Genomic DNA, 64,849 nt, shown 5'->3' on the forward strand with positions numbered 1-64,849 from the left:
AGAATTCTGAGATTAAAGTATCAATTCTGAGATTAAAGTATCAATTCTGAGAAAAAAAAAATCAAAATTCTGAGAAAAAAAGTCAAAATTCTGAGATTAAAGTCAGAATTCTGAGAAAAAAATCTGACTTTTTTCCCATGTTAAAATAAAATTTAAAAATCACTTAACTTTTTTTTTTTTTCAGTGGCCCTAATCCTCTTCCGTAGAAATCAGTAAATAAACTAAGACTTCATTTGAAATGAACTTTAATTCAGATGAGTGACATAGCCATGCCTGTTTTACAGACTAGCTCTCTTGTTTTAATGACCTTCTGCTCCTCCATTAATGAGGGGACCCCTCAGGCACATAAAAAGTTGCCTACTTCCTTAAATTTCCACCCAATGTGTCACTGGCCACCTCAAACAACTCACATCTTTGTCAGTGAAGCTGAGTACTCCCACATCTCTTCCTTCATGGTGCCCATCTACATTAAGATCCACAATTCTGAGAAAAAAGTCAAAATTCTGAAATTAAAGTCAAAATTCTGAGATTAAAGTATCAATTCTGAGAAAAAAAAGTCAAAATTCTGAGATTAAAGTCAGAATTCTGAGATTAAAGTCAGAATTCTGAGATTAAAGTCAGAATTCTGAGATTAAAGTATCAATTCTGAGGGGGAAAAAAGTCAAAATTCTGAGATTAAAGTCAGAATTCTGAGATTAAAGTCAGAATTCTGAGATTAAAGTATCAATTCTGAGGGGGAAAAAAGTCAAAATTCTGAGATTAAAGTCAGAATTCTGAGATTAAAGTCAAAATTCTGAGATTAAAGTCAAAATTCTGAGAAAAAAGTCAGAATTCTGAGATTAAAGTCAGAACTCTGAGACTAAAGTATCAATTCTAAGGAAAAAAAGTCAAAATTCTGAAATTAAAGTAAAAATTCTGAGATTAAAGTATCAATTCTGAGAAAAAAAAGTCAAAATTCTGAGATTAAAGTCAAAATTCTGAGATTAAAGTCAGAATTCTGAGATTAAAGTATCAATTCTGAGAAAAAAAAGTCAGAATTCTGAGATTAAAGTCAGAATTCTGAGATTAAAGTATCAATTCTGAGATTAAAAAATTAATTCTGAGGGAAAAAAGTCAAAATTCTGAGATTAAAGTCAAAATTCTGAGATTAAAGTCAAAATTCTGAGATTAAAGTATCAATTCTGAGATTAAAGTATCAATTCTGAGGAAAAAAATTCAAAATTCTGAGGGAAAAAAGTCAAAATTCTGAGAAAAAAAGTCAGAATTCTGAGATTAAAGTCAGAATTCTGAGAAAAAAGTCAGAATTCTGAGACTAAAGTATCAATTCTGAGGAAAAAAAGTCAGAATTCTGAGATTAAAGTATCAATTCTGAGATTAAAGTATCAATTCTGAGAAAAAAAAAATCAAAATTCTGAGAAAAAAAGTCAAAATTCTGAGATTAAAGTCAGAATTCTGAGAAAAAAATCTGACTTTTTTCCCATGTTAAAATAAAATTTAAAAATCACTTAACTTTTTTTTTTTTCAGTGGCCCTAATCCTCTTCCGTAGAAATCAGTAAATAAACTAAGACTTCATTTGAAATGAACTTTAATTCAGATGAGTTGAGTGATAACTGAGAGGAACAGGATGACAGCCAGAAAATTAAAATGACGCAACGGCGAAAATGTTCCTATTTCTTTTAGGCTGCTCCAAAATTCTAGATAATTTTAATGATAAGCCGCAAAATATTTTTATTTTTTTTTAGCAGATGCATCCTGTTGACAGATGCGTTTTTAAACACAGTTTAGTGAGTCAGTCGATTTGAAAAAACTGTATCGGTTACATGACTTTCTTTAAACAACACGCACTGATGGTGTTTTGCTCTATGGGCTCCATGCATGCACCGACGCATCGGTGTTGCTGGACCTATCAATAGAAACCGTAAAACCAAAGGCAGCCCCATGTTCTTGTTTTCATCATACTGCCCCCACCGTGCTTAACTGTTGCTGAGAATCCTCCAAAGGTTTCATCATTCTGGGTCCTTTTGGATGAGAAGCTGATGACCTGCATTTCCTCAGTAGATTCTACGCTGTTCCATGATCGTTCCTCACGTCTTTCCCTGGAAGGTTAGTTGGACACATTTCCTCATTTAGGCCAGCTTTCTCTTTCCCGATCTGGAGGTTTATTTACCTTTAATTAAATTATTGAAAAACAGCTTAACGTTTTCTGTGTCTGAAATGAACCCTTCATTTATTTTGAAGATATTTTTAATTTAAAAAAAAGGAAATAAAGCATTCTTTTTGACCCAGGACAGGCCACCAGTGCAGATCAAGATGTTTTTTGAAGATGGGTTCAGTGAGATTTACCTGTGGCAAACGCATTCACTGATGTCAGCATTTCAGATCCGCATTCAAGAGATGAAGAGGAGGAGGACTCTGTTGTGGAGGTCATCTGGATTCTGAACAAGGTCCAGAGTTTGCTTCATGAGCGCAAGATAAACAACTAAAATCGTGGACGATTTTGAAATTCCCCCCGGACATTTTCTTAGGTCTGAAAAGTAGGACCTGTCAGGTAAAAAGAGGACGTCTGGTCACCCTAGGATGGAAGGAATGATGAAGGCAGCTCAGCTCGGTGTGGGGTCAGCTGTCCATGTTGGTCCACTCACTGCTAAACATTGAGTTTATTTCATCACAATTTAATTATTTTATCTCCATTTTGCGATTCTGTATTTGCAGGAAAGCAAAAAGAGATGAATGTGCATTCAGTTAACGTCTGTTTAAAACGACTTTGATCCATATTCATTTATACTGATGTTTTCTTTGTGTTGAAAGGAATGACTGTACGTGCTTTAAGATGAGATAAAACTCTATTGTTCACCAAGGTGAACATTTTCCTTCAGCACAGAATAAAATACATCCATTCACTCCTAATGTCAGCAGCAGTTTGAACATCCAGAGAAAAACACGGTTCTCCTGGATCTCATTGCTTCATTTGGCTAAGATGGTTAATGAACCAAAGAAGGACTTTAGATGCTTTTAGTTTGCAGAGGGACTTTATATCATCTTCCTGAGCTCAGAGGGTCACAGCTGTCTGCTAAGTCCCTTACTGCCTTCCTTGTTCTCTTAGCTTTTCTTTTGTGTGGTTTTCCCTCCATGTTTCCTTAGTCTGGCTAAGGTGACCAAACCTAAAAGAGGAAAGGTTAAAACGTCATTAACAGTTTCTTTGTACGGAGCCTCTAAACTTGCTGACTGACCCTGTGACCTCCTGAAGCAGCGGGGTCTCTGAGCATTTCTTAAACATAAAGTCAACATTTCAACCTGACTGTAAAAAATAATTAGATTTCCTGATTCAACAGGATGGCAATTAAAACTAGTTAACGATGACATTTCCTTACAGCATAACATTCAATTCAGTTTATTTCTATAGCACCAATTCACAACACGTCATCTGAAGGCACTTTCCAGTTCACCAGATCATCCAGTCAAATTGATTCAAAGTTTTCTATCTAAGGAAAACCAGCTGATTGCATCGACTCGTTGACTCTTCAGTAATCCCTCACATTAAGCATGCTTGTAGCGACACTGGAGAGGAAAAACTCCCTTTTAACAGGAAGAAACCTCCAGCAGAACAAGACTTAGTGAGAGCGGCCATCTGCTGAGGCCGACTGGGGTTCAAGGAGACAGAAGCAGAGATACAGAAAGCAGCTGTAAAAGGAAACACACAGCCAGGCAGACGAGCTCTGAGCCAGCTCCCATTTCAGAGGACGAAGAGAGCACATCCAGTTAGTCACAGTCAGAGAAACAGGACTACACTGAAAAGCAGGGAAATCTCCAACATCTATAAACAAAGGTGTTGATGGAAGCAGCACAGCTGATATTTCTCTCCAGGATGGAGTCACAGCCAAACAGGAACAGACCAGATGAAGCTACTATGAGAAAAAGCAGAGAGAGCATAATGTTAGAGATTGATTCTGCAGAGTAGGATAATAGAGATATAATAAAGCAGAATGATGAAAAAGGGGTCCCTATGTCCTCCAGAAGTCTAACCCTATAGCAGCATAACTATAGAGATAGCTCAGCTCTGATATTTCGTCCTCCCGTTTTATTATAAAATTGACTTTTTACAATTTTTTTTAAACAATTTAATTCTAATCTCAATAAAATCATTGTAGCTCATTTAATCTGAATACTTTTAATTACGATTCATTTGAAATACTACTAATAACTAGTGTTTCATTTGAAGGAATATTTTGTTTAAAGTCGATACAAATAAATCTTTAGTAACTCCTGAGTATCAATAAAAAAGACTTCAGATTATTAAAATGTAATTTCTAGCATTCCCGAATCATAACAAATATGTCAGCTTCTCAAAAACAAAAACTTCTGTTGAATCTCCGAGCTTCCATGAATGTCTCACCGGCAGCCATCTTGGTGATTTCATGAATTGTTTTGGTTTCACAGGGACGCCTGTCATGTGACCTCAGTCTTCTGATTGTCAGCCAATCAGCGGCCTTCCTGCCTCAGCTGTAGCCAATCAGATTGTCCGCAGCGCTATTTGAACGCAGCCAGTCTGTCTCTCCATGAACTGAGTTCTCCTGCAGTTTTAGCTACAGACGCTCTCAGATTGTTTTTCCAGAGTTTTTTCCGCCTGATTTCTTCTATTCATGTCCACCATGGAGGTTCGAGCTGCGGTGAGTCTCCAGCCCATCTGTCCCTGTCCTCATCTCTCTGTGTCAACGTTGTCCAACGTTTCTCGGTGTGTTGCAGCCGCTGCAGGCCGCAGAGGAGACTCTGAAGAAGGGAAAAAGCTACGCAGCGGCTCCGAGGAGAGCTGCTCTGGGAGAGATGACCAACTTCCCCGCAGCTGAGGCCAACATGAAGGTAACAGCTGGAGCACCGGGTCTGAGGGCTGGTTCTGGGTTCAAAGCACGCAGACAGAGCAGTGAAGGCCGCTTCTATGGAGGCTCAGAGGGGACAAATGGAACGTTTCTCATGAAACTATTCAATACCGCATTAACCTCTCAAAACCCACCATTTTTTAAAGTTGGGACGCTGATTTTGTTTTATTGCATTGCCTAAGGCTGGAAAAAAACCCCGCCAAACTATAACACAGAAAAGGCACTGGGGCTTAGTTTAGTGTGAAAAGCAGCAGTTTAACTATTTTTATAGACTTTTCTTATTTTAGGTTTATAAATGTTACATTTTGTTATATACACTTATTCTGAAAAATAGTGGGATAATAATTGCTTCATAAATGTTTTGTTTTCCTCAAAATATTTCAGTGTTATTCTATGGGTCAAATAGCTACGGAAGAGGATTAGGGCCAGTGAGGAGAAAAAAAAAGTTAAATGATATTTTTTTTAATTTTATTTCAGTTTAGTATGGGGGGAAAAGTCAAGTTAATTCTGACTTTTTTTTTTTTTCTTCTCAGAATTCTGAGAAAAGTCAGAATTTTTTCCCCCATGTTAAACTGAAATAAAATCTAAAAATCTTTTTTTTTTTCAGTGGCCCTAATCCTCTTCCGTAAATAGTTGAGTAAAAGCATTTGGAGAGATTAGGAGACGCCAAAAGTTCAAAAGTCCCACAGCTCTGGAACTGTTGTAGCTAGAGGTCTGAAATTTTTGAGAATAAAAAAAACAAACAACTTTGAGTCATGTTTGAACTGCTGCAGCTTCGGCTGTGTTTTACTCACCCAATATTTTTTTTTTTTTTTTTTTTTTTCAGAAACTAGAGGGTGTTCGGATTCAAATGATGCACCATACATGTGACTTGTGCTTACAGTTCCTCAGTTATTTGCTTTTCCATTTGGGTATGCAAAACCGGCAAGGGTCACTTCAAATTCAGTGGGTTTTAAGAGGTTAAATATTCCACTTATTTCAGTTTAAAAATACTTTATTGATCCAAAAGAGAAACTGAATTAATACTGCTTCCTGTAGGAAGGATCTCCTCTAGCGTTTTACATGTTTGAATTTGATGCTTTCTATTGTTATATTAACTGATAGTATTCTATAAGTTGCTTTTTTTAATGTAATTTGAATATGGATGGATGACGGTTTGAACAAGTTCACAATTATAATGCTGGATGGACCCATTGAATAAATGGATTGTGAAATTATGTTTATCAAAAATACAATAAATTAATGTTATTTAAAAGGTATATTTATTGCACATGTAATAATTGAAATTGTGTTAAATGTCTAAATGGATTATTCAGTGGTTAATTGATTTAATGTTGACCCTTCTGTGGGGAGTGTTGGCCTAGTGGTTAGAGCAGTGTGGTTGTGCTCTGAGATGGTTGGAAGTATCCGGTTGAGCCTGCACTCTGGCTTCCTGAGCAAAACCCTTAACCCCCCACTGCTCCCCGGGGGCCGCTTAATGGCAGCCCACTGCTCCCCAAGGGGATGGGTTAAATGCAGAGTGAATCAGCTGTGCTGCTGCCATCAACGCTGTTTTCCAGTGTAGTCCTGTTTCTCTGACTGTGACTAACTGGATGTGCTCTCTTCCTCCTCTGACATGGGAGCTGGCTCGGAGCTCGTCTGCCTGGCTGTGTGTTTCCTGGACGGGGGCCGCCTTTTACAGCTGCTTTTTGTATCTCTGCTTCTGACTCCTTGAACCCCAGTCGGCCTCAGCAGATGGCCGCTCACACTGAGGCCCCGTCCACACGAAGTCAAACCCTGGCCTAAAGGCACACATTTTTCACCAAACCAGCCTCTCATCCACACGAAGCCGGCGTTTCGGGGGTCTGTAAACTATCTTTTTTTTTATTAAGCCTTCAGAGTGGGAAGATTTTGAAACGCCGTTTTCGCGTTTCCATCTTTAAGCTCTAACCGCATTTTTACACGCATGCATCATAGCGTCGCCTCTAAACACGCATGCGCGACACAGTATCACAACAACAATGGCGCCGTACTGTGTTGAATGGTTGCTGCTAATGCTACTCACCGTGCTGTCGGGCTTACAACAGAATCTTCTTCTTCTTCTGGAATATCTCCAGGAAGAACAGAGCAATATCGACGACATAGTTCAGCACCTGAATTTGACTGAACCACGAAAATGGACCCGCAGGGCAACCATGTATAAATATTAGTGCGCATGCCCAACATTTCGTCGCCTATTTTTGCTTTGGCACCACAGCGCCACTTACAGGCCTGGCATACATTTTGCAGCGTTTTCATGCATTTGTGTGGACTATCACATTTATTTTACGTCTCCGTCTTTACGACAAACGTTCTGGAAAATATTAGCGTTTCGTGTTTGGTTTGACTTCGTGTGGACGGGGCCTGAGCCTGGTTCTGCTGGAGGTTTCTTCCTGTTAAAAGGGAGTTTTTCCTCTCCACTGTCACTACAAGCATGCTTAGAGGGATTGCATTTGAGTCGATGCAATCAACTGGTTTTCCTTAGATAGAAAACTTTGAATCAATCTGACTGGTTGAACTGTAAAGACCCATGAGATGACATGAGTTAATTGGCACTATAGAAATGAACTGAACTTAATTGAATTTCTCCATTGTGGGACAATAGAGGGATTTGCATTTAACCGTCGCTATGCTTCAGTTTTCGTCACATCTTATCTCTCGGAGGCTTATAGTGGAACATTTCTCTGTAATAAGGGGCCAGGTTTGAGGGTGGGCTGTTTGCTTCTGGCCCCTACAGGATTTGGATCAAATGAAGGTACAACTGAGCGAGATGTTCACTGAAGATCTGATTCTGTAGGACCCTCGGACTAAACTCTTTTCTTCAGACCTCCCTAAGGCGCAGAGGATGAGTGAATGTTTTATTCTGTTGCTCGGATGAAGGAATCCAGATGAAAACGCTGCTGCTGGTTTGGGTTCTTCCAGGGAATCCAGTTCCAGTCTAACGGCTCATGTTTTCACAGAGGAGGGCAGCATCAAAGAAGGCCTCCAAACCCTCCAGCTCCCAGAAACCTAAACCAGTCCAGGACTGTGGGGGTGTGGTCCAGGTTCCGGCTGCTGTCGATCCGCTCACTGCTCTTCCAGAGGAGTCGGCCGACGTGTCCATGAAGGAGGAGCAGGAGCTGTGCAGAGCGTTCTCTGAGACGCTGCTGGCGGTGCAGGATGTGGACGAGCAGGACGCAGACAAGCCTCAGCTCTGCTCTAAATACGTCAAAGATATCTACGCGTACCTGCACCTCCTGGAGGTAACCTCCTTCCTGCTGCTTCCCGGCCGCCGCCGACTCCTCTCTGACCTCGCCGTGTCTCATCAGGTGCAGCAGGCCATACGCCCGGACTACATGAAGGGCTTGGAGATCACGCCGCAGATGAGGGGGATCCTAGTCGACTGGATGGTCCAGGTTCACTCCCGCTTCCAGCTGCTGCAGGAGACCCTGTACCTCACCGTGGCCGTCCTGGACCGCTTCCTGCAGGTGAGCCGGACCAGAACCTTCTCCTCTCTGTGCGTGCGCCGCCGATATAACCCTCTGCCGCTGCGCCGCAGGTCCAGCCGGTGTCCCGGAGGAAGCTGCAGCTGGTCGGGGTCACGGCCATGCTGGTGGCCTGTAAGTACGAAGAGATGTACTCTCCGGAAGTAGGAGACTTCGCCTACATCACAGACGGCGCCTTCAGCAAGCCTCAGATCCTGGAGATGGAGCAGCTGGTCCTGAGGAGGCTGAACTTCCAGCTGGGACGGCCGCTGCCACTGCACTTCCTCCGGCGGGCCTCCAAGGTGGCCAGCGTAAGTTGGCGATGCTGTGGGGAACGCCTGGTCCATCCCTTGGTTCCTTCCGTGTTCTCTGGGTTTCAGGAATGTTCCTCATTCCCATCAGAGCTGACTGGTTGTCTTTGTCTCAGGCTGACATAGAGAAACACACTCTGGCCAAGTACCTGATGGAGCTGACCCTCCTGGACTACGAGCTAGTCCACTACCGGCCTTCTGAGATCGCCGCTGCCTCCTTGTGTCTCTCCCAGCAGCTGCTGGGCGGGCTGCCCTGGGTGAGTCGCCCTTTTGTCCCACCCTCTGTTGCTGCTGTCTGTTTTCTAAAAGCTTCTCTTCCTCAGTCGGCCACGCAGCAGCACTACTCCACCTACGACGAGGCTCACCTGAAGCCCATCATGCAGCACCTGGCCAAGAACGTGGTGATGGTGAACGAGGGGAGGACCAAGTTCCAGGTGAGTCTGTGAGCCGTCCAGCCTGCCTGCCTGTCGCTGCCGTGTGGACGGAGCATAACTGTGTCTCTTCCTGCAGGCCGTAAAGAAGAAATACTGCAGCAGCAAACTGATGAAGATCAGCCTCCTTCCTCAGCTGAGCTCCTCCATCATCCAGAAGATGGCGGCTCCTCTCATCAAAGCCTCCTGAGACCTGTTTTATTTTATTTTTTTAAAGAGACTTTTTCACTTGCACTTTACTGGATGGGTTCTCTGAACTGGACCGACCCGCTGCTCTACTGGTTCTGTTGGTTTTGTTGTGTTTTTAAGCAGTTCAGCAGAAACTGCGGGGAATTGTGAATCTTTGCTGTTTTTTAATAAAGTTTAAATTTCCTAGAAGGTTTCCTGGCTCACTGTCCCACACTTCCTGAATCCAAACCTAACAGAACATGTCGTAACAAAGGTCCAGTATGGTAGCCTCGTGAGACCATCCTGATCTCGCGAGCTTTCAAGGTTTCACTCGCTAATCAGTCTGCAGACTCTCTGCTGAAGAAAATTTGGAGCCGTTCGCCAAACGAACGTCCAATCAGTGTTGGCTTTGAGGCGGGTTGAGGTGTGACGCAACAAGAAGCGCGACAGTTCAGTCTAAAGAACATGGTGGCTTCAGCCGATGAAACTAGCGTTAGCGTGGCTATCGAGCAAGCTTTATCGGAATTACAGAGTATTTCTTCACTGAAAGAAGAGCAAAACACGGCTCTGGAGGCTTTTCTCAGAGGAAAAGATGTTTTTGCTCTTTTCCCGACTGGTTTCGGAAAGAGTTTGGTCTATCAATTGGCTCCTCTTCGTCGTCGCTCTGTTAGTACGTCATATGCTTCGTTGATCTGATTGGTTTATTTGGCCCGTCTATCACCAACATAGGCCAATCAGCTAACCAGTATTTTCGCCCCTTCCCAAAATTACTTCAACCGAAGGTTTCCAGATGGATATGCGGAGCAAATCCATCTGGCGGAGTCAGGTTACCAGTATGGCTCTACCTGCTGATCGATAAAACTAAGGCCTTAATTGGTATTAAAATGTCTGAAATCAGTCTTTCGTAGGGCTTAATTTTTAAAACATCATAAATAGGATTATTTTATTACGATTTTATTTTTGTAATCTAAATAAAACGTTAAAATTTTCTTTTTTTTTTTTTTTTTTTTTTCCCCTGATATAGGAACCAATAAAGCTTTGTTGCAGCCGGGACATTTGGGAGATGCGCCATTAACTTTTTGTCTGGAAAATACGAGCAAGTGTAAATGTAACCAAAATTGTCTCCAGCCAAGAGTTTTCTCCATGGCTAAAACCAGGGAACATACATGAGGCTCAGTGGATTTTGTGCAAGAAGTCATTCAAGCTCAGAACGATGGGAATTAATTATTTCTCAGTTTAGTTCCACCCTTGTCTCTGCAACGCCTCCACTTATCACCAAATCAAACATACTAAGAAAACCATACAAAGAAAAATAGCTGCAAAAAAGACTTAGCACTGGTTATGTTGGGGCTTTAAAACTGATTTGTTTTGTTGTGAATTCAGTTAAATAATTGTTAAACTATATCTGTCGTTTGTGTGTTTTTAGCTTTCTTCCTGTATGGGAAGCTTTTCAAAATTTGAGACATGAGTGCAGTGGTTTATGTTCAAATAAACCTTTGGGTTAAGTTGTCGCAAGCAGGTGTTTCTTGTGAATTTGGTCTTAAATTTTTATTTCAAGTAGCATTAAAAAGTCTTGAATTTAACTTGCCTTATGCTGTAGGAACCCTGTCTGTTCCTGGAGGATGTTTGAGCTGACCTGACCTTCTGAGATCTCTGTGACCCCATCCAGTGTTTGACAAGGTAGTGGAAGAGTGGTGATGTGGGTGATGAGTCTTATCAGCAGTTCAGGTCAGTTTTTGCACAACTTCACTCGCTGCTCTGCGACTACCTGATGCAACAACCCTCTGGTGCTTTTCAAGACGTGCAAGCTTCACATTTTGGTTGAAATGAGGACCAGAGCAGCCATGAATCGGACGCTTCCTGATGGTTCTTCCCAAAGATTTTCCACAGAAATGGTTAAAGCAATCTTAACTGGGATTGGCAGAAACATCTGCTGAGAAGGAAACCTGATGCACCTTAGAAGGTGTTTGAGCAGAGAAATGACAAAAAACCTGGAGGAGCTGGACAGCCATGTTTATGGGGATCAGATAATTCAAGACAAATTATGTAATACTCCTGTTATCCCAAAGGGGGCAGCACCTTTCTCTCCTTTCACATTAAGTTTAATACTTTATGTTCTGGTCTGTTTTTTGAACTAATTTTCTCTTTAGATGCAGAACAAGGAAACTGGTCCAAATCTGCTTTTAATGTTTGCACCAAAAGAACACTGAGCTGTAAAAGTCCCAGGAACCAGATTACTGGGACCCATCAAGCTGGGCCCAAAACCTGCTGAAAGATCCTCTGAATGAAAATAATCCGGATCTGTTTAAGATCTGCAGAACACAGGACTGGATCAGCTGTTCTTGGTGTGTTTTTAAAGAGTCTGAGGTCATGATGTCACCCATCCTGGTGCCGTCAGTGCCACGAGGTCAGAGCGGAGGCTTTGTGCTCTACAGACTGACCCTGACGTCATCCCAGCCAGCGCAGATTCCCCTTCATCGGGTCAGGAAAACTACGGGAATGAAAGAATCTTTGTAGGAAAATAAAAACAGACTTGTCTGGTTTATTTCAGCTGCTGATACGATGCTGCTTAATCTAAGAGGGATGAACAACGATTCAGAGCATGAAATTGTTTTAAATGAAACTAGATGCGTATAATAAAAGCATGGGCAGTTTCAGAGGGGGGCCAACGGGGTCAGTACCTCTAGAACTGGATGTTGTCCCAGTACGGGAAGCACACAGCAGAAATTTCAATATAAGGGTGACAGTGGCATCGGATGTAGGAGGTTGCTAGTTCAAGACCCGGGTCCAACTTTGTTTCATGTCCTTGGGTGAGACACTTCACCCACATTACCTACTGTTGGTGGTCAGAGGGCCCGGGGGGGCCAGCGCACAGCAGTCTGGCTTTTTTTCAGTGAGCCCAGGGCAACGGTGGCTCCATGCAGCTCGCCACCATCAATGTGAGTGAAAGACGGTAGAGTAAAGCGCTTTGGTCGAATCCTCTGACTTTACCAAAGCGCTTTATAAGTACAGGCCGTTTAAGGTCATTTTATTCTTAAATTTTCTTTTGATTTAAGGCTGTAAGATAATTTTCAGACAGAATAAGATGACTTGTGTTTAAAATAAGACTCCATCTTCTTTATTCCTTTAGCAGATCGTCTCACTTTTAGAAAGGTTTTACTTTTTTAGATAATTTTCTTTGGTGTAACACTAAGTCAATTTTTGATGATTTACCTGATTTGTCCCTTTGGTCCGATTTAATATTCTGCCAAGAAAATTTACTTTAAAAATTATTTAGAAATGACAGCATTAAGTTTTGCAACCTTTGCTCCGTAGCTCACTTAATGCACTCTTGCCCTATTTATGATTTATTTATTGTCACACCCTGGCTCCACCGGTTAAGAACCGCCCCTGAATAAAGGTTAAGCTAACGCTTCTAGAATCATGTTAGGGAGGATCGTTGTTCCCTTTTCATCCTGATTTGTTTTTGTTTTAACATTTCTCCATTTATTTCATGTTGATTCATTTTGACAGATGAACATTAAGCAGTCCTTAGATGTGGACGGATTATCTGAAAAGTGTGGCATGCAGATACTAATGTCAGCAGAACCAGCCTGGCTGCAGGTCTGGTGGAGTTTTAAACATTTACAGTTTAACTTTCTTCTTTAGGCTCAATTAGAGGAGACCTCAAACATCCACCATGTCTCCTATTTAGGTCTGGACTTTGACTAGGCCATTCTAAGCCATTATTCTGCTTAGATTGCATCTGTGGAAATAGAATAGAAAATCCCTTTATTGTCTCACAATGGGGAAATCTTGTCTTTTACTATGGAAGAGGATTAGGGCCACTGGAAAAAAAAAAAGTTAACTGATTTTTTTTTTTTTTTATTTCAGTATAGTATGGGGGAAAAAGTCAGAATTCTGACATTAAAGTCAGAATTCTGACTTTTTTCCTCAGAATTCTGACATTAAAGTCAGAATTCTGACTTTTTTCCTCAGAATTCTGACATTAAAGTCAGAATTCTGACATTAAAGTCAGAATTCTGACTTTTTTCCCATTTTAAACTGAAATAAAATATAAAAATTAACTTTTTTTTTCAGTGGCCCTAATCCTCTTCCGTACTTTTTCAGCAACAAAAAGATGATAGAAAAAAATGGTCTGAGACACAGTTAATATTATAAGCGTTCTGATGGCATTTTAGCCAAAGGATTTTAATCAAAAACATAATGTGCACAAATAAAGAATAGTTGCATTAACTATACATCTAAACAGAGTTTTATGAGGCCCCCAGGAACTTGGGGCCCTAGGCAACTGCCTAGTATTACCTAATGGTAACTCCCCTGCCCCCACCCCCCTTCAGGGAAATTCTGATTCCAGTAGCTTATATAGTTAAAAGATGACGCCTTTAAAGATAAAAACACAACAGACGATATAAAAACGGTGTATATAGTACAAAAGACATAACAGTTATAATGTGCTGGGAAATGTTTTCTTTAGGTATAAAAATAAGCAAAACATCCATATTTTCTAAATTAGGACAAACTATACTTTCCTACAGCCTTTGCTAGCAAATAGATGCATATATTTAAACATCTGTGCTTCCTAGATAAAACGTATAGTGGACAAAATCCTTTCAGGTTTGAGTTCCGGGGCGGACATCTTTTCCATTGTCTTTACTTACCTACTTTTATCAACAGTCATTCTGGATAAAATTGATATTCACAAATACTAATATCCACATAAATTGATTATTTAACAAGTTTTTTTAATTAAAATAATTATTTATGATTTCACTGATGATTTGCAGAGACACATTTTCTCTTTAACTCATGAAACACAAAATCTAGTTATGGAAAGAGCATTAATTTTGTACTTATCTTTAATGTTAGTATTTTGATGTGCATAATTAACCACAGTGTTTTTGTTGTCAAGTAATTGTTAATATATGAACATTTTAAATGTTCTGAATATTCCACTTGTAGTTTTACTGCTGCCACTGTCTGCATTAGAGAGAAATAAATGGTAAGAGTTGCCACAGGGGGGCCAATGATTGGCTAAGGGTGGTCATGGCCACCCCTGGCCTACCATCTAGCTCCGCCCCTGACGTGCAGCCTGTTGTGAGGTTTATTCCTGTAGTTCCTCTCTGCGCCACACGGTGGCAGCACACCGGAGAAGTCTCCTGGCCGCCAGTCCGCCTCCTGCTTCAGTCTCAACAGAAGCTGCTGCTGTTCGCTTCGATCCCGGGTCAGAGAGTCCGAACCGCAGAGTTTACCGCACAGAACCCGCTTCCTTCCTCCCAGACCGCCACGCAGGACAACAGGTGAGAAACCCGCAGCTCGCTGCCACCGCACCGCTTCTGTCTGTCAGCTGCGGGAGAACACGAGGCGCGCGGGGCGGTTGGGTTCGGTTAGGATCAGTTGATGGTGAGCAGGAAGACCCGGTAAGTTACTGGGCATCTGAAGAAAGTTCGCCTCAAACAGGAACTTAAGTCCAGTTAAATGGACTCTGCTGGACTTTGTCCTGAAATGGAAGCTGGAGCAGAAACTCAGAGGAGACCTGATTCTAGCTTTCCTGTGAACAGAAGCCTGCACGAGGAACCCAGAGGTTCCCAGTGACTCCCTGTGGTTCCTAGAGGTTCCCAGTGACTCCCGGTTGGTCCCCAGAGGTTCCCAGTGGTTTCTAGCGACTCCCCGTGGTTCCCAGTACTTCCTAGTGACTCCCGGTTGTTCCCCAGAGGTTCCTAGTGACTCCCGGTTGTTCCCCAGAGGTTCCTAGTGACTCCCTGTGGTTCCCAGTGGTTCCTAGTGACTCCCTGTGATTCCTAGTGACTCCCTGTGGTTCCTAGTGACTCCCTGTGGTTCTCAGAGGTTCCCAGTGGTTCCTAGTGACTCCCGTGCCTCCCAGAGGTTCCTAGTGACTCCCGTGGTTCCCAGAGGTTCCTAGTGGTTCCCTGTGGTTCCTAGTGACTCTCTGTGGTTCCTAGTGACTCCCCGTGGTTCCCAGAGGTTCCTAGTGACTCCCTGTGGTTCCCAGTTGTTCCTAGTGACTCCCTGTGGTTCCCAGTGGTTCCTAGTGACTCCCTGTGGTTCCCAGTGACTCCTTGTGGTTCCCAGAGGTTCCCAGTTGTTCCTAGTGACTCCCTGTGGTTCCTAGTGACTCCCTGTGGTTCCCAGTGACTCCTTGTGGTTCCCAGAGGTTTCCAGTTGTTCCTAGTGACTCCCTGTGGTTCCCAGTTGTTCCTTGTGACTCTCTGTGGTTCCCAGTGGTTCCTAGTGACTCCCTGTGGTTCCCAGTGACTCCCTGTGGTTCCCGGTGGTCCTGCTGCTGACTGTCAATCAGAACCTTTCAGTGTGAAATCAGATGTTCTGCTGGATCCTCCTGGTTCTGGACGGACCTCAGAACCAACATGTGTCTGGATCCAGTTGTTGTTAAACAGACAGGAGAGGATGTGGATCCCTCCACCGCAGAAAGTAGTCCCCGATGACTCCTCCAGTGTTTCAGGGGCTGAGCTAGATGGGGGGCCTGGGGTGGCCCTACCATTTATTTCCCTCTAAAGGGCAGATTGTACCTCTCCATCTGCACACATCAAATGTCGCTGGGGTCTTTTCGCGAACCAGTTTTGCTGGTACGCTTCTGCACCGTCGGTCTGGAATTTCTAGGGAAGCACAATAGTTTCCTGCCATGGTTTAAAAGACAACAGGTTGTTCTCATCAACAATCTTCCGATGTCTCAGTCATCGGGGCCAGAATAAATTCCACATTTAATCTCACATTTAGTCTGGTCTATCAGGCTAGTTTTGGTGCCTACCTTCAGCCCCCCCTCAGTGTACATTGGTTATTGCCTGGCTGCCCTTATGAAAAGTTTCTGGCTACGCCTCTGAAGTGTTTGCCTAAGTCTCTCTGCTGATCTGGGCTGGAACCAGTTTAAAGTAGGGATGCACGATATAATCGGCCCCCTATCGGTATCGACCTTAAAACTGAATATCGGACATCGGCCACCCCACCGATATTTAACCCGATATTTGATCAGCTTCTGAGTTTCTAAAGTCTAAAAAAAATTAAATAATTCTACTTCTTCTTCTTCCTCAAAAACTTCTTTTTTACAGACTTAAAAACTTCTAAAGACGAGGGAAAAAATATTGATACATTAAAATATCCCAATATCTTCATATGCTGATATATTGACATTTAAAAACACCATATCAATCTCTTTTACTAATGAAATATTGCTATATGTCATCGTTATGCTACGAAATCCCCCGAAAATTCACGAAATGTTGCCATATTTTTATATGTTGATATATTGACGCGGTATCGATCTATTTTACTAACAAAATCTCACAAGAATTTGCAAAATATCTCGAGAGTTTGTAACAGAACGGTGAAATTTCACGAGAGTTTGAAAGTAAAATAGATCGATACCGCGTTTTTAAAAATCAATTTGATATCAGCATATAAAAATATATTTGAGTATATTATTTTTCAAAGTGTCAGAAATGGATAACAAAACTGCTATTTTTAATGACTACTTATTTTTGTCCAGCTTTAACATCGGTATCGATATCGGTTAACGGCTACATGAGTTTTAAAATATCGACATATCGGATATCGGCCAAAATCCCAGTATCGTGCAGTTTATTTGTGTGACAGTATTGGTGCATTTTATTAGATATTACGGCTGTTTTTAAACCCTATTTACCAAAAGTGCAAAAAGTTCTCCAGTGTGAGATCAATAAAGTTCAATTATTCTAATAATTATTATTAAAATGCTTTGATCGACAGCAGAGTTTGACTTTTCTAAGTTCCACTGAGATTGATGGAGCGCCTGGAACCGTTTCAGGAGAAAACGTCTTTATTCAGTAGAGTTTGATTTTTGTTTGCATGCCTCTCATGTATTTGACACGGTCCAGTTAGACAGCAGCTGTTCAAATGATTTACATCAAGGCCCCGCCCCCAAAAACCAGTGGCTCTAAGAACGTACCCTGTGGAACTCCAAGACCTCGTTTAATCTGGTCAGCTGGTAGGAAAAGTGAAATATTTTAAAATTTTCTCTTTGGTCAAATTCTTTCGAAACTTCGGAACGTAGAATTTTAGAACGTTTCTCACGTATGAGTTTGTTGAAGAAATTGGGTCTTAAATGTCTTCCAGAACCAAAGTGAAGCTGTGTTTTCAGTCACCTTTTGAACCAGACCTGGAACCTTCAGAACGTAGACGTTCAGGTTTCCTCTCAGATCTTTAGGTCCAGATAGATGATTTTGAGCCGAAGGTCATTATAAAGTTCTCCAAGTTCATGAATCTAAAGTGTATAGATCTCTGACTGGGCCCATGAACTATTTGATTACAATGGGCGGGACTTCTGATGGAAATATGGACTTTTGCACGGTGGCTATGGAGGTCAATAATTCAGACCCACAGCTCCTCCATCTGCTCTCTGTCGACCTAAACGAGGTTTCCAGCTGCTGAAGCTCTGGATAAAGGTCAGCTATGAAGCCTGAACAGTGCAGGAGTCTCAGGGCTTCATTCCAGATGCCTGATGTGTGTTACAACCATCAGCTTTGTTGATTCCTGCTCTGAGACGCTCCCAGCTCACAACCTGCTCATCCTGTTTGCAGGAATGTCCCTTCAGGGAATCCAGGTTTCGGGAGTTTTAACCTCTTCCTGGCGTCTGAGCTCAGCTCAGGACTTCTCCAGAGAAGGTCAGGGAGTCTGAACCATCAGAATTAGATTCATCTGTGGGATTTCAAACTGCTGCTGATAGATTTACAGCAGGCTTGGGCTCATTCTCTGCTGCTGATCAACATTTGGCTTTCATCTGTGTTTATTTCAGTCTGTTGACATGACTGGGCCTGATTATGAGATGCAGGCCTAAGAAAAAAAAAAAAACAACAACACCGCACGTTAGCGAAATGTGACTTTAATCATAAGATCATCAGTCATCCAAAGAATATGTCAGAACTGATCCGCTAACGGTTCAAGATCCGAGTCCAACGCTAGTTTTCAACTTAATCTGGACATAATCCAGCTCTGAAACCCGGTCGGTAAACATTGAACTGATCTTTCAAACGTTGGAAGAATTTGGTGTAAGATGACTCACACGGAAGTTGGACACGGTCTCCTAAACCAGCCTGAAACTGTAATTTACACAAGATCAGTGTAAACATCTAACCTGACTCCGCCAGATGGATTTGCTCCGCATATCCATCAGGAAACCTTCCGTTGAAGTAATTTTGGGAAGGGGTGAAAATACTGGTTAGCTGATTGGCCTATGTTGGTGATAGACGGGCCAAATAAACCAATCAGATCAACGAAGCATATGACGTACTAGCAGAGCGACGACAAAGAGGAGCCAATTGATAGATCAAACTCTTTCCGAAACCAGTCGGGAAAAGAGCAAAAACATCTTTTCCTCTGAGAAAAGCCTCCAGAGCCGTGTTTTGCTCTTCTTTCAGTGAAGAAATACTCTGTAATTCCGATAAAACTTGCTCGATAGCCACGCTAACGCTAGTTTCATCGGCTGAAGCCGCCATGTTCTTTAGACTGAACTGTTGCGCTTCTCGTTGCGTCACACCTCAACCCGCCTCAAAGCCAACGCTGATTGGACGTTCGTTTGGTGAACGGCTCCAAATTTTCTTTAACGGAGAGTCTTCAGACTGATCTGCGAGTGAAACCTTGAAAGCTCGCGAGATCAGGATGGTCTCAGATTTTCTCAGATTTCTGACTTTTTTTCTCAGATTTTGACTTTTTTTCTCAGATTTTTGACTTTTTTTCTCAGATTTCTGACTTTTTTCTCAGAATTCTGACTTTTTTTCCTCAGAATTCTGACTTTTTTTTCTCAGATTTCTGACTTTTTTTTCTCAGATTTCTGACTTTTTTTTCTCAGATTTCTGACTTTTTTCTCAGATTTCTGACTTTTTTCTCAGATTTCTCACTTTTTTTCTCAGATTTCTGACTTTTTTTCCTCAGATTTCTGACTTTTTTTTTCTCAGATTTCTGACTTTTTTCCTCAGATTTCTGACTTTTTTTCCTCAGATTTCTGACTTTTTTTTTCTCAGATTTCTGACTTTTTTCCTCAGATTTCTGACTTTTTTCCTCAGATTTCTGACTTTTTTCCTCAGATTTCTGACTTTTTTTCTCAGATTTCTGACTTTTTTTCTCAGATTTCTGACTTTTTTTCTCAGATTTCTGACTTTTTTCCTCAGATTTCTGACTTTAATCTCAGAATTTTGGATCTTAATGTAGATGGCCACCATAAAGTGGCCCTAATCATCTTCAATATAACTGACCTTTGATGACCTCAACAAAATATTATTAATATCATTAAAATGATAGCAGCACCAATTAAAATTTTTGCCATACAAAAATATAAATTTTTTAAATAAATTTTAAATATAAAATATTTAAAATTAAAAAATGCATATTCTAAAATATATAAATTTTTTGTTCTGCTATAATTTTAATGATATTAATAATTGTTTGTAGAAGCCATCAAAGGTCAGTGAACATTTTTTTATTATGAAACTCTGAATTACATGTAAATTATAAGCTGCTAACCTATGATTATAGAATTTTAAACTGCAAAAAAATTATAGCGGCACAAATGAAAAAAATTGCTGAACAAACCTGCGCAAATGGAGTCGAGTTAATTGACACCAATTTAGTCTGATTTGAAGAAAGTGGGGGGGGGGGCAACTTCACTCAGGTACCGGGATCTGGACACGGTATCAGTCTCTTTGTCAAATAAGCCTAAAACTGTGAATGGAACAGATTTAAATCAAGATCTGTAAGCTGGTTGATTTCTGGTCTCAAACTGGTTTGAATCAGTCTTAAGTGTTTAGTCAAACCTGTGTGAACAGATGTGAACTGGTGACTGGACCAGTTTGAAAAAGGGTGGAAGGATTTTGCAGAAAATCACCCAATATTTCAATTTAATTTTATTTTTTTATTTTTTTATTTTTAAGTCTCACAAATGAGGGGTCTGTAAAGTCTAAAGGGAGAAATTTAACTACCTAATTTATCTAACTCTTGTTAAATGTAATGTAACTAAAATTAATTGCCTCTGCAATTTGATCATTGTGTTTTGTTAAATTTGGATTATATTGCAAATGCAATTAGTTGCCCTGCCCCAGTTTGAAATGAGTTTGCAAAGCGATGTCTGAATCAGGTGCTTTGTGGGTCGATGTTCACATTGTGAGGTTCTGAAACCATGTGGTTTCAGAAACAGGAAACTTGGTCTCCGACTAGATCAGATAAACATCATCTGCCAGATGAAGCAAACATAAAGTGGTGACATCACGCCATGATGGAAGGGAGCAGACGCCGCCGTGTCTCAGCAGGGGGAGACCCGGTGACCGCCGAACGCGCCCGAGTGTCAGGGGGGCAAACGGTGCTGCAGCATAACCCGAGCCGAGTGGGTGGGGGAGCCCGTCGCCATGGAAACCACCACTGCACCTTCCTTTGTGATCCGACCGGTTCTGCCTTCCTGTGGTTTTTGCAGTTGCTGAATGGAGGGCGGGAACCAAACCGTCAGAGAAGGAGGGGGGGGGGTTCATGTCCTGAAGCAGGAATTCATTGTACGGTTTGAACGCTTCCCAAATGGGTTTAAGTTCTAGTCAGAACCATCCGACCCGATAAGGTTGCTAACGGGATCCAAAGGTATGACGCTGATGTCTGTCCTGTGATGGACGGGTTAGCAGTCCATCTCCTGTCCCGGGATCTACACGGTTCCTGGTCTCAATTTTCACCAATTGTTTTGTGATTGTTTATTTTTTTATCACCTTCTGTCTTTAGAAAGTAGATGATCCAAATGGACAGGCATCCAGAACTTTCTGTGATATCTCATTTTAATGTCAATGAATAATCTCCATGGATGGATTCAGCCGTTTGGACCAGATCCAGGCATGAACCATCATCTGGGTTCCAGGTTTTTTCTAGCTGGGAGATTTCGGCCCGTAGTGTCTGGTTTCGGCAGAGTGTCGACTTTCCTCCTTTGTTGTGATGCAGAAAAATGGGCCTGAAAGCTGTTTTTGTTTCCCACAGAGCCGGAGCTGAAGGTGGGCCAGAGGGGGAACCGGGTGTTGTTCAGGTGGGAACAGGAAGTGGGTGATGAACAGGTTCCTCCTCCGCAGGTAAAATGGTTTTAAAGCCGGTTTGGAAGGTTTAGGGTTAGAATGAGGTCTGAGGAGGACATGAAGGACGCCTCTGTGTCCCTCTCTGCTGCTGCTGTTTATGGAAACAAAGGAGCAGATTGTTGCTGCAGTGGTCGGTGACATCCTGGAGCTGTCCTCCAGCTCTCAGTTTTCTGGATGTTCTCCAGATGAGAAGTACTCCAGATGGAGGACTTCACTTCTGACCCTGAAGGAGAACCGGATCAAGGCTGCGTTCAGTGTCTTCGCTTGTGCAGAACCCCTCATTTGTGAGGTGGATCTTTTCAGCCCAGCAGCTTTATTGTTCTGGTGCTGATTCTAGTGGTTCTGCACTGCAAAAACGATCTAGAAATAAGTAAAAATTTCTTAAATTAAGTGTATTCACCCTTAATTTGAGTAGGTAAATGAGATAGTTTGCCAATGGAATGATTATTTTTACTCTTAAAATAAGACAAAGCAATTGTGTTTTCTTATTTTAAGTGTAAATTGTCTTGTTCCATTGGCAAAATGTTTCTTTTACCGCCTAAATTCAAGAACAAACGCATTTATTTTAAGAATAGATTTAGATTTTTTGCAGTGTGGATTAATTGGACCGGCGCTCAGCAGGAACCATGAGGCTGCAAACAGGTTCTGACCGATCGGACTCCCTTTCACTTTCGGTTCTGGTGACGCTGGTCGTTGACCTCACACTATTGCAGATAAAGCTGCTACAGTCCGGCTGGCGTCATGTTGGTGCCTGGTACCGCTGCAGCAGCAGGAGGAGAAGCTGAGAGACAAAGGGGTTCTGATCCGACCCGTCTCTGTGATTCTGTTTGCTTTGGAGGAAGCTGCAGCACAGCTGCTGCAGGAAACAGGCCCGTTTTGTTTCTAGTGCTTCTGAACGCTCCTCTGAGGTTCTGGACCAGAACCGGTTCTGCTGACTGGATCAGTTAGAATGAAGGGTCAGAGGTCAAAGTTCAGCTGAAAAGAGACAGAAATGATAAGAAGCTGAACCTTTCAGTTCCTCCTTTAGAAGCAGAACAAAGATGGCATCCCTCAGCCTCCTCAGCAAGCTGCTGATTGGTCTGTTTGTTGACAGACATTGAGGTCACTCAGCAGAGAGAGGTAGAGCGATCGTCTGCCTGATGTCAGCGGTTTTCCTGGTTCCTTTGTTCACTGATTCCTCCTTTCCTTCAGCAGCCTGAGATCTCATTATTCCCTCCGTCGTAAACGTCTGAGTTTCTCAACATGGTTTACCTTTAAACTCGTAGATGGAGCCGGAGAAATCAGTAACGGCTTCAGGACACCTCAAGGACCCGTCACTCCCAAGTACCTGTCCCTCTCTGACCAGGAGACGAATTTCCCAACAGTAAAAACATCAACATTAGCCACTAAAATCTGCTATTTTAAGCTCTAACTGGTTGCTTTCTCTCCTGGTTTGCTTTGGCCTTACATCAATCAGGAATATTCAGGTCTCTTTGGAGTTATACTTAAAGCCATTTCCATTGTCTTTCCATTTACAACAAAATAAGCCATAACTTAACCCCATAACCCCACCCCCTTTCCGGCATAATCAAAGCACCAAAGGAAATGCAGAAATTGATTGTTTGATTGACTTTATTGATCTCACAATAGAGAAACTTTCTCACTAGATCAGCTCAAATAGTCAAAGAAGAAAGGTGTGCCACAGGAAGAAAAAGGTGTATGGGGATATATATATACAGTAGGGATGGAACGGTTTATGAAAACCGTCCGAACCGTTCGGTTCGACTGTCTCGGTTCGGTTCATGCGCTTCTCCTTTTTCTCATAGGCGAAGCGTTTACACTCCAGAGCAGAAGGTGGCGGTACTGCGACCAAAGCCAACCTCCAGTAGTAAACAAGAAGAAGAAACGAAGCAGCGTAGCCGGGTGTAGCAGAAAAAAATCAGTTGTTGTGGAGAATTGTGTGGGTATGGCGAGTGGGAAAGAACAGGAGTTGGAAGACGCGCCAGCAGCACTTTATAGGTCTGCTGTATGGGACCACTTTGCATTTAGAGTGACCTACGATGACGGCGGAAAGAAAGTTGTGGATAAAAGTGCAACAGTGTGCAACATGTTTTGTTTATGCTAACAGCAACTTGACCAACATGTCATGCTAAGCCCAAAATCCCTCATACTCCGTCAGCGCTCCGCCCCGCTGCGCTCCAGACCGCCTGCACAAAGCAAAGCCTACAGCCTCCGCTGTGGCTCCCGTCCGCTCCGCTCTGAGTCCCTTGGAGATGGTAGAGGGCATGCGCCAGATGATTAAATTCAAAGCAGAAAAACATGCGGATATGATCCAGGGTTTCTGTGGATCATTAAAAATAATTACAATTCATAGTTTTTTGTTTCATTAATTTCATTCATTTTTATGGGGTTTCAGGGTAACAATCAACATATACCGAACCGAACCGTGGATTTTGTGAACCGTTCCACCCCTAATATACAGTATATATAGTGCCTCCATTTATGACAGCTTAATTTTTTTATAGTAGGATCGTTATACCAGTTTATGCATGGGGTATTAAATAGTAATTGCACAAGTTATTGCTGTTGTAGTGCAGCGTTGCAGAGTCTGGTAGCCAGTGGCGGTTCTAGACCAAATGTACCAAGGGGGCCAGGAGGGGCCCAGCGTGTTTTCATGGGGGCACAGCAAAGCATGAAATAAAAAAACAGGGCAAGGGATTCAAATAAATTAAGATAGCTGCATGAAGTGACATTTCTATTCAATTAGGTTTCATTAAAATTCTAAATGTCTTAATAGGTCAATAGACATTCTGAATTTAGGAATTTAACTTTTTTTTTTGCTTAATTTAAGTAGAAATTACAGTTTTCTATAAAAATCTGAATTAGAATTTAAGAAAAACTGTTCAAATTAGCTGGGGTTTTTTTTTACATTTGTTTTGGGGGGAAAAACATTTAGCAGATAAAAACTGGGATCCTATCTCAATACCACTTATGCTATGCTTTTAAACAGTTAATAAAACAGAATTTGTAAAGAAAAAAATAAAATGGATCCAAAGGATCTATCAGTAACCATGTCTGTTTTAGCGCAAATCATCTTTAGAATTTCTTTGAGTATTATGTCTTCAGTACAGGGGCCAGGACTTGATCTAAAGGGGCCCTGGCCCCCGTTTTCCCCTGTCTAGAACCGCCCATGCTGGTAGCAGCAGGGATGAATGACCTGCAGTAGCTCCACTTTTTACAAACGGAGTAAAAGTCTTTGACTAAAGGATGTGCTCAGATCCTCTACAGTCTGGTGCAGAGGGTGGAAGGTGTTCTTAGGGATGCTCGATATAATCGGCCCCCTATCGGTATCGGCCTTAAAACTGAATATCGGACATCGGCCACCCCACTGATATTTAACCCAATATTTGATCAGCTTCTGAGTTTCTATAGTGTAAAAAAAAAATACTACTCCTTCTTCTTCCTCAGAAACTTCTTTTTTACAGACTTAAAAACTTCTAAAGACGAGGGAAAAAATATTGATGCATTAAAATATCACAATATCTTCATATGCTGATATATTGCCATTTAAAAACACCATATCAATCTCTTTTACTAATGAAATATTGCTATATGTCATCGTTATGCTACGAAACCCCCCTGAAAATCAAAAAATTTTGCCATATTTTTATATGTTGATATATTGACGCGGTATCGATCTATTTTACTAACAAAATCTCACAGGAATTTGCAAAATATCACGAGAGTTTGTAACAGAACGATGAAATTTCACGAGATTTTGAAAGTAAAATAGATCGATACCGCGTTTTTAAAAATCAATTTGATATCAGCATATGAAAATATATTTGAGTATATTATTTTTCCAAAGTGTCAGAAATGGATAATAAAACCGCTATTTTCAATGACTACTTATTTTTGTCCAGCTTTAACATCGGTATCGATATCGGTTATCGGCTACATGAGTTTTAAAATATCGGCATATCGGATATCGGCCAAAATCCCAATATGGTGCATCCCTAGGTGTTCTCCATGATGCATGTAAGCTTGGACAGCATCCTCCTCTCAGCTGCTTCCTCCACTGAGTCCAGAGTGCAGCCAAGGACAGAAACGGCCTTTCTCAGTAGTTGATTCAGTCTCTTTCTGTCCCGCTCTGCGCTGCCAGGGGCCCAGCTGACGACAGCGTAGAGCTGACGCCGCCACAGAGTCATAGGTTTTAAGCAGGGGCCTGCTGACTCTGAAGGACCTCAGCCTCCTCAGGAGGTGGAGGCGGCTCTGGCCCTTCTTCTACAGGACGTCTGTGTTATGAGTCCAGTTTGTTAGTGACATGAACGCTAACTCCTCCTGCAGTTAGTGAGCACTTCATCCTCCAGCTTCAGTCCTTCGGTTTCGAGTCTGTTCTGTTTTTATTTTAAGCCTCTTTCAAATTCCAGAGCAGCCGACTAATGATTTAACCAGAACCTGGTGTGGTTCCCAGCAGAGTTTGGACCGCTTCTGCTTTTCTCTGTCCAGCTGCAGAACAAAGCGGCTCCAGGCTGCTGCTATATTTAAAGTCTTTTTTCAAACCATAAATCCGTGTCATGTTTACAGCAACCAGAACTTTGAGCATTCTCGGCCGTGCTGCAGACATTCTGCTCCTTATCTTCAGGAGGAAGAAGGAAAGTTCTGAGCGTTGAAATGAAAACCAGAACCTTGATGTCAGTGAGTTGATTGAAGGATCATTTGGGTTCAGATTAAATTCCTGGTCTGATATTTTTAGCTGTGGTTTCTGTTGCAGTTGGTTCCGATATTCCTGACCAAAACACAACGACCTCATCGGTACCGAGGAACCCTGGCTGAACCTGTACAGAGAAAACGGGTCGTTATCAAAAAAGTTCTGATGGGAAGAAATAAAACTGGAGGAGAAACTGATTTACTGCTCGTCGTTTCGAAACGACCCGATTATGTGGATTCTTCTTCTTTTCTCTCATTTTTCTTTTGAACCAAAGGGGATGTTGTCCAGTTATTTATCAGAACCTTTGGCCCGGTACCAGTCCCATCTTCCAAACTCTTAGAGAGAGGCTCTGCTTCATGATCCAAACTAGGGATGCTCGATATAATCGGCCCCCTATCGGTATCGGCCTTAAAACTGAATATCGGACATCGGCCACCCCACCGATATTTAACCCGATATTTGATCAGTTTCTGAGTTTCTAAAGTCTAAAAAAAAAAAAATACTACTTCTTCTTCTTCCTCAAAAACTTCTTTTTTACAGACTTAAAAACTTCTAAAGACGAGGGAGAAAATATTGATACATTAAAATATCACAATATCTTCATATGCTGATATATTGCCATTTAAAAACACCATATCAATCTCTTTTACTAATGAAATATTGCTATATGTCATCGTTATGCTACGAAATCCCCCGAAAATTCACGAAATGTTGCCATATTTTTATATGTTGATATATTGACGCGGTATCGATCTATTTTACTAACAAAATCTCACAAGAATTTGCAAAATATCACGAGAGTTTGTAACAGAACGATGAAATTTCACGAGATTTTGAAAGTAAAATAGATCGATACCGAGATACAGCTTTAACATTGGTATCGATATCGGTTATCGGCTACATGAGTTTTAAAATATCGGCATATCGGATATCGGCCAAAATCCCAATATCGTGCATCCCTAATCCAAACTTTGGTTCTGGTCCGTTCCAGAATCAAACGGCGGTTCTTCCTTGTTTTGTTCTCCGTCTCCAGACATAATCATGGATCCAAGAAGGATCTGGACGTCAACATGGTTCCTGGGTGCCGTAAGCGGGTCAATAAGTGATACCAAAAGGCCGAATAATTTCTCCACATGCATCAGAAAGTTTTCACTCCCCCCAGATTAAACCCGTGAGATAAAGTCTTCTGGTTGATTTCTATCTCTGTATTTATGCCATTAGAAGGACCTGTGTTTCCAAAGCAGCTGAAGGACAAATGAAGGATGTTTATGGTTTTATGACCATCGATTAAAAAGGGAATTATTCTGGAGAAGCAGTAAATCATCGGCGATAACAGGTTTATAGCTGGAAAATAGCCTAAAGCTTCATGAACTGACCCGGGCGGTTCTGTAACACTGACCCATTTACAGTGCTGGGAAAGTGGGTCGGCTGCCCCCCCACCCCATATTCCATGGATTTATTGGACAGTGAAGGAAGAAAACAGATCGATTCAGCTAAAGTCACTGGTTTTAATGGGAGCTGTTGGCTTATTAAGCGTCAGGTTTGAACTGGTTTCATTCTGCAGGGATGTTTCAAAGGTTGAAACGGAACCAAAGGAATTAGTTTAAGTTCATTAAACATATCTAGAAAGGATTCTGGCTCATCACAGGTGCAATAAGATCATCAATAAGAAAAGACCAGCTTCAGAACAGCTGACAGAGTAAAAAAAACAAGTGGTCCTCCACTGTTTCCTGATTATTTCTAGTTTATTTTAAGCTTTTTTTTCTTTTCTCGATTTCTGCCGCTAAGAAAACTTTGTTTTTCCTCAATTTCTTTTTGCTGGTAAAGGTTCTCAGTCATCCAGATCATAGTCATTCTAAAAAGTAAAAAAAACAACCACTGTAATATTTTTTCCCAATTCCAAGAAGCTTCCCATCCAGGATGCATTTTCAATTCAAAATTGGAAAGAGCTGCCCTGGATGGGAAGCAAAATGTCTTAAAAAGTCCAGTGGTTTGTTTTTAAAATCCATTTCTTTACAAAATCAGCCTTTATTCTCTAGAGAGATGTATAAATATTTGTTCAAATATATTTATATAATTATTCTGCTGTTTAACAGAGAAATGATGTTAATTGTAGCTGAAACAGGAAAGTAAGGCGCTGAGAATACAAAGTTTTTGTACAGTTGATGAACATTTTTACTTCAGTTTCTCTGAACCCTCTAGTCTGAAGCTGTTGCAGCGCTAGAGAGCTCCAGGGACAAGCTGCACCTTAGGTCCACTGAGGAGCGTTATCACAGATCTTTCCTCCCAGCAGCTCCTAGACTCCTAGATCTTTGTTGTTTTTATCTTGAAATATGTTTCCTCATAAACCTGGGTTTGATTGCTTTTAGAAACCAACGGACCGTGAAGGTCTGCAGTTCTCATCCAGAGTCTGGGTTGGAGATGGCTCCTCCCCCTCACTGATGTCTCAGCTGACACATTCCTGTTTCTTTGTGGTGTTTGCAGATAAAGCAAAATGGGACAAGGCTGCCTGAAAGTGAGCAAGTACCTGCTCTTCCTCTTCAACCTCATCTTCTTCGTAAGTATTTCTCTGCTGTCTAGCTCTTAGCATCAGGATGGATAAATAAAGGCAAATATTACCACTTTCTAAACTAAATGCGTTCCTTTAAAAGAAACAAATTCCTTTTTTAATTTTCATACCTTTTTAGAACTTATCCTTTTATTGTTTTTTTTTTGGTGATGGCCGACTCAAAGAAGAGCAATACTTTCTACAGTCATGAAACTCTGAAAAGCTTGTTGAGCAACTGTTTTTCTGGCCCCTTTAGTCTAACAGCCCTTAATGAAATCCATTGATTTATTCTTAGTCAAACTTAGCCAAGCTCTTCTGCCCGCAGAGCAGGGTTTGCACACCTTTTCCAAAGTCAAAATCAAGCACTTTCAAGATCCATTTTAAAACTTTTTCCAGCACCTTACACCACCATAAATTACATACCAATACATAGTCAAAATGATTACTCGGATGATCAAAGAAAATTACTCCTCTGCCATGGCGTAGTAATATAACCAACCAGAGGGTGTCGCAATTCAGTATTATCAGCCGTAGAGTTATCAATGCTATTTTAAGGTCTGGGCCTGGCAATGAATTAAAACTTCGGGGGTTTTTTGGGTTTTTTTTTGGAACGTTGGCACGGTGGTAGCGTGAGTTTGGCGAGGTGACCGCCTCGCCAAGATAGTGCTGCAGGAAACACTGCAATACTAACATTACATTATCACACCGTACTCTCAGTCACTCAGTAACTTAGCCTGTGAATTCCTAGCTAGCAGTTACTAGCGTAAACAAATAGGCGCTAACGTTAACGTGTAGCTACTAGGCTACTTCAGTTGGCTTACTTAAAAGGTCTATGACTTACTCTTCATGTGACTCGACTGCGCAGACTCGCCCATTGTGAAAAGCTGCACATCTTTTTTGCAGACTTTACAAGAGGCAACTCGTGGGGTTTGTCCCCGTTTAATCCATAATTTGTATTTTTCATCTTCCAGCCAACGTTCATTGAAACTTCTGGTTCAATTTAGGTTCTAGAACAATCCTCCCAACTTTGAGCATCTTCTGAAGTTCTGTTCAGTCCATCATCTGAGAGGCTGATTCAAACCCAGGTTCCCCCACATTATAGTCATCAACTGTAAAAGATTCACCAAGGGGAATATCCAATGGGATGCTCTGATTTGTTGTTCTTGTGTTCAGAACCAGAAAATGTGGCCGTTTTAGTCTAAAAATAACATTTGTTATGAATCCATCCAGTTTCTGTTGCTCTGTGCATTTTCTTCATGGAAGTGCAGTTAAGTGCTTGCGGCCTAGTTACCATGGTGAATCCATCTGTGTAGATGCGATCTGAGGTTAAGTGTCTTCATATACCTTCAGAGTTGGAGGATAAAGCTCGTAAAGTGCTCAGACAACTATCTCCATTTGGGGAACTGGAAACATGTTGACCCAACTGGAAATATTTCTGTATGAATTTATAGGCTGACAAAGTTCATAGATCTAAAGAATAAGGCTTTTAGGCTGGACATTGCACTTAAATATAAAGATGTGCATCCAAGAAAAATATAATCTAAAGGCCACAACACACTTTGCGTCCGATCCGACAGAAAATGATGTCGGACGAGGTTGTGGCGTTTAGCACTCATTGAAAGTCAGTGAGGATGATCACAACAAGCATGATTTTAGCGACAGTGGAGAGGAAAACTCCCTTTGAACAGGAAGAAACCTCCAGCAGAACCAGGCTCAGTGTGAGCGGTCATGTGCTGAGGCTGAGTGGGGTTCAAAGAGACAGAAGCAGAGATACAAAAGGAAAAACTGTCAACGAGCTCCACAGGCGAACCCGGCCATGAAACACACAGCCAGGCAGACGAGCTCCGAGCCAGCTCCCATGTCAGAGGATGAAGAGAGCACATCCAGTTAGTCACAGTCAGAGAAACAGGACTAGACTGGAAAACAGGCCAATCTCCAACATCTATAAACAAAGGTGTCGATGGCAGCAGCACAGCTGATATTTCTCTCCAGGATGGAGTCACAGCCAAACAGGAACAGACTAGATGAAGCTACTATGAGAAAAAGCAGAGAGAGCATAATGTTAGAGATTGAACTAACAGATTCTGCAGAATGGGAGGAAAGAGATAGAATGAAGTAAAATGATAAAAAGGTGGCCCTATGCCCTCCAGCAGTCTGAGCCTATAGCAGCATAACTATAGAGATAGCTCAGGATAACCTGTTAGTTTCTTAGCATCATCCCTGGACAGGATATTTCTATTTTTTGTGTGCAATATTCTGCAAATGAAAAAAGTAAATTATTTGAAAATCTTTGATATGACAGGTCCTGATCAAAAATAACACCAAGACGTTTTACTTTATCTGAGATCAAATTAATCCCATCCAAATGAACTGACTGACTAATCTGCTTATTTTTCAAAGACTCTGGTCCATAGACTATAACTTTTGTTTTGTCTTCATGCAGAAGGAGAAAGTTAAGAGTCATCCAGGTTTTTATGTCTTGAAGACATGCCTGTAATCTATGTAATGGGTTAGCTTCATCTGGTTTTATACAGCTGGGTATCATCAGCATAACAGTGAAAATTAATACCATGCTGTCTAATAACTCTTATCGATTGGGAACATATATAAAGTAAAGAGAATTTGTCCTAGCACTGATCCCTGTGGTACTCCACAGGTAACCTTTGAGCATGAGGAAGATCTGCCATTAACGTGAACAAACTGAAATTGATCAGATAGATAAGATTTAAACCAGTCTAGTGCTGTACTAACCTGACTCCGCCAGGTGGATTTGCTCCGTATATCCATCTGGAAACCTTCCGTTGAAGTAATTTTGGGAAGGGGCGAAAATACTGGTTAGCTGATTGGCCTATGTTGGTGATAGACGGGCCAAATAAACCAATCAGATCAACGAAGCATATGACGTACTAACAGAGCGACGACGAAAACACAACCACAAGCCAGGCTAACTCTTCCGAAACCAGTCGGGAGAAGAGCAAAAACATCTTTTCCTCTGAGAAAAGCCTCCAGAGCAGTGTTTTGCTCTTCTTTCAGTGAAGAAATACTCTGTAATTCCGATAAAACTTGCTCGATAGCCACGCTAACGCTAGTTTCATCGGCTGAAGCCACCATGTTCTTTAGACTGAACTGTCGTGCTTCTCGTTGCGTCACACCTCAACCCGCCTCAAAGCCAACGCTGATTGGATGTTCGTTTGGTGAATTTTCTTTAACGGAGAGTCTCCAGACTGATCTGCGAGTGAAACCTTGAAAGCTCACGAGATCAGGATGATCTCACGAGGCTAATGTTGTACCTTTAATTCCTACAAAATATTCAAGTCTTTCTAAAAGAATATCATGGTCAATTTTATCAAATGCAGCACTGAGATCCAACAGGACGAGCACAGATACAAGTCCATTATCTGAGGCCATGAGAATATCATTAGTGACTTTCACAAGAGCAGTTTCAGTTCTGTGATAAGCCCAAAACCAGAGTGAAACTCTTCAAAAAGTTCATTATGGTGTAAGTAGTTGCACACTTGTTTGGCAACTACTTTCTCAAGAATTTTAGATAAGAAAGGAAGATTGGATATAGGTCTATAATTGACCAAGTCATCTGGGTCAAGAGACGGTTTCTGAAATAAAGGTTTATTCACAGCAACCTTAAAAGCCTTTGATACATATCCCTGTAACAGGAGATCAAAGGGAATACTTCTTTGAATAACGTGGTCAGAACTGGAGCGAACATAAAAGTTGAAAGTTTAGATGAAGACAATAGTTTTGCTAACTCTAATAGTTCAACTGGATCAAAGCAGTCTAAACCCGGTTCAGATTCTATGGCTACCTCAGATGCTGCCCCACCTTCTAGAGATAAACCAATCGTAGTTAGAGGAGTAACAATGATCTCATTTTTTAATAAGATCAATCTTATTTATAAAGAATCCCATAAAATCATCACTGCTAAGAGCAGGTGGGATGGACGGTTCAACAGAGCTATGGCTCTGGGTGAGTCTGGCAATTGTATTAAAAATATATCTAGGATTATTCTTATACTCTATTAATGAGGAGAAATATGCTGCTCTTGCTTTTGAAGGATTCTCTTATACAGCAGTAAACAATTTTTCCAGACTAGGTAGGATTCCCTTAGGCATGTGGAGCGCCATTTTCTCTCCAGTTTCCTAGTTTTTTGCTTCAGAGTGCACATCTCTGCTTTGAACCGGGGAGCCAGCTTCCTATTTTAATATTTTTTATTTTTTTTTAAAGGGGCTGCGTTGTCTAAGGCAGTACACAGGGAACTAGCAAGCCCAAAATCATCAACCTGTGAAGGGGAATGAATTAAACCTTTGCCCTCTGCAGCACTGCTCAGTGAAACAGAGGAGAGAGAACGTGAAACAGATTCTTTAAAATGTATCTCATAATCTCATAATGATCTGCTAAAGTGAAACCTTCTTTTGGGGGAGGAGACTTCTGTTAAAGTAATCCTGAAGGTTATTAAAAAGTGGTCAGAGCACAAGGTTAGGATTCTTTTCTAATTTGTTTGGTTTTGTTTGTTACCAAGGCACTGTCTGGATGGAGTAATGAGTGGGTAACAGTAGAGAAGCTGCAGAGAGGTGTGTTAAACTACAACTCTGATTCCTAGTCTGCACCCTGGGTGGTCAGGGTTTTGGAGGACTGATAAATGAAACCAGATTCCTAGAAAGAAGTGCTGCACCATCTAAAGTGGGATGGAGGCCGTCTCTCCAAATCAGACCAGGCTTTCCCCAAAACGATAGCCTATTATTAATGTTGCCCACCTTGTTTTCAGGGCACCACCTAGAAAACCAGCGGTTAAATGATGACATGCAGCTAAACATGTCATCAGGGACATGTTCTGATAGAGCCCAGGTCTATTCTAGTCTGACTATGCAGCAATTCAGCAGCAACTTCATGGATCTGACCGGAAGAGAGAAGCGGTTACAAAGTAAAACACATCCACTTTGTGGAAAAATAAAAAATAAAATCTGTTAATCGCACGGGGAAATAAAATTATAATAGTGGTTCAGCAAGACAGAAAACGGAAAATAGTGATCCTCTTTGAGCCTCACAGAAAACAAAATAAGGAGGGACAGACAGAGCAAGTGAGTGTGGCGTATCTCTCTCACCTCTTTATGGAAAAAAAGAAAGAAAAACTTGGATAAACTTCCCAGATCTCTCTCTGATAATCACCTCTCTGCTGCAGTCAGCATAAAAACCATCCCACAGCATTTATTGCTGTGTTTTTCTTTTCTTTAGACGTAGATCTCATTATATTTTTATTATATGAACTTTCTCTATCTGTTCTGGTTCTAGATGCTGCGCAGACTCGTTAAGTAGAGCTTTGCTTTATAGAATGAGTCGGTGGTTTTCATTTTTTTTTCTTAATAACTTTTCATATTTTGTCCAAATCAAATGTGGTAAATAGTTTAATGTGTGTAAAGCACAGAAACAAAAGTGAAACATTTGCAGAGATCTGCTCACCTTGCCTAACCCGAGCCTTTCAACACGCAGTCAGTGTGACATGGAAAAAAAATCGGATCAGAGATTAAAAAAATCGTACTAACCTAAGTTGAGGCCTTTAACTCTGGTTTAGCTTTATTGTCACCTTTTCAACACAAAGTCCTTGAATTTAAATACCAGGGATTTGTTTTTAGCCAAGCAAAAACTGCTCTTAAAGGAATAGTACACCCAAAACATGATTAGCCTTCATTTTCTACTCACCCCCATGCTGAACAACACTCTGGAGTACTTTTTTGATATCTCAAATGCATCTGGAGATCTGGGAGGCTTCTTGCTGTCTGCTGACATTCAAATAATGGAGGTCTATGGCGCCCGAGGCAGAAAGGTCCATAAAAGTCCACAAGAAACGTGTCAATATTCCTCCATACTGCTCGTCCAATGTATTCCAAGTGTCCTGAGTGGGTAGCATCCAGAATTTACTCGAAACGAAATCATTTAGAATGTTTTTCGAGCATAAACAGTAGTGTATAGGATTTCCGGAAAGCGCGTTCACGGCGCTACGGAAACCGCGGCAGACCAAACCAGATGAAAGTGCGCATTCAGCTCAGCAAAGAACTCATGCTCTTCCTCAACACTGAAGTCCTCAGACATTTTTCTTTCGTTGTTTCTTTCTTTGCACAGGTAAACAGCACATTTCTTCTTCTACGCTTGCATTATCGGCAGAGCAGACGCTGAATTCGCACTTTCATCTGGTTTGGTCTGTCGGCTTCCGTAGCGTCGTGATTGCGCATGTGCGCGCTTTCAGGAAATCCTATACACTACTGTTTATGCTCTAAAAACATTCTAAATGACTTCGTTTCGAGTAAATTATGGACGCTACCCACTCAGGACACTTGGAATACATTGGACGAGCAGTATGGAGGATTATTGACACGTTTTTTGTGGACTTTTATGGACCTTTCTGCCTCGGGCGCCATAGACCTCCATTATTTGAATGTCAGCAGACAGCAAGAAGCCTCCCAGATCTCCAGATGCATTTGAGATATCAAAAAAGTACTCCAGAGTGTTGTTCAGCATGGGGGTGAGTAGAAAATGAAGGCTAATCATGTTTTGGGTGTACTATTCCTTTAAAGGCTATGGAAAATATATTTTAATTGACCTAATAACGTTTGGTTTGGATCCAATTTGTTTGGAAAACTGCACTACACCTCCAGTCCAGTGGGTGGCAGTGAGAAGAAAAGTCATTAATGCAGGATGGCAGAACTGAAACTACCCTCTGGTCCCTTCCTTTGGTTCGTTTTCCATCAATAATAGTTTGCCTAAACATGAATCCTGTATAGCAGGAGAGATGGAAGAAAGGTCAATCAGCCAATGGGAGCGCAGAGGTTACTACAGACTGGAAAACTTTTAATGACTCAGGAAAAAGTTGTGTTAAAAAGGTCAGAAGTATAGGATCATTTCTAAGCCGCCAACTTGGAGGTGAAGGATGTTGATTAGCTTGGTTTACGTTGCATTTTCCCCATCAGCTGCCGCCAGTTAATAAATAAAGGCAAATAAATTCTGCTTCTTCTTCTGTTTTAAAAGTGGTGCACTCTCTTCCTCATCTTTAACGCTGCGCAGCCAGCTAGCTAACAGCTGTTTCTGCGTGCAGCTTGAGCGCACGCTCTTTCTACCGTAATAAGGCGCAACATTTCCCCTGTTCATAACCAGGGACAGGTGGTCGTAAACGGGGACTCTGTCACTATTTTTTGTTTTTGCAGAATTAACCAAAATATAAACTTTTGAAAAAAAGGGCTTCAAAATAAACAACATCCTTATGTCTTTAAAGCTAAATTTTGAAGTTTAAACGTGATGCTAGTTGGCCCTACCTACTGCATTTTAGCCTTAAAAAGCTCTCGAAAGCCAAAAAAGAAACTGTATTTTAATATTTCACTTTTTTTTCTTATATTCATACTACTTGTCATGTTTGTAAAATGAATGTAAATAAATAATATTTTGAGTTGTTGGATTATTTTACATTAGCTGTAGCAGTTAGCAAACATTAGCTTGATGCAGCCTGTCAGGTTTCACATTCGTTTTTTCTTTAGAAAGTTTGCTGCAGTGTTTGAATGAAATTCTTTAGGTTAAGATGGTTGATATTTTTAAATTTTCAGTCATTTATGTTTTGTGTGTGAGATATGTAAATGGGTTTTTTTGTGCTGGTTTTGTTCCAGCCTCATTAGTATGTTTTTTTTTTAGAGTCAAACATGATTACTGACGTCTGTTTTTGTTAATTTTCCAGCTGCTTGGTGTCCTCATCATGGGCTTCGGACTCTGGCTCCTTCTGGACAAAGAGAGCTTCATCTTGGTCCTCAGTAAGTGAACCATCATGTTTTTAATTATTTCAGAAAGGACTTTATTTTTAATGGATTTGCAGCTAATGAGCTGCAGCTGTGAAAATGCTTCCCATGTTCTGATCCAAGTTCTGATGCTGTTCTGCGTATTTTTGTCAGTTTTCATTGTTTTGGGTAGAAGCAACACTTTCTCCCGGTCTGGATTGAGTATTACTAAACTGACTCCAGAAAAGGATATTTCTGTTTTATTTATTCTAATTTCAGATCCAGGGGAACCAGTAGAACTGCCACAAGCTGGAACTCTGTACTCAGTCAGAAGATTGAACATATCTGACTAACCGGTTAATCACTGAGTTTATTTAACGTTTTAGGATCGAGTACTTTTTGAAAGACAGTTTTGTTGACTGTCTCCAACTTCCAAGGACTTTATTTTCCAAAAGATTTCGCTGGTTTTCAAAATGGCTCAGTCAAAGTCCAAATGGTTCATAACTTATCAATCTAATATATATTTCATCTGAAGATAAATCCTGAACTTTTCCAGGGTCTTTAATTACACTCGAAAAGAAGCTTTGAAATGTTGTCGTTTTTGCTTCTGGGTTGGATGTTTTTAATGACTCTGTTAGGAAACAAAACCAGATGAAACACTTTAAGAACTGAATTATCCTTGTCACTGGGTCAGTTTCTGGTGACTGGGTCGGTTTCTGACAACTGGGTCGGTCTCTAGTGACAGAGTCCTGGTCCTGGTGACTGGGTCGGTTTCCGGCTTGAGTCCAAAGCAAACAAACAGACCTTGTGTTGGAATTTGGGGGTAGTTCTGTTTGGATACAAAACCAGATGAAACGCTTGAAGAACTGAATGATCCTGGGGACTGGATCGGTTCCCGGCAACTGTGTTGCTTTCAGGCGACTGGGTCAGTTTCTGACGACTGGATTGATTCCTTGCGACTGGGTCGGTTCTTAGTGGCTGGGTGGGTTTCTGGCATCTGGGTCGGTTCGTGGCGACTGTGTCAGTTCCTATTGGCTCAGTGGGTTTCTGGCGACTGGATTGATTCCTGGCGACTGGGTCGGTCCCTGGCGACTGGGTTGGTTCTTAGTGGCTGGGTGGGTTTCTGGCAACTGGGTCGGTTCGTGGCGACTGTGTCAGTTCCTATTGCCTCGGTGGGTTTCTGGCGACTGGATTGATTCCTGGCGACTGGGTCGGTCCCTGGCGACTGGGTCGGTTCTTAGTGGCTGGGTGGGTTTCTGGCAACTGGGTCGGTTCGTGGCGACTGGGTCAGTTCCTATTGGCTCGGTGGGTTTCTGGCGACTGGATTGATTCCTGCCGACTGGGTCGGTTTTTAGTGGCTGGGTGGGTTTCTGGCACATGAATTGATTCCTGGTGATTGTGTGACGTATGCTGACTGGGTCGTTCCCTACTTGCTGGGTGTGTTTCTGGCGACTGGGTCAGTTCCTATTGGCTCAGTGGGTTTCTGCCGACTGGGTCAGTTCCTATTGGCTCAGTGGGTTTCTGCCGACTGGGTCAGTTCCTATTGGCTCGGTCGGTTCCTGTTGACTGGGTCCTTTCCTATTGGCTGGGTATGTCTCTGGCGACTGGGTCGGTTCCTGGCGACTGGGTCAGTTCCTATTGGCTCAGTGGGTTTCTGGCGACTGGGTCGGTTCCTAGTGGCTGGATCGGTTCCTGGCGACTGGGTCGGTTCCTGGCGACTGGATCGGTTCCTGGCGACTGGATTGGTTCCTGGCGACTGGGTCGGTTTCTGGCGACTGGGTCGGTTCCTGGCTACTGGGTCGGTTCCTGGCAACTGGGTCGGTTCCTGGCGACTGGGTCAGTTCCTGGTGACTGGGTTTGTTTCTGGCTCCAGTTCAAAGCAAACAAACAGACCTTGTGTGGGTATTTTGGGTATTTCCACCAAACCAAAAGCACATCTCACATTTATGTGACACTATACAGCCACTGAAACACAGGAAGTGTGTGATTAGCCAATCAGCGTTCTTGAAACACAGGAAGTGTGGGATTAGCCAATCAGAGTTCTTCCTAAGTGACATCAGAATTTGTTTGCAAGAAGCTGCTGGGCTAATTTTGTCCAGTGTGTTTAGCTGCAGGTAGTTTAACGCACAGAATTAATGAGCTGTTCAATGCTGCTAAGATCAGAGTCTTGTTAAAAAATATGCTTTAATCATTCCAGTTGTTTCCTCACAGCGTTGCACTCCAATTCAGATAGGGCTGCAACTAACGATTATTTTGAAAATCGATGAATCGGCCGATTATTTTTTCGATTAATCGATGAATCGGACACAAAATATTTTTTTTATATTAACCTCTTTATTCCAAAATAAACATTTTAGACAGAACAAACAAGCACACAAGTACAGGTTTCTCATTAACTGTACTGGTGCTATATGAAAAATAAATGTTTGTTTTAAAACTACGCAAACTTACATGAGAAATGTAGCTGTACATCCACTAAATATAGGGTACTTTGTTTCATAAAGCGCAAAAAGAGACAGGCATTTTTGTTTTTTAAAGCCCCTAAGGGGTTCAAACAATAGGCCCCCCATTTCAACAAATGAGTTTTTTTTAGACTAGAAGAGTTCTGCCTTTTAAGACAGGAAAGTATAGCAGTTAAAGTTGCTACTTGAGAAAATACTGAACCATAGAGATAAAAATAGCCCTGTGGTTCAAATTATAAATTGCATTTGGAATAAAAATGAGAGAACTAGGGGTGCTAAAAAACACATCCTCCAAAGACAGATATTTACATGGGAATGTGGCAGATAATTAATTGACATATTACTGATCTTGCTGGATTTTATTCTGCTTTACTTCCATAAATTGCAGGATCATCTTTACTTTATCTTTGCCAGAAGATTTCAACTTTAAAAGCCTTGCCCTCATAATTTGCAAATTAATTTATTTATAAAGAAAATATAAACGCTGCTTAAGCTAATTCAAATGAAATTAAAAGTAAAATAAGTAGCCAACCTTATCACTGTCTGTAACCTACTAACACGGTAAGGAAAGCATCAGATGAGAAACTAACTTACGTTTCCCCACTTTAAAATGAAACAAACATGGTTACTCATCCTGCTGATCAGCTCTCTTCACTGCCATTGAAAGCTCCAACATGTTTTCTTTTCAGGTGCTGCGTCATAACAGTGGTGCTTCCGTGCCATGTTTATTTGTTTTTACAAAAGTTGCATGTTACGACTTTTTTCACTTTACAAAGCGCAGGCTGTTTTAATTATTGTGATCAATTTGCGCCGTCAATCCCGGGGCATGCGCGCTTCATTTGCAGTCTGGACGCTGAGGGTAAACTCCTCACTAAAATCCTGCGGCTCGGACTGCAGCGCTGAGAGGGATTCTTGTGGGAGAGGGAGAAAGGCGTTGGGATGGGGGAGGCGCCCCACGGCAGCAGCTGCCGCTGGAGGACATGAGTAGGAACGATACAGGCTTTCACGTAAGAGTCTCCAAAAGCCGCCAGTGACACCGTAAAAAGTCGCCAGATTTGTCGCTAGTCGCTTTTTAAAAAAATAGTCGCTGGAGGGGTCTGAAAAGTCGCTGAGTTGGCAACACTGCAACTGCGGCGCTGACTCGCTCCGCCATATTTTTTTTTCTTCCCCGGGATGACGGCGGCGGCGGATGACGCATTAATCGCGCGACACAACTAATCGATGATTAAATTCGTTGCCAACGCTTTTAAAAGTCGATTTTTATCGATTTTATCGATTCGTTGTTGCAGCCCTAAATTCAGATCTTTCATCGTTTTTCATTGCAAATGCATTTTTTACCGCATTTGTTTCCTGCATTGAACCCCTTCACTTATGTCACTCATCGAGTCCTTCTGATTTTACTTAGATCAAACAATATAGATGCAGAAACCATTTTTCATTCATATCTGTGAAGATTCTCAGTCATCCAGGTCAGGGTCTAGCTTGAAAAGTTCAGTTTAGGCAACTGGACGTGAAGTTTTCTAGAAGACGTTTATCCATTCATCCAAGAGGCTTCTTCAGTTCTAACTAGTAGTTTGGAGCACTGAGATTAATATACTGTAGTTCAAACAAAGAATTAGGGGAAACAAATGGTGGCTCTGATCCCCCCAGTGGATTGGCCAGGAGGTCACATGGGGGGTTCACAGTCATTAGGGGGATCTGATGTGTCGCTAACTCCCTCATCAGAGTGGTTTTAGTCACACGCCTCATTGAAGTGTGAGTCAGGTGAGGGCAGTTGAGAGGTGAATCTTCGGGGTTTTGTTCCTAAAAGTCCTTTCTAAGTAGGTTAAAGGTTATGTCTAATACCACCTCCTCTGTAGAGGTGTTTCCAGGTTAACAAAAATGGCTTCCTTAACCCCTCACTCCAACCATCTGTCTTCCTTGGCCACAATATGGACGTTTTTGTCCTCAATGATGTGAACAGTGCAGTCCAGGAAGGCAAAGCGGTCATTTTTCAAATCTTCCCTGGTGAACTTGATAGCCCCATTTCCACTACCCTTTTGAAACCGTTTCCGATCGGTCCGAGCACGGTAACTGAGAAAACTTTTGAGTGTAAATGGCAGGCAAAACTGAACCGGACCGCGCCAGACACAACAAACTGCACTAAATGGTTCAGTTCTGGCTCAGTTGTCAGATAACAAAGAGTGCATGAGCAGACCGCGTCATCTCCTTACACCCAGCCTCCGTAATCATGAAATATCAGAAATTCATAAAAATACAAGCTTCCTACCGTCCCACACGATTTCCAGAGATGATTCTGTGATTATCCTAAACATCTGTCACTGTTTCCTGCGTCTGTAAGCCCTGATTAGACTATTGTTTGTCGTATCCACTTCCCAAAAGCCGACTCTGTCAGGTAAATTCACCAAAGGCTGCCATTTTCGCCTGACTCTCTGGAAATAACGAAATGTCACAATAATAACCAAGCAGAACTTACTGAATGTTATGGGCGCCACCATGTTGATTTGCTTGTTTACCTCTAGAAAGCAGTAGTATCGTAGGTCACCACTAGGAGGCAGGGAACCGTGCTAGTGGGATGTGTAAACTGATCTCAGCTCAGTCCGAACTCGGCACGGATTAGGGGTGGAACGGTTCATGGAACGGTTTCGTTTTCACGGTTTTCGGTTCGGTTCGGTATATGTTGATTGTTAGCCTGACATGTTGGTCATGTTGATGTTAGCATAAACAAAACGTGTTGCACAATGCTTGCACACTGTTGCACTTTTATCCACAACTTTCTTTCCGCCGTCATCGTAGGTCACTCTAAATGCAAAGTGGTCCCATACAGCAGACCTATAGTGCTGCTGGCGCGTCTTCCAACTCCTGTTCTTTCCCACTCGCCATACCCACACAATTCTCCACAACAACTGCTTAGCTTCTTCTTCTTCTTGTTTACTACTGGTGGTTGGCTTTGGTCGCAGTACCGCCACCTTCTGCTCTGGAGTGTAAACGCTTGGCCTATGAGAAAAAGGAGCAGCGCATGAACCGAACGCAACACACGCGAACTGAACCGAGACAGTCGAACCGAACGGTTCGGACGGTTTTTATAAACCGTTCCATCCCTAGCACGGATCAGTTTCAGAGGGTCGTGTAAATGGGGTAGATGATTCCGTCCACAGCCTTGGTCTTTATTTTGGCCCATGTGTCGTCCACGTATCTGAACCAGTGACCGGGGTTTGTTCCCACGTATGAGTGTAGAGCTCTGCTTTCCTCTTCTTCCATCTATAAGTTCCCCACTATGGGAGAAACAGGAGAGCCCATCCACACCTCTTTCATTTTTCATTCATTGTTTGTTTAGCAATGAAGATAATGCACCTTGATCACTGCTGAAATACATATTTAAGAAATTTTTGAAATAGAACCTGCCTGACAACACGAAGCAGGCCAAAGGGTCTGAAGGAGGAACATATAATGCCCTGATGATTTGAATCGCGGGGTGTTTATTTGAAGCGGCCGGACTGTGGAGGAGCCGAGATCGACGTAAGGAGAGAGGGAGTCAGTCACTTGATGCAGGACGATGGAGATGAACACTGAGCGAGTGTAACGGAGAGCGAACAGAGCCGCCAGCGTCACTGAGGACATTTGTCCGCTTAGCAGGTGTCCTCCCTCACACACTGGGTCCTTTCTGCTCCGTCCAGCATCAGCATGCATCACATCAGTGCCTTACTCATCACTACGCTCACTCTGCATCGCTGCAGTCACACAAAGCGGCTCGCCTCAGCATGCAGGGCCGTCCAGCTTTGCGCCTGGACATAAATACCAGGTATTGATGTCCAATGGAAGATCCAATGCGTGAACTCGTTATGGGGACATGCAGTGACGTCTGCAGTGAATCAGTGAGCAAGCGGTGCATCGTGTCAGGAGTGGAATCAGACTGGATAAAGATGGAGCTGAATCTGAACGGAGGAACAGATTTTAGCTCCAAGATCAGCTGTTAGTTACACATTAGCTCAGTTTGGTGCTTCCTCTGCAGCCAAGTGGTTTCAGGGTTCAGAGAGTCTTCATTCATGTGTCCAGAACATTTTATTTTCAGCTATTTTCAGGAAGTTAAAAATCAAAATTTGGACTGAAGAAATGTCAGTGAGCAAGTTTCAACAAACATCAGTGGAGGAGGTAAACTAAGCTGAACGTTAAAAACAGAAATGAAAATATATTAGATGCTAAGTTTGGGAAATCCTCTCATCAGGAAGTATAATAATTAACATATATTAGTTAAATTTAAGAGTTTCCTGTTTTATTTAGCAGCAGCGATAAGAAACTGCCTGGATGGGAAATGCTTCCTAATAATCGATGTTCTTTCTGGGTGCTTCCTCCTCTGCAGCCATGTGACTCGTGGATTTTTGCTGAATAAAATTAAGATAAACTAATCAGGGTTTTGTTGCTGATAACTTTGTTTTTTACATTTAGCTTATTAATTGAAATAAATTAAGTTATTAAACATTTTTATCAGTTTTTTCTGCCATGGATGTTTTCTAATTATCCATCTGCAGAAAATAGTTTTGCTAATACTTAAAGACGATTAAAATACTTTAGGTTAGCGGTTAGCGTGGCTAACATTAGGAGAGCATCTGTTCCAAGAAGAAAATCGATCTTTACAGCAGAGTTTTCAAGCCAGGATGCTCCAGGGGAGCTTGTTCAGCCTTCCTGTTATCTGCTGGAGGTGTTGCTCTCTCTCTCAGCCTGAATGAACCTCAGAAATCTTTACACAGGAAATCCGGTTCACTCTTCAACTTCTCCTTCCATCCAGATGTTACTTTGAGCATCAACTTTCACACAGAAGAGAAGTAGAACTGACCGGTTCTCAGCCAGTCTAAACACTCGGATGAAAATTCAGTTTAACATAAAAAATGACAGAAAAGCAGCACAGACTTAATAAAGTAGCACTAAATTTTACAGTAAAAAAGATAAAGGAACATCAATTACAACTTGTAGCACTCTGTTTTCAGAGATGTCTATAAGATTCAATATTTGTTTTTTGTTTTTTTTTTTCATTTATCAGAAACTTAATTTTGGAGTTCCTCAAGGCTCTGTACTTGGTGCATTTGACTTCTTTTTAATATTTTATTATTAGGTTCACATTTAAACGCTTTATCTGAGATGTTGCAAATGCAGCCTTTTCTGTTTGAATCAAAACAAAGACCTTTTCAACTGAGGGGATCATCTCTAAACGGTATCTAAGGGAAATCCTGTAGTGATCGTGTTTTTAAAATCTCTGTTATTCACCAGAACGGCTCCAAAAGAAGTGATACTGACTTTGGAAAAACTCAGATCCAGCTTCTTCCAGCTAAGGATCCCTGCTGAGGTCATAGCGTCCATCTTGTTTACCTGCTTTCTTAGCCTCATATACTTCCATAGAGGGAACTGAAAGCATCAGATGTGCACTGCAAAGCATCACTTAAGGTCAATGTGATTCATGGATTTACTGAGAGCCCGACTCCATCTTTTCTGCCGGTTGAGGAATTTTTTCCAGGATGTTGGAGAGATTGACCCAGAGGAATTCCACCATTCAGAGGACGGCTTGGATCAGCAGGAGTCTCTGGAAATGGACCCATACATCAGCTGGCTGATGTTTTTGGCCCATATCACCACTTTTTTCTTGTGATTCATATGTTGTTAGTTTGCTTTTTCTATGCAGATAAATTGGGGCCATAAAGTTTGTTCAAAAACATATTTTGTTCAAATTGAAAATAAATTATTTGAAGCATAAAAAGTATTTGAAAACTGAACTGTTTTTTAAAAGTTTTTTTGAAAGGAAAGATTTTAATCTGATCAATATTATAAGAACTAGAAACATTGGAATAAAAAAAACTTTAAAACCAATTCCATAATTATTGATTCTGTTATATTAGCCTTCTCTAGTTTAGCGGTTCCTGAAGTAGCAGCAGGGAATATTTTTTCCAGACATCTAAACGTTCAGTCATCATTCCTCATCGCATGTCATCTAAGCCCCGCCCACATGAATGGGGAACAGCAGTTTGAAACTAAAGAAATTATTTTATTTTATTGAAAAACATATCTTTAACCTAAAAGTAGTTTAAAAGTTTTCTTTGTAGTTTAAAATATTTTGCAGTTGAGTTTGGTCGTATTGATGTCTAAATAATCAGTATCAGCCTTAAAGGAATAGTACACCCAAAACAAGCGGGATCGGTTCATCTCCAGGAGTCTCTCCGGGGCTCCATGGGGCCTCCGTGTGAAATTAGCCGGATGGTTTTAGATCAACAGATGAAGAAATGCTCCTAACATCTGTGCTGCTGTCACTCCTCAGATGACAACTCGTCTGTGAAGTTGGGCTGCTACATCCTGATCGGAGTTGGAGGCTTCTCCACCCTCATGGGCATCGTCGGCTGCGTGGGGACCATATACGAGGTCCGCTGCCTGCTGGGCCTGGTGAGTCGTCATGACAACTGTGGAGGTCTGATGTTCCAGATTCACAGAAACCATCCAGATTATTTAGGATCATTTAAAGTCTGGTTGGAACATTTGAACTGTGACTCTTTCTGAAGCTGTGTCGGACTGTTTCTACCCGACCCTGACACCCCCACAGCTCCTGCTAAGCTCTGCAGCCTGCTGCTCTTCAGGGGTGGGGTTCTAAACGGGCCTCTTTTTTTTTTTAGCTTTTGGTTCTGAATTCTTCATTGGAGCCGATGTGGACAGATTGGTAACATCCTCTCTTTTTCTTCCTCAGTACTTCACCTTCCTCCTACTGATCCTTATCGCTCAGATTACAGCTGGAGCTCTTATGCATTTTAACAAGCCAGAGGTGAGTGATGTCACTTCCTCTTGATTCATCTTAGCTTCTGGTTTTTACTTTCTTTTCTAGGAAGTGTCTGTTTCAGCAGAGCGGTAAACTCTGATTGGTTGGTGGTCACATGACCCACCTGTTGCTGTGAGGGGAAGCTGCAGCTGACCACCTGGTGATTTAGCTCCCCCTGCTGTTCAGACTGAAGCATTTCAGTGTGATTTCTGCTGGGAAAAAACATTCCTCACTATATTTTATGGAAGCTTCCTTTGTCAAAACTACGCTTCCACGAATTTGATATTCAGTTATGTTTATACTGAATGAGATTTATACTTTTAGACAACATTACCTTTTGTCAAATCTTTTGATGTTAAAAATTAGAGTTGATTTTTTTTGAGCAGGTAAAAATAATACAAGTAATTTATTTGTAAAATAAACAACAGTAACGCATAAATAAGTGTTAAGATAAATGACTATTAACTTAAATATAAAGTTAAATTAGTAAAATAAAAATATATTAAAGAAATTTTAAATCTTAAGAATCGAAAAAATATCAAAGTTAATAAATAATGCTAGATGTTTAAGAATTGATGGAAAATGACCAAAGAAAAGCCAAATTTAAAAGCATTTGTGATTTCAAAGTCTAAAATCAAAGCGATTGGTTTAAGAACGTTAAAGTGTTTCCTAAAAGTGAAGAACTTTGCTCTGGTTCTGCTTTATCCTTCTGTTCTTGCAGATGAACAAGGAGGTTTCCAAGATCGTGATCCAGGTTGTGAAGAATTACCCTGGCAACCTCTCCAGCACAGAGCGGGCCTGGGACTACATCCAGAAGAACGTGAGTTCTGCTCCAAATGTCCTCCGTTCTTACAGAACCTCAAACAGAACGACCAGAAAAAAATCAAATCACTGCTTCACTTAATCTTCTGGGTTCAGATGAAATGTTATTTTTATTTTTTATTTGTATCCTAATAAACATCAGAACTTGCTTCATTAAGTAGTGCTCCGTTACTCAGTGGAGGAGAGCTGTTGGCTAACAGGTAGCTAACACATTGATGACCTTTGACCTCTCTGCAGATGAGGTGCTGCGGCTGGAACGGCCTTCAGGACTGGAATGAGAACATGGTGATCCAGAACAGCTCCATTGATCTGTTCCCCTGCTCCTGCCGGAATTCCTCCAGCCCTGCAGAGAATCTGCCGGACAACGGCATGTGTGAGCTGACGGCGAGCGACGTTTTTATCACGGTAAAGAACGCGTCTGGTTCCCTAAGCCGCTCTCCGTCATCCTTCTGAATTGGTCCCTAATTCCTCTGTCTGCGTTCTGTTTTAGGGATGCTCTGCAAGTGTGGAGAACTGGATCACAACCAACCTGGGGGTGGTTCTGGGGATCTGCCTCGGAGTGGCTTTTGTTGAGGTACGCTTCCTTTGTTGGAAAATAAAGATAAAGGATTTCATCCTAAAGCAGGATAAGGAAATAATATTTGAAATAATGACGATTAAAACCTACAATGAGCTCAGGAGGCTAAAACCTCCAACAAGGTGTTTCAGCTTAAAGAAGGAAGCTGTGCTTTTTGTTCTCGGAACCAGAAGGGAAAGGCTAAGCTAGTTAATACTCCTGATGCATCATTTAAACCACCAGTAATCTACCTGCATGGATTTAAATGGCAGCTAATACTCTATGCTACGTCAACTGATTCAAAGTTTCGCTCCTGAAATTTTCCAGAATAAACCAAAGAGAAACTTTAGATGCTTGGTTTTATAAGCTAGAGACGATAATAAAAGTCTTGTTTTTGTACATTTAAGAAAAAATGTTGGGAATACTTGTAAATATAAATCCAGAAATAATAAAGTTCTGAACCCAAAAACCAAAGATTTTCGTAGCCCTTAGGAGGAACCCAGACGACCTGTAGAAGAATCACACATGACCTCTGAGAACACGCTAACTCTACCCAGAAACAGTCTGGATTTAAACCAGGTGTAGGTACCAGATCTGCTCGGGTCCTGCTTCATGCCAGTGACGTTACGCTGCATGATTGGCTGAATGTTGCCACATGATGTAAAACATTTTGGTTGCCCAGACAACGATAATAACATCACGCAGCGTCCGTTAGCGTGTCTGTTTTATGGTGAACAAAGTAACTGTTAGACCATGGTGTGGAGGGGAAGAGCTGGGTAGCCCTGTAGCTAGCTGTGCTCAGTAGCTAACAGGTTAGCCTCTTTTAGCTCGTTCAGTTAGCCACATTAAGCTACACTACTTTTGAATTCGTATCAACAATAACCGTTCGTTTTCTACACGTAGAATAACTTGTTTTCTTCATTTAAAATCTCTATGAAAGTCATTTTTTGGATGTTTCATTTGTCCTCCCCTGCTCTTATCTTAATAAAAAGAATAAAAATAAACTGAGACTTCTTTTTGTCACCTTGGTAAATGGCAGCACTTTCCTTTAAGACTGAAAATTATTGTTTTCTACGTTCGGCTACTTTAGATCACCAATAAATTCAGGGTTCCCGCGGGTCCTTAAAAAGTCTTAAAAGGCATTGAATTCTTCAAAATAAAACTAAGGCCTTAATTGGTAATAAAATGTCTTAAATCAGTCTTTCGTAGGTCTTAATTTTTAAAACATAATAAATAGGATTTTTTTTATTAAGATTTATCTTTGTAATCCAAATAAAACATTAAAATTGACTTTTTGTTATTTAAAAAAAATAACTGCTCACAATTATTGGTTCCGTCCCGATAGCGGAACCAATAAAAGCGTTAAAGGTTTTTCTTGTGTTTCTTGTGAATTTGGTCTTAAATTTTTATTTCAAGTGGCATTAAAAAGTCTCAAAAAGTCTTGAATTTAACTTGCCTTATGCTGTAGGAACCCTGAAAATGTTAAATCATAGCTAATGTAGGTAATAGTATGTTGAAACTCCAAAAGAGATTCGATCCTTGAGAAACGGGTGAATCAAAGTTTGTCTGAGTGGAGTTTCCATATAGTGATGTCATAAGAAGGGTGGGGCATCGAGTAGACTGACCACCAAAGCAGATCGGATACCTACACCGGAGTCTCCTTTTTACCGTCCCAGCGAGCCGCTATACTTTACATCCCTTTATTCACAGCGCTAATTATTAAAAAAAGTGGAGGACTGAGACGGGATTCCTGCGGAACGCCGGACCATGTTTATGATGTGGTTTTCATTTTAGAAACTTCAATCTCAATTAGTGTCAAAATGAAATGTGTGTTTCTGTATAAGCAGAATTATGCGACACAATTATTGGAGTTTTTCACTATGATAAAAGCAGTGGTTCCCTGAGGAGCTCTTCACACAAAGGCAGATAAAAGCTGCAGAGTTTCACCCTTTAATGAGGATTTGTTCTTTGTTTTGCAGATACTGGGGATGGTTCTGTCTTTCTGCCTGTGCAGAAACGTCCGAGCAGAGGATTACACCAAGGTGCCGAAGTACTGAGGCTCTGCTGAGGAGTTCATTAAACTGAGAAAACGTTCCAATGAGTTTCCGCCTAGTTTTGGTGAAATCCTGTCCATATGTTAAATAATAAGTATTTTCTTTGTTTTGTTGAATTTTCCTTCTGAGACGTTTTATATTTGTCAGACTAGTTTGCTTTAAGCACTTTAGAAATATTAGTAGTTTTGGATCAGAACTATGCTGGCGATTAGTCCAAACCAGTTTCCCTTTAAATCTGAACTGACTCCTGTTTGCGACAGAGAAGTGGGAGGAGTGGATGGGCTTTTTTTAGTTTTGATACACCAGTGTTCTGACATGTGAAATGTTTTTAGTACTTTGTATGTAATTTAATTCCTTATTTGTATGAATCTGACTGCAGCGTATAATTCTGCTGCCTGCGTTCATCTGTTTCTCCTTCCTGTCTGGGTTTTCATGGTACTAAACCTTCTGGTTTCTAGTTTACAGTAGATTTTATTTTTACTTCGCGCCCAATTTAACTCTGACTGTGTTAAAGTGTAAAACTTACAGATATTAGTCGATTATTATTTGGAAGAGAAGCATCCTAAACCTGTGAGCCTCGCTGTATTATTTTTTTTAAAAGTCGAATCTTCTTGTAATTTCTGAATAAGAAAAATATAAAATTAACTTTATGATCATTTGTAAGGTCAAAATGAGCGTTTTGGATTTGTTAATGTGTACTCACATGATTTATTCTGTCAATAAACTGAATGAAGTCACATGTCGCTGAAGCTTCTTCCTAAAAACATTAATGCATCTCTGATTGGGGATGTTCAAAATCAACTATATAAATATAAATAAGTTTCACTATTATTACTTTTGTAGTTTAATCTTAACCTGTTCATCCATGACTCCAAACTATCACAGGATATTTACCTAAAATAAATCATTTTTTGTTGCTTATGTATTTTTGATCTTTATATTAGGGATGCACGATATTGGGATTTTGGCCGATATCCGATATGCCGATATTTTAAAACTCATGTAGCCGATATCGATACTGATGTTAAAGCTGGACAAAAATAAGTAGTCATTGAAAATAGCAGTTTTGTTATCCATTTCTGACACTTTGAAAAAATAATATACTCAAATATATTTTCACATGCTGATATCGAATTGATTTTTAAAAACGCGGTATCGATCTATTTTACTTTCAAAATCTCGTGAAATTTCATCGTTCTGTTACAAACTCTCGTGATATTTTGCAAATTCTTGTGAGATTTTGTTAGTAAAATAGATCGATACCGCGTCAATATATCAACATATAAAAATATGGCAAAATTTTTTGATTTTCAGGGGGATTTCGTAGCATAACGATGACATATAGCAATATTTCATTAGTAAAAGAGATTGATATGGTGTTTTTAAATGGAAATATATCAGCATATGAAGATATTGTGATATTTTAATGCATCAATATTTTTTCCCTCGTCTTTAGAAGTTTTTAAGTCTGTAAAAAAGAAGTTTTTGAGGAAGAAGTAGAATTATTTAATTTTTTTTAGACTTTAGAAACTCAGAAGCTGATCAAATATCGGGTTAAATATCGGTGGGGTGGCCGATGTCCGATATTCAGTTTTAAGGCCGATACCGATAGGGGGCCCATTATATCGTGCATCCCTACTTTATATTAAAAGCTGCAGTTAAATGTTAAACTGTTGAAACCATCCGCGGATCCAGAGGTTTTGTTCCTGTAAGCAAATGTTCCATCTCTCTGTTTACCGTCTGAATATTTAAAAGTGTGAAACATTAAACAGCCTCCAGTGACCTGCAGCTGCTGCGTGAGTCAGTCTCTTCATCTGCTGGGATTTACTGCTCTGCTCTCCATGCAGAGGAGGAAAAACCTCCTCAGGGAGTTGAATCCTGGTCCTTCTGACCTGCCGTCCTCCTCCTGCTCTTGGTGTTTTCTCTGCTGAAGGTCTCGTCTGCTCGTCTTCATGTTTTCCATACGTTTTAAGTTATTATTTGAACCCTTTTCACATCAACTAAGGCCGAATGTTCTGACGGTCTATGGCGAGTTTATTTCTGGTCAGACTCCTGATTTTCCCACCTGACCCTCAGCTGGATGCCATAAAGAAACCTTAACATTTTCCTTCCTCAAATTAATCAGAGCTGTTTTATTCCCATCACAGCTGGATGGATGGACCTGCCCCCCCACCCCCAGGTGGAGCAGAGCCATAGTCCTTGATGCCTGTCAGGGTTTATCCATCAGCAGCCTGCAGCGCGGCCCTCTGAGGGCTTCACAAGTGGCAGGAGGACGAGTTGAGGCAATCAGCACAGCCAGAGCCGCTGCTGCCTCTGTTTGTTTTCCATGTCCGAGTCTTCCTCAGGAAGTTGAATGTTAACAGAGAAAGTTGGATGTCTGCTGCAGGCAGAGCGGCCTGATCTGGTCTCAGGGCAGCTCTGCTTACTTTGCACCAATCTGGCCTAAATTAGCTTAATTTATGCTAAAAACTTGAAAGATTCCTGCTGGAGAAATCTCATAGCAAAAAGGTTTTCTTCTGTCTGATCCAAGCGGATGGAGAAAGTGGGCTTTAGGCTGAAGCAGAAGATCTTTACCTGCAGCAACTCTTTAATATAACAGGTGAGCTCAGCAGAGGCAGTTGGATGGTTGGGATGGGGACCAAGTGAACGGGATATACTCGTCCATCTATTCCTCCTCAGGTTCTCCTCATCATTTTAAACGCATTACTTCCTCACATTCCTGGTTTGATCACATGGCTCAGTTTTTTTTCAGCGTGGAGAAGACAGACAGACTTACAACACCTTCTGTTAGTGGAGCTTTGAAAAGTACTATGATCATGTCAACCCTCTGAATTTCAGCTAATGGGGACTTGTTTAATATTGGTGGTGTTCTTTGCAGAATGTGAAGACCTCTGTGTGCAGAGAGGACAGTTATTAGAGATGTTTCACTGGATCCCACCTGGGAGGGGTTTTCTCACCCTGTGGGGAAAGTCGCTAACCTGACTCCGCCAGATAGATTTGCTCCGCATATCCATTTGGAAACCTTCGGTTGAAGTAATTTTGGGAAGGGGCGAAAATACTGGTTAGCTGATTGGCCTATGTTGATGATAGACGGGCCAAATAAACCAATCAGATCAACGAAGCATATGACATACTAACAGCGACGACGAAAACACAACCACAAGCCAGGCTACTCTTGCCGAAACCAGTCGGGAGAAGAGCAAAAACATCTTTTCCTCTGAGAAAAGCCTCCACAGCAGTGTTTTGCTCTTCTTTCAGTGAAGAAATACTCTGTAATTCCGATAAAACTTGATCGATAGCCACGCTAACGCTAGTTTCATCGGCTGAAGCCGACATGTTCTTTAGACTGAACTGTTGCGCTTCTCGTTGCGTCACACCTCAACCTGCCTCAAAGCCAACGCTGATTGGACGTTCGTTTGGTGAACGGCTCCAAATTTTCTTTAACGGAGAGTCTCCAGACTGATAACGAGTGAAACCTTGAAAGCTCGCGAGATCAGGATGGTCTCACGAGGCTAGAAAGTCGCAGGCCAGCTGAATTAGGAGACTTTACCAAAGCGCTTTACATTACATTCATTCACCCATTCACACACACACTCACACACTGATGGTGGCAAGCTAAATTGTAGCAACAGCTGCCCTGGGGCTCACTGACAGAAGCGGGGCTGCCGTACACTGGCGCCACCAGGCCCTCTGACCACCATCAGTAGACAATGCAGGTGAAGTGTCTTGCCCAAGGACACGACCATGAAAGTTGGAGTCAGGGCTTGAACCGTCAACCCTTCGATTTCAGGGCGAACTCCTACATCCAACGCCACTGTCGCCCCCCCCAAAAAAAAGATTGACATGACTGGGAACCACCTGCACAAGGCTTTTATTGGACTACTCTATGAAGCCTGGAACTCAACGCTACTTCAGACATTTTAAATTGAGAAAGCTTCCTGGATGGGAAGTGAGACGTCTTCAAACTTGGAAAACAATCTCCAGTGGTGTGTTTTTCTTTTTTTCCTTTTTTTTTGAATCTCGAATCTCCTGTCCTGCAGGTTTTAGAGGTTTCCCTGCTCCAGCACAGCTGATTTACATTGATAGTTGATTAACAGGCTTTTGCTGGACTTCAATCATCAGAATCTGCTGTGATAAAGCAGAGAAACCCTTTTAAAATCTGCAGGACATCGGCCCCCGAGGACCGACTTTGGGGATACCTGTTAATGCCATGTTTGTGACTAAGGAGCCGCCATTTACCAGAGTGGGCTTCCCGGTTGGTGCGTCACTGAGGGGGGGAAATCGGTTAGAAACATAGACGGGCTGGTGGTGACCAGTGGGCAGAGATCCATGACTTTGCTTTCTGTGCACCGTTATCCAATCGCCCAGCTGCTCATGCAGGCACTATTGGAGGACCACTACATGGGGGTGTCCCTGGTTTTGGTGGCAGTGGGGACTTAAGAAGTGGGCCTACTCTAACTCCTGGATGTTTAACCCTTTAAAGTCCGATCCAGAATAAAACAAAACAGAAAATAATTTTTTTATTTTTTATTTTTTTTTATTTTCACAGATCAAAATAAAAACTCAGAATACACCAATAGAATAAAATAAAAAATGTGATGGAGTGTGACAGAAACCCTTTAGGGCTTATACCAAGGCCACACCCGTAAACCAACAAAATATCAGGCAGCTCACATTATGAAAGTCCTTTCAGAGAAAACAAAATAGACATATACAGTAACATTATTTTTACATTTTAGCATTCAGATTTCAGGGGGTCAAATTTTTGTAAAATCATACATCACTGTCTTTTTTGGATAACAGTATTTTTTTCAAAGACTTTCTAACATTTATTTCTGAAGATTCCAAATATTTTCCATATTCATTCCATAATTTTGCACCACGATGCCGAAAAGAAAATTGCACTTGAGTTTTAATACTTAACGGTAAATGAAAAGACAAAGCTTGTCTAGTATTATAAGAATGCACTTGGCAGTTCTTAACAAAATATTTCTTAAAAGTATCAGGAGACTGACCTTGTTTTATCATAAAAATAAAGGTACATGTTTGATAAATATTAATTTCAAAAATATTCAACAGCTGTAATTTGGAAAAAAGAGGAGCACTAGCTGCATCAACTTTAGAGAATGTTGCTAAGCGAACAAAAGCTTTTTGCAAAAGTAGTATTTTTTTAAGATAACTAGGAAATGTACTTGCCCAAACAATATTACAGTATGACAGGTATGGATAGATTAATGAATAATATAGAGTTAACATCACTTTATTGTGAACAAAATTTCTAATCCTTCTCAAAATACCTAGAGATTTAGTGACTTTTTTGCAGACTGTACCAATTTGTTCTCTCCAAAGGAGTTTGTCGTCAAGTTGGACACCCAAAAAACGAACAGTAGAAACTTTATCAATTTGTTGGTTTTAAATACAAATTCTTATATCATCAAATGTGTAATTTTTGTGCCCAGCAAAAACCATGAAATTACATTTTTTCACATTCAAAGATAACTTATTGGCTTGGAACCAGGTTGAAAACTGGGCTAGATCTCTGTTCAAATTCTCTGTAATAGTAGTCAAGTCTTTATGAGAGATTAGAAAATTTGTATCATCTGCAAACATAATAGGTATTGTAGAACTTGTGACATTAGCAAGATCATTAATGTAAACTAAAAACAATAAAGGTCCTAGGATGGAGCCCTGCGGTACTCCAAATTGTATTGAGTTTTGCTTTGAATCAAGACCATTCATTAATACATACTGATATCTATTTTTTACATAACTAGTTAACCATTTATGAACAAAACCTTGAAACCCATATTTAAATAACTTTTTCAGTAAAATTTCATGATGAACAGTATCAAATGCTTTAGAGAGATTCAAGAACACTCCTATTGTATATTCATTATTGTTTAACGCAGTTAATATTCTGTCAGTAAGTTCTACAAGTGCCATATAGGTGGAATAATTCTTCCTAAAACCATATTGATACTGATAGATTATATTATGTGTATTTAAATTTTTTTATAATCTTTTATAAATCAATTTTTCTAAAACTTTTGAAAAACATGGTAAAACGGAAACAGGACGGTAATTTGTGAACATACTTGGGTCACCAGTTTTAAATACAGGGATGACTTTAGCTACTTTTAAATCTGTAGGGACAATACCAGTAATCATTGACAGTGCACATATGTGTGTCAGAGGTTTGCTCAATGGGGTCTGCACATCTTTTATCAGAGAGGCTCTAATGCCATCATGCCCTGGAGCTGAGTTTTTTAACTGCATTATAACCTCACACACTTCATTACTGTTTGGAAGATCAAAGCTATCCATTATTGGAAATGAATCTTTAATATAGTCAACTGGATCAATCGTTGTGTTTTGGATCTTGTTGGCAAGTGTGATACCTATACTTGAAAAAAAATTATTAAAATGTCAAACAATTTTATATGGATCAGACAGAACAGAGTTTCCATTAACAAAAGTTGAAGGAAACTTTGATGCAGCCTTTTTTCTTTGTAATAATTGGTTAATCGTTTCCCAAGTGTTTTTTTATATTATTTAAACATTTTCTAAACTGATTGCTGTAGTATTTTTTCTTAGATGCTCTCAACAAATGAGCAAATTTATTTTTATATAATTTATATGTAGCCAGATTTAGTGGAGTTGGGCATGTAAGATATTTTTTATATAATTTATTTTTAATTCTAGAAGATTTTTTCAAGCCACTTGTAAACCAAGGGTTATTTTTCCTCACAACTCCATGCATTAATGGGAAACATTTATCAAAACAAGAATTAAACAGTTTTATGAACACTTTATAGGCAGAATTTGGTTCATTTTCATTATAAACTTCATCAAAAGAAATTTCTTGTATCATTTTTTTAAATTTGATTTTATTTGATTTACTAAAATTTCTAAAGTATTGAGTTTCAACTTGTCTTGTCTTCACATTTTCATCATATTTTGCAAAAAGAAATACTGGTAAATGATCAGTTATGTCTGTAAATAATAGCCCAGACATTGTATCATATGACAAAGTATTAAACAGTATATTGTCGATCAAAGTTGCAGATTGATTAGTTATCCTGGTTGGTTTGTCTATAGCTGGAAAAAAATAATTAGCATGCAGCATATTTAGAAATTCATTTGTCGGACCATGAATTTCACTTTTCAAATTATTAATATTAAAATCTCCCATAATATAACATATTTTGTCTTCTTGATTTATTTTTCCAAGAACTTTGTTCATTCCATCATTAAATTTAATATCAACATCAGGTGGCTTTTAAATTGGACCAATCACAATATTTTTGTTTTTTGAAGTCTCAAGCTCGACAAACGTTGATTCTATATTAAATTCTTCATTATTGAGAATTAGATCATCTCGTTGAATAAATTTAAAATTTTGTTTCACAAAAATTGACAGCCCTCCCCCTGTCCGGTTCTGCCTGATAGTATGGACAGAGTTGTATCCTGGCAGTTCATATAAACCAGATTCTTTAGAATTTTCTGTAAGCCATGTTTCACTGAGGCCAACAACCGAAAATGAATGATTTAATGTAGATAAAAATGTGACTAAGTGATCATAATTTTTAGGAAGACTACATATATTCAAATTGAGTAGAGAAAATACACTATCCTTAGATGCAGACTCCAACAAAAGATTAAATTTTTCTTCATTATAATATTTGCAGGAACGATTATTTAGAGTACCATAAAAGAAGTTAATATCAGGATCAAAATCATCATTATAGGAATTGTCAAGATCGTTCAAATCAAAGGGGTGAAATATTAATACATTTTCATCCAAATTTCTATCCATAGTATTTTCGTTATGACTTGAAAGCAAGTTCTCATCATCAAGCATGTAAAAAGGAAACTCAGCAGAGCAGTCTCTACAAAACCAAGAGAGCCAGAGATTAGAATAATGTCCAGTTATATGAGTACATTTTAAATGAAATCCTCTTTTGCAAATAGAACATAATACTTGACATTTCATTGCCTTTTGGCATTTAGAACAACTATCTTTGCTGTCCATGTCAAACATAATCAAGTAAAGTCATTCACTTCATGATCATTTACATTATTGTACTTTTGCTTTGTTTGTGGGACGGTGTGTTATGAGCTTATCAAATCTCAGATAAGCTATGTCCCCTCACTTTCTGGCTTCTTTCATGGCAGGAATAAGTTCTTTGCGCTTTTGTCTCACAGTCTCAGAGTACAGGTGCTGGTCATAAAATTAGAATATCATGAAAAAGTAGATTGATTTCAGTAATTCCATTTAAAAAGTGAAACTTGTATATTATATTCATACATTACATACAAACTCATATATTTCAGATGTTTATTTTGTTTAATTTTGATGATTACAAATGACAACAAATGAAAATCTCAAATTCATCATATCAGAAAATTAGAATATTGTGAAAAGGTTCAAAATTGATGGCCCCTGGTGCCACACTCTAATCAGCTAATTAACTCAAACCACCTGCAAAAGCCTTTAAATGGTCTTTCAGTCTAGTTCTATAGGCTACACAATCATGGGGAAGACTGCTGACTTGACAGTTGTCCAAAAGACGACCATCGACACCTTGCACAAGGAGGGCAAGACACAAAAGGTCATCGCTAAAGAGGCTGGCTGTTCACAGAGCTCAGTGTCCAAGCACATTAATAGAGAGGCGAAGGGAAGGAAAAGATGTGGTCGAAAAAAGTGTACAAGCAAGAGAGATAACCGCACCCTGAAGAGGATTGTGAAACAAAACCCATTCAAAAATGTGGGGGAGATTCACAAAGAGTGGACTGCAGCTGGAGTGAGTGCTTCAAGAACCACCACACACAGACGTATGAAAGACATGGGTTTCTGCTGTCGCATTCCTTGTGTCAAGCCACTCTTGAACCACAGACAGCGTCAGAAGCGTCTTGCCTGGGCTAAAGAGAAACAGGACTGGACTGCTGGTGAGTGGTCCAAAGTCATGTTCTCTGATGAAAGTAAATTTTGCATTTCCTTTGGAAATCAAGGTCCCAGAGTCTGGAGGAAAAGAAGAGAGGCACTTCATCCACGTTGCTTGAAGTCCAGTGTAAAGTTTCCACAGTCAGTGATGGTTTGGGGTGCCATGTCATCTGCTGGTGTTGGTCCATTGTGTTTTCTGAGGTCCAGGGTCAACGCAGCCACATACCAGGAAGTTTTAGAGCACTTCATGCTTCCTGCAGCTGACCAACTTTTTGGAGATGCAGATTTAATTTTCCAACAGGACTTGGCACCTGCACACAGTGCCAAAGCTACCAGTACCTGGTTGAAGGACCATGGTATCCCTGTTCTTAATTGGCCAGCAAACTCTCCTGACCTTAACCCCATAGAAAATCTATGGGGTATTGTGAAGAAGAAGATGCAATACACCAGACCCAACAATTCAGAAGAGCTAAAAGCCACTATTAGAGCAACCTGGGCTATCATAACACCTGAGCAGTGCCACAGACTGATCGACTCCATGCCACGCCGCATTGCTGCAGTAATACAGGCCAAAGGAGGCCCAACTAAATACTGAGTGCTGTACATGCTCATACTTTTCATGTTCATACTTTTCAGTTGGCCAACATTTCTATAAATCCTTTGTTTTTATTGGTCTTCAGTAATATTCTAATTTTCTGATATGATGAATTTGAGATTTTCATTTGTTGTCATTTGTAATCATCAAAATTAAACAAAATAAACATCTGAAATATATGAGTTTGTATGTAATGTATGAATATAATATACAAGTTTCACTTTTTAAATGGAATTACTGAAATCAATCTACTTTTTCATGATATTCTAATTTTATGACCAGCACCTGTAATCCTCATTGATGTAGATGTTCGATCCTTTGAGGTATCTTGCCTTCTCCAAAACAGTATTTCTGTCTTTGTAACGACGAAACCTGGCCACTATTGGCCTTGGTTTTTTATCTTTAGCAGGTGGCTTTCCAGAGCGATGGACACGCTCAAGCTCAATGTGTTTTTGATCTAGTTTGAGTTTTTCACTCAGGATCTTTCTTATTTTATCCTCTGCATCACTCCATTTTTCATGTTCAGACTCAGGGATTCCATCAAAAACCAGGTTTTTACGCCGAGACTGGTTTTCCAAGTAGTCAATTTTCACATTCACAGTGTTCATCTTTGAATTGAGCATGTTGACATCATTGTTCAGGTCTTTACAGTTTTGGGACAACTTTTCTGCATGAAGCTTTTCATCCTCAAAATCCTTCTGAGTGAACTGAAGGCTTGCCCTTAGGTCACACAAATCCTTTGTGAGTCCATCCAGTCTTTTATTGAATGAATCCATGAGCATTTGCACAAAGCCTTTGTATGTATTTTCTTGCTGTTTTAACAACTCCATATAAACAGACTTCTGCTGCTCCAGTAGATCACGTACCTGAGTAGCAGTGATGAAGTCCTCCTCATTTTTCATCTTTGGAGGCATTTTGTTGTCCACATGTGAATATTAATCCAAATCCAAAGCTCAAGGGAGGTTCTCCTATTGTTAGGCCCAGCACTTACGTATCCAAATGTATGCACTTCAGAGAGTCTATTCTCCAAAAATATGTTGAGAAATCTCAATATAAATTGATATCCTCACTTGATAGGGGTTTAAAGAAGGGATTGGCTTGATTTAATATGGATTGTAACAAGACCTGTCTCTCCTAGGAAGCTGTGGCCGCCATCTTTTCTCAGGTTTGAAGTCCTTATTTGGCCTTTTAACAAAATATGTAAAAAGATATAATAATAATAATTTATTACTATGCAATAAGTCAAGATTATTTTTTCTGTAGTCTTCTACTGGCTGTTATCAGGTATATCTGATTGTGTACAATAGGATTTTGAGCAAAGTTTTTACCATTGAATTATGCAAAAAGTGTCAGACGCAAAACATTTCAGAAACCGTATGTATCAAATATGATACATTTGGCATTATAGGGTTAACACTAAAAGTCCCAGAGATACGAGAATTTTCGTCAGCCTGCAGTCCCTGCAGCCGGGATTCTTACTCTGACACCTTCGCCACCAAAGCCACAAAAATCACGAAAGACACGATATTCACCATCTACGGTATCACTGTTACTGGTGTATGAACAGAAGATGCTTAGTCTCTCTGTTGCCAACTTGCCTATTTTCTTGCTACATAAGGCAGATTCTCTGCTTCTTTCTGTATTTCTGCTTCTGTCTCCTTGAACCCCAGTGGGCCTCAGCAGATGGCCGCTCACACTGAGCCTGGTTCTGGTTCTGCTGGAGGTTTCTTCCTGTTCAAAGGGAGCTTTTTGGTAGGAGCTGTTGAGCTACGTTTGTTTAAGCTCCCATCAAACTTTTGTATCTTAGGCTAATAAGTGCTCTCCATATTAAAACTAGTGTTGCACCGATGCCATTTTTTGGCCCCGATACCCGATACCTGGCTGTGCAGTATCGGCCGATACCATAATAATGTAAAATAACTGCCATCATGGCTTTGTCAAGCTGCTGCCTACCTTTGTGAGGCAGGAAAAAAATATAATACAAAGTGAATCCAGTAGAACTTTTTATTGCCTACCAGGAGTGGGTGACAATAGTTGAATAAACTTATGGCTCTCAAAATGGTATCGGTGCCCTATTTGTTGGTACTCGCCGATACTGATACCACCATTTTAAGGCAGTATCGGGGCCCCATCCGATACTGGTATCGGTATCGGTGCAACACTAATTAAAACATAGACTAATCTGCTCTGAATGGCGACAAATGTTTTTAAATTTCAATACTCTGGAGCAGCAAACACAAGACCGAACACTGCCTGCAGCAACACTGCTACCACCAGAGCCTAGGAGCATCTCCTCCACAGCTATGGTTAGATAGCCTTAAACCACAGAGGGACACCCAGTCCCTGAAGTTGGAGGTTCTTCTGACGCTGAAAACTGAAATTTCGACTTTAATAAAATTAGAAATAATAACACCCTTCTTTTAAAATACGCTACAGCCATTAAAAGCAGAGGTTAAAAACAACTCAGCAGGGATTCCTTCGGAGATTGACCAAGTGAAAATCCAACATTCAAAACATGGAGACCAGATGGTCAGCATGGTGAGACGAGTTAAGGGCCTTGCAGACCTCGGTAAACACCCTGAAGATGGAAGTGGCAGGGCTCCGAGATAAATGCAAGAACAAATGTGAGGGAAGAGTGTGGCGTTGTGAAAGCAGAAGGGCTTGGGAATAGACATCGCCACACATTGCATTTTGAGTTGTCATCAGAACAAAAAGCAGCACTTGGATAAAGTAAATTAACAGTCGGATATCTATGAACACAGAGAGTGGCCTAGAGACCTAAAAAAGCAAAGTTTTCTGTTCTCCTCCAGCAGGCGGTCAATTTCTGCTCCTCTTCTCTTCCTTTTCCAGTTTCATCCACCTACAACTTCCTTTAGCTCCATCCACTACCTCACTCAGTCCTGCTTCATTCCTGTCTGCTATCAGTCCAGTTACATCCTATGAGGCCGCAGGTGCAGAGATCTCCCCTCTGGAACCGTAGCTCTGCCTTTTTCTCCTGCATACAAATGGCCCAACAGATGTTGTTGTGACTTCTGCATGTCTAAGATATAAAAAAGGACAGAGGAAATAATGCTGAAGGTGTTAGAAAGCCGCCACTGATGCAATCCGGTCACCTGTGCTCCATGTTCAAACGCACTGCTAGTAGGATCCCTCCATCGTTAGACTGACTGTAGTTGCTACAGATTTATTTGACAAAACTAAACCACAAGTAATGCTGCAGCCAGAGTTCTGATGTAAATTAAAAAGAGAGATCATATCTCGCCTATCCTGGCTTCTCTTCATTGGCTTCCTGTTAAATCCAGAATAGAACTTAAAATCCTCCTCCTCACATATAAAGCCTGAAATGGCCAAGCTCCATCTGATATCAGAGATCTGATCGTTCCTTATGTTCCTAACAGAGCACTTCGCTCTCAATCTGCAGGTTTACTAGTGGTTCCTAGAATTTCTAAAAGTTGATTGGGAGGCAGATCTTTTAGTTATTAGGCTCCTCTCCTGTGGAACCAACTACCAGTTTTAGTCCGTGAGGCAGACACCCTGTCTACTTTTAAGGCTAGGTTTAAAACTTTCCTTTTTGATAAAGCTTAGAGTGGCTCAGGTTATCCTGAGCTATCTCTATAGTTATGCTGCTATAGGCTTAGAGTGCTGGAGGACAATGGGACCCCTTTTTCATCGTTCTGCTTCATTCTATCTCTATTCTCCCACTCTGCAGAAACTGTTAGTTCAATCTCTAACGTTCTGCTCTCTCTGTTTTTTCTAATAGTAGCTTCATCTGGTCTGTTTCTGTTTGGCTGTGACTCCATCACTGCAAAAAATGAAATCTAAGTAAGTCATTTTTTCTTAAAATAAGTGCATTTTTTTCTTGAATTAAGGATTTAAGTAAAACATTTTGCCAATGGAACAAGACAATTTACACTTAAAATAAGAAAAAACAATTGCATTGTATTATTTCAAGTGCATAATATCTAGATACCTTATTTTAAGAGTAAAAATACTAATTCCATTGGCAAATCATCTTATTTACCTACTCAAATTAAGGGTAAATACCCTTAATTTAGCCAATTTTTACTCATTTTGAGATCATTTTTGCAGTGATCCTGGAGAGAAATATCAGCTGTGCTGCTAGCATCAACACCTTTGTTTCTAGATGTTGGAGCTTTTTTTCAGTGTAGTCCTGTTTCTCTGTGACTAACTGGATGTGCATTTTTTCATCCTGTGACATGGGAGCTGGCTCGGAGCTCATCTGATTGGCTGTTTTTTTCCGTCACGGCGCCAGTCAGCCTCGACAATATGCAGCTAACACTGGTCCTGGTCCTGGTGAACGTTTCTTCTTATTAAAAATAATAATTTTTTTCCTTTGGGTTAAGGTTAGGGTTACTGTTGCTGTATGCATGCTTGGTGTAAGTTATGGCTAAAGAGCCAAAGACAAAAACAAAACGCAAGAGAAAATTTTCACTGCAAGCTCATCGAAGAGGAGCATCTCCTGCAATTCAGTGAGTCGATGCAATCAGCTGGTTTTCCTTGATAGAAACTTTGACCTAATGCTAATTGTCACTATATAAAAAACTGAATTGAAACAGAGGAATTACCAGAAAATTTTTATGAGTGTGGCCAGGCAATAACCAATGTAAACTGAGGGGTGGCCGAAAGTAGATCGGCACCAAAACCTCACGGTCAATCTTCTCTGTTCCAACAGAAAAATTAACAAGCAAAACATCCATTTTTTCCTAAATAAAGACAAACTATATTTTCCCACAGCCTTTGTTAAAAAAATAGGCGAACATATATCTAGATAAATGGTATAGTGGATAAAATTCTTTCAGATTTGAGTTTTGGGTGAACATCTTTTCCATTGTCATTACTTACCTACTTTTATCAGTAATCATTCTGGATAAAATTGATATTTACAAGCACTAACATCTAAATAAATTGATGATTTAATACGTTTTTTATTAAAATAGTTATCTATGATTTCACTGAAGACTCCTAGATGACTTGCAGAGACACGTCATATTCTCTTTATCCCATAAAACACAAAATCTATTTCTCCTTGAATTCCGTACTTATCATCTTTAATGTTAATATATTGCTGTGCATAATTAACCAGTATTTTTGTTGTTAAGCAATTGTTAAAATATTAAAAAATTAAGTCTTTTGAATATTCCACTTAAGAGTATTACTGCTGCCACTGTCTGTATAAGAGAGAAATAAATTGTAGGGGTGGCCAATGATTGGCTAAGGCTGGCCCCCCCATGTCTGCAGGAACTTTATTCTGAAGGGTCCAGAGGAAGCTGTGTGCTGTGTTGGTTGCCATGGATCGTGCAGCTGATCATTTCGGACAGTCTGACCGCGCAGGGAGCCGCTGCACGAGCAGCAGCTGCAGAGAGAAACACCTCACTGCTGCACAGCAGTTTGGAAAAAACCTGTTTGGCTCCAGAATCCAGGTGAGTTCGGTTTATTATCATGAAGCAGGAGGCGCATTATGGAATATATGGATTATTATTAATCCATGTAAGCTCCAAATATAACAGAGAATCAATAGAAATATAATATATATAATATAAGAGACACTAAATATGATCGGTTACTTAAGTTACATGTTTTTTTATTTACATGTTTTTTTTATTAACCTTAACGTTTCTGTCTGTTGTTGTTTATTAGTCTTTATTCTACTTCTATGACTGAATCTTTTTGTGATGTTTTATCTGTTTGTTCCAGATTAAAGATTAAAGCTGTTAGGCCTACATCTATTATATGCTTTGTTCTCAGTTTATGTTTCTAATATTAATATTTTTTCTCGAAATAACCAGTATAGATTTTTAAGCTTTTATCATTCTAGATTTCTGTGTTAAATTAGCAAAAATGTTTTATTTGATGTTTAATCTGGTATTTACAGGTTATTAATATTGGTACAACCTCTTAGTGTTTTTAGTCTGGGTTTTCAGAGAAACAAAGAATTATTATTATTATTATTATCATTATTATTATTATTAGTAGTAGTAGTAGTAGTAGTATTACTATCATTGAGGTCAAAACATTTAGGACGGAAACAGAGAGGATGAATGCATCAAAATTCATCAGAAAATATTTCTGTCCATCTGTTTCTGGTTTAATGATTTTAAATATTCAGATGAAAATTCAAAAATATTTAGATCGGTTTTATTTCTCACTGTGAAATATTTTTTTTATTCGTTTTTATTTCTTTTTTTTAATGACTGTTGGTCACAGAGTCCTTCAGTTAGAGA

General features: G+C 40.5%; 2 protein-coding genes across 2 annotated transcripts; both read left to right on the top strand.

Moving 5' to 3' along the window:
• Positions 1 to 4,443: 4,443 nt before the first annotated feature.
• LOC119779042 (G2/mitotic-specific cyclin-B2-like) lies at positions 4,444 to 9,481 on the top strand. The gene is made up of 8 exons (XM_038278539.1): positions 4,444 to 4,668; positions 4,745 to 4,858; positions 7,854 to 8,135; positions 8,202 to 8,360; positions 8,432 to 8,668; positions 8,785 to 8,925; positions 8,992 to 9,102; positions 9,179 to 9,481. The coding sequence occupies exons 1-8, from the start codon at positions 4,642 to 4,644 to the stop codon at positions 9,287 to 9,289; spliced, it is 1,182 nt and encodes a 393-aa protein (XP_038134467.1). The 5' UTR covers positions 4,444 to 4,641; the 3' UTR covers positions 9,290 to 9,481.
• A 4,928-nt stretch (positions 9,482 to 14,409) lies between these two features.
• On the top strand, positions 14,410 to 49,807 carry LOC119779041 (CD82 antigen-like). Its single transcript, XM_038278538.1, has 9 exons — positions 14,410 to 14,567; positions 28,549 to 28,621; positions 36,345 to 36,417; positions 45,148 to 45,269; positions 45,568 to 45,642; positions 46,358 to 46,456; positions 46,696 to 46,863; positions 46,949 to 47,032; positions 48,994 to 49,807. Exons 2-9 carry the CDS (start codon positions 28,559 to 28,561, stop codon positions 49,069 to 49,071), a joined length of 762 nt encoding a protein of 253 aa, XP_038134466.1. The 5' UTR covers positions 14,410 to 14,567; positions 28,549 to 28,558; the 3' UTR covers positions 49,072 to 49,807.
• The last annotated feature ends 15,042 nt before the right edge of the window (positions 49,808 to 64,849 follow it).

Source organism: Cyprinodon tularosa, unplaced genomic scaffold (genome assembly GCF_016077235.1).
Source record: "Cyprinodon tularosa strain WSP-4 unplaced genomic scaffold, ASM1607723v1 ctg1416, whole genome shotgun sequence".
NCBI classification, from domain to species: Eukaryota; Metazoa; Chordata; class Actinopteri; order Cyprinodontiformes; family Cyprinodontidae; genus Cyprinodon; species Cyprinodon tularosa.

Coding starts and splice junctions, on each gene's coding strand:
- LOC119779042 (XM_038278539.1), top strand. CDS start 4,642: ATGTCCACCATGGAGGTTCGAGCTGCG. Junction 4,859..7,853: donor CAGCTGAGGCCAACATGAAG/GTAACAGCTGGA, acceptor ATGTTTTCACAG/AGGAGGGCAGCATCAAAGAA. Junction 8,669..8,784: donor GGGCCTCCAAGGTGGCCAGC/GTAAGTTGGCGA, acceptor TCTTTGTCTCAG/GCTGACATAGAGAAACACAC.
- LOC119779041 (XM_038278538.1), top strand. CDS start 28,559: ATGGGACAAGGCTGCCTGAAAGTGAGCAAGTACCTGCTCTTCCTCTTC. Junction 45,643..46,357: donor TGCATTTTAACAAGCCAGAG/GTGAGTGATGTC, acceptor CTGTTCTTGCAG/ATGAACAAGGAGGTTTCCAA. Junction 46,864..46,948: donor CGAGCGACGTTTTTATCACG/GTAAAGAACGCG, acceptor GTTCTGTTTTAG/GGATGCTCTGCAAGTGTGGA.